Here is a 72,089-nt window from a genome sequence, read left to right on the forward strand (position 1 = left end):
GCCAATAGGAGACACGAAATGTCAGGACAAGGGGAAATGGCCTCAAACAGAAAGAAGCAGATTTAGATTAGGTATCGGGAAGAAATTCTGTACTCTGAGGTTGTGAGGCACTGACAGAGGCTGTCCAGAGATGTTGTGCTCCCTCCCTGGCAGTGTTCAAGGCAAGGCTGGATGTGGCTCTGAGCTACCTGGTCTGGTGGAAGATGCCCGTGGCAGTGCCCATGGCAAGAGGGCTGGAACCAAATTATAGATAAGGTTTCTTCCAACCCAAATGAGTCTATGATTTATGATTATATGATATCTGACCTCAAACTATTAATACATTCACACCTCTACATCCAAGAGGGGACTTGGATTCTGGTTTGTAAATGAAAAATTAATTCCAGGAAAGTTATTCCATTATTTAGTTAGCTGTCTAACTAGGAAAAAAATTAAGAAATTAGCTATCTTATTTTATGTACAAAGCCAAACACTTGACCTTTGATTCTCTGAATTTTTCTCAGTGTGAATCTCCTTCCTTCTTCCAAAGCTTCCACTCTGTGTCTAGGCAAGAACTGGAGAATATGTTTCACACCCAAAAACCTATAATTACCTCCTCAAAGCAGACAATCCTTTCTTTTCTAACAAAATGGCAAATTTCTTCTCTCCCCACCTTGAAATACCTTTCCTCCTATCATTTTCCCATCCAAATTTCCAAACTACAGTGTGGCCTTTATTTTGAAACTACCAATCATGATGTGAAACCATTTCATTTACAGGTAATTAAATTCATTTAACTTAATTGCACAGATAATGTTAAGAAAAGTATCAAAGCTCTCACATGGCTGATGGAGTTGCAGAGTAGGAGTTGCAATGTTTTCAACTGAATTTTGTACCATCATTGTCCTACCTACACTACATATGTAGGAAAAGTCATGGGGAAAGAACCTTCAAGGATTTATTAAAGTCTGCATTCTGAGAAATGTGTACAAGGATTAAATACAAGTAGGGCTTTGTGCTTGTTAATGACAGACATAATTTTTGGGTCAGGAAGTTTGGTTTGTATAAAAGAGATGAAAGGTCTCATCTACCAACCCTGAAACAGTAATTTAAACTAAACAATTCTATCACTTCCTGATGCAGTCAAGTCATTATTAATTTGCTGTCTTATCAGTTTTATGTGTTTCTACATATGTCCATCGAGTGAAGATTTTAACAAAGAGCTTCAGTTTTACCATGACAAGTAGTGAAAGCATGGAGAATGTGTTCTTTTGCCATGGGAATTAATGAGGTGATAATTGGTGCAGAAGATGCTCAGCATACCCAGGGCTGCACTCAAGCTTAGCTGTGCCCTTTGCCCTGTGAGTATATGTGGAGTAAAAGCCATGGAACTTCAGTCAAACACAACACCTAAATTTGAAATTCAAGTTTTCCTACTGTAAACTGTAAGAGTGGTGTAGCTGGGGATTGAGGATTGGCCTGAGTGTGCAGCACTTCACCCTTAATTCCTGGTCCCAGAGCTGCTGCATGCATGAAGCAAGGGAATGTTCCAAGGCAAGACACTGCCTTGTAAGGAAGGCATTGCCTGAGCTCCAGCCCCTGCACAGCAGAGCTGTTGGGCACCTGCTGCAGGAGCCATCCACAAGTGTCAGACTGGCCTGGAGATTCCCTGGGCAGCTTCTACTGTGCCTGGATGGACTGACAGGCAATATTTATGTGTTAGATATGTTGATTATCCTGGCCAGGAACCTGGCCATCCAAATGACTCACCCAGGCAGTTTCTGATACAGAAGTGACCAGACTGTGCACAGGTAAGATACTTGTAAACAGTGGAAGGTGTGCAGATGCAGAAATTGGCATACAGCTCAGCATTTGGTACAAAGTTGAGATACATATTTTGTGCATAATTTAATATTATCAGTAGAAACAGACCATACATGTGCTGAAGTGGTCATGCAGAACCAATGCCCAGATAGATCATAAAACGTGAGCAGAAGTTTGGGGTGCCTCACCAGGTCCAGCTGAAGATGCTGTTGAAAGGACTCTCACAGCAGAGACTCCCATCACCCTCTGGACAGTAACCAACCATGCTGTTTGAGGGACTAGAGCATTACCCCATGGAAACAACGCCTCAAATCTGTTTAGTTTCAATAAGTGCTCTGTGAGCGTCCCTGTAACAGTGGTGCAATGCTCCTGGGGCACTGGCAGAACTTGCATAGAGCAGCCCCCAACACAACACAAAGAAAGAGAAACCTGATTTCACCTACTATTTGAGCAGCTGTCCTTTTCATAGAAAGCAAAGATAGCCTCCATCTTACTCCTGATACTCCTGTTTTGGACTTCAGGTCTTGTGCTAGTGCATATTTAATTACTTTACTGGAAGTGGGATCTGTAAGAAATATTTTCTGCCAGCTTATAGGTATCATGTGGTGATTAAACAGTCTCCCAACAGGGGGAATTGAATAAAATCTTATCATGGATAATGAAACATGTATCCTTCATATCTCAGGAGTCCATCTTTGTAACTTTGGGTAAGATCTCTTGCAATCTTCTCTGGCATCTTGCTTGGGACTTCTCTTACTTACTAATGAGACTCTACTTAAGAGCTAGGAGGGCATGTCTCCCCTGGTAGGGTGCATTTTGAAGGGGAAATTAATACCAGTTTTAAACTCTTCTCAAAACTTTTGGTGATGGAAGGTTTGTGCCCTTGGTTACCTGTTCCATTGAATAACTATTCCTCTAACTAGACAGTTTCTTGCTCAGCTTTCTCTTTTGCTGCACACTGTCCTAATCTGCTGCTTGTCCTTGTTCTCTGCACACCCTCTGCAATATCACCTTTCTTCTGCCTCTCTACCAGTCTGCTAATCTAAGTCAAACCTATTCTATTTCAGTCATGCTCTGCAGAAAATATTTTCAAAGTGCTGCTTTTCTTAACATCAAGCCAAAGGTCTTTATCTCTGAATGTGTGACATCTAAACCAGGACATGGCACTCCTTGTCAAGGTTCAGAAGTGCTGATGAGAGGAGAGCTACTGTCCATTTTCCAGGTTTTAAGGTACCTTTCTGGCAACAGCATGGCATCATTTATGTTTCCATTACAACTCTCTGTAGCCATCTTTTCTACTGTGTTACTGCCCAGTTATTTTTCCTTTTCATTTTTTTTTCCTTTCCAAGTGTAGTACTTCTTGCTCTTGTCTATGCCACCTCCATCTTCCTGACTTCAGATCACTTCTCCAAAGTATTGTTTTAAATTCTAACACTCTCAAGTGCTTTTAGTTCCTGTTTGTTCATTATTTTCACATTTGAGGACATCTGTGCTTTTTGTTATCCAGGCTGCTAATGGGGGTATGGCACAGCACCCACAACTGTGTAGGATACAGCCTGTGTATTATTGAAAATTGAGTGCAATCTTACAGCAATTACTACATTCACCTTTATAGTGTTTGATTACACTAAATTCATACTCATTTCCTAAACTTCATTGAAAAAACAGAGCTATACAGGGTAGAGTGTTAAAAACAAAGTGTGATTGTGAGAACTGGATTGCCAAAGTACCTATTTGGTCAGATTTTCAGCAACAAAACATTAATCAAGCTTTTTTAGAAATCTCACCAAATCCTTGGCAAAAGCTCAAGTTTCAGCAGTGCAAAATCTATTGGAAAATGGGGCTGATCTCTTCATACTTTACTAACACTTTATGCCTGAAAAGCTATTACTTGCTATCACTGCTACAGTCACATTTTGAACTCTCCAGAATGTATTTTACTTTTCATGTATTTTCATAAGATCTGCTACAATTGAGCATCTCTCTTGACATCAGTGTAACAGAAAGAACTGTTATCCACATACTTCTGTGAATAATTCAGGAAAACTTGCCTCAGTAAAATCTGGGTCTCTGGCTACTGTTAAAGTTATTGCTGGCTCAGGCTACTAAATTTTTTGACTCCTTGATAAGTCATTTGAAACATAAGCTTTCCAGACTGTTTCAGTTTATTACTCTTTTTAAGTGAGCAGATCTAAATTAGAATCTCCTCAGATCAATAGCTCATTTTTATCACAAGACATTTGAACTGTACCATATACATCAGATAAATAATCTTTCACTGCACTCAAAAGTTTTAAACTGCAGATCTGTGGTGTAGAACTGCTGTAGATTGGGTGCTAGGAAAATGATGTATTACAATTGTTTTTCCCTACCTATGGCTCTTCCTGAATGAGTGCCATGTTCCAGCACAGTGATTATTTTAATTGCAGATGTTTCCTCAAACTGCGTGATGTATTTCTCTCTCTCAAAGCAGGCTGTTTACTTTTACATTACAGCCAGTGTTGCCTCAGTGGATGCTGCTCAGACTATTTACACCATGAAAAACACTCAGTAATATATTTGACTCCATGCAATCCTGACCAAAAGGAATGAGGAGATTCAAAGTGGAAGTTAAAATCACAGCCATGTCTTGGGCTGTGTACAGCTCACAGGATCATGGAAAGTTCATGCTGGAAGGAACCTAAGGATCTCTCTGCCCTGTCCTCCTGCTCATATCCAGACTGAATTTCTCTTTCTTTTTTTTTTTTTCATTTTATGGTTATTATCTCTCATCCTCCCACCAGGCACGCAGCTGTGCAAAGTTTCATCTCTTTGATGAACTTGAGGGCATCAGGAGCTACTTTTAGGTGCATCCCAAGTTGTCTCTTCCCTGGGATGAGCCAGTGCTGCTCCTTCAGCCTGTCCTCACAGGGAGGTGATGCTCCCACCCTGAGCATCTTGGTGGCCCTCAGCTGCACTCCCTCTGTTCATTGGTGCCTTCCTTTGGATGCCTTCCAAAGGTGATTGCTCTTTGATTTTGATACTGCTGCCCTTCATGTACTAAGCCATTATATGTTGTTTGCTGATCAAGAACAGCCAAAGTCATTACAGGGGTTTCAGAGGCAGATGACATGACATTGCATAGAACCACTTGAACTTTTTTCTGAAACACTTTTTTTCTAAAGTAAAACAAACCTTTTCATAGGAATTTCTCATTTGTTTTCTTTTACCTCTTTCAACAGAAAAAGTTCTTGAGTGCATAGGAGATGTTTTCCTTTATTTTGCCTAACTCATGATATATAAAAATAAATAAAGGATTCTTGATCTCATTTTAAAGTGCAATTCTTTTGAAACAAATCAAATTCTTTGCATACCATGTAGATAAGGTGAGGAGCACTGTGAGTTTCAGGGAGAAGGAAGCCTGATACAAAGAGGGTCCTGTAGAGCCACACGAGCAGGAACATGTACTCAGCACTCAGCAGGTTACTGGTGTGGAACTGCAGCCCCCAAATCTCCCCAATTAACCCCCTCTCAAGGCCTTGATCTGATTCTTTCCATGTGACAAATGTGAATGGCAAACTCTCAAAAAAATAACAGATGTAGACCAATATTCCCCCATGTTCTTGGGCACAGGTGATAAAAATTAAGTCCTGAGGCCTTTTTCCAGGACACCATCTATTACCCTGGTCAAAACATGGTTCCAGGAAAGCATTTAGACTCCTGTTAGAAAATAAAGGTAACTTCCTTATAGCAATGTGCTATCATTCCTTCTGTTGGACTTGCAGCTCTATATTACAGCATCACCATAGTGACCACAGGTAGGCATCCCCATCTGTGAGTTCTGTGCTAAAACAATTGCACATTGTGTACACATGCACTTTAATTCATTAGGCCAGGGTTTCATTGTGGTCCGTCCTTCACCAGCATCATTCAGGATTTTCATTATTGCTATGAACAGAGGCACAGAGGATGTGTTTATTAATTTTTCAGATGACCCCAGTCTGGAAAGTGTTCCCTGAAGGACTGAAAAATAGGATTGGAATTCAGAATACTTTTGACAAATTGAATAAACAATTAAAACAAAAACAAAATAGAAGGTGAAAATAGATTGAGTGAAAAGCATTTATACACAGGTAGTGGCAATTGTCTCCTCAAATATGCAATAGCCAAAATATAATAAGCACCAGTATAAAAGGAGAAGAGCTATCTGGGTAGAAAGGGCACTTAGTAAATCACAAGATGTAACAAGGTAAATAACATTATACTGTTTCCAGACAAGTGTCCATTGTCTTGAGTTTTATAAGCAGGATTTTGTCCATGTGAGACGTGGTGGAAATCTTTCTTCTTTCAGCACTGGCATGGCCCCAGCTGGAACTTGTGCCCAGCTACTGATGCTCAGAAGCAATCCAGCCTCTGGTGAGGGTCCAGGGCAGAACAGTCCAAAACAACGGCCCAAAGGAACTGGAGCTGCTTGCTAAAAGAAAAAAGAGAGGCACGACTGCAGCTTCTAACATATAAAAGGTAACTGTAGGAAGGGAAGGAATTAATTCTCCATTATGAAATAAAGGCTTAAATTACAGTGAGGTTTAAGTTAGGCATTTGGAAAAGCTTTCTAATAGCAAAAGTAATTAAGCACAGAAATAGACTGCATGAGGAATATCCATCACTGCAGGCTTAAAGAGAAAGAAGGCTGTGTAAGCTGGAAAGGAATGGGCAGCCCAGCCATGGGGCTGAAAAGGGGGAAGGGTTCTTCTGATTTGAGTGCTAGCAAGAGGAGAATATTTACATTTTCCAAATGCAAATCTCATGTCTGTAACACACTGCTGTCTGTAGAGCACTAGCACAAGATGACCTGGAGCAATTAATTTGTGTGCAAACCCTAACAGAAGGCCTGTTTTTACAGATGGCACCCCAGAATGTTGAAACACACAAACAGGGCATCAAAGCAAATCCTCTGATTCAGCCCTTGGTATGAGGTCAGCCCATATGCTCTGCAGGAATTGGAGTCCAGCTGATGCTGTAGTGTTCTAGTATTGATATGCCAGAAAAAGCCAAAAAGCCTAGCAGGTAAGTGCCACCAACCTTTGTAATAATCAGCATGCTCTTACTTAGATGCCTTCCTAACAGATTTTGCTTAGATCAAATTTTTATTTGTATTTGAAAACCCCAGACAGTGGGGGACAGTAGAAGAAGACTGGCAAAGAAGTTTGTTCTAGTAGGGACACAAACTTGTATTTTACCAAATCAGCTCATACATCAGTATCTTACAGAAACCTACAAGACCCAAATACTTTTAAAGAGACAACTAGATCCAAATTTTTCAACAGAGTTTTAATATTAGAAAAAAGCAGGAGCCAGAGTCTTTAAACATTATATTAAATGCAAACTTATCCATATTCACCAGCTTGATGCTACCCCTGGTATCATCAGGTAGCTCAGGGACTTGATTACAGTCATCATGACAATGCTATAATAAAAGATTATGAATAGCTTGTTACTGACTTGGGAGCAATCTGGAAATCTCATATCATAAAACCAGCATTCAGTCTCTTTAAATTTATTATATTAAAAAAGTTATAAAAACTCTCTGCGTAATTTTTACTGTGCTCCATACACAAGAGAGCCATTATTTAACTCTTCATTTAATTTCCAGATGCTTCATATGCACCACATAAAAGGTATCCAGAGAATCCAGGCAGGAAACAGACTTATGGTAGGCAGCTCAAAGGTATGCATGTGTGGAAAATGCCATTAAAGTTATAGCTTATCTAGTGTGCTTTGCTTCCCTAAACTAGAAGTGTTTCAACTCTTTCCACAGGGTTAGCTTCAGGATGCAAGGTTGATGTCCCTTCAAGTTGTCTGGGAGTGCAGGTGGGCACTGCCTGGGGATCACAGATGTGCTGCCCTCTGAGATGCCAGATGCAGAATCCCTGTGTGTTCTCTGCCTTGAAAGACAGCCTGTGTGTCCCATTTGGATCCCTTTCCTCATGGGTACATTGCTGCTTGCCACCATGCAGGGCAAGAGTGCCAGTCTTTGAAGTCCCAGCCCTGAACTTATACTGGACTTTTCAGTTTTTCTTTAGCAGAAAAGAGAGAGGAAAATGTGGCTGCAAAGAAAATCTTATCGAGTAGCGATTTCCAGGAGACAAAGCAAAGAGGGCTACCTGCCTCCCAGCAGGAATTTTCAGGTGTGCCATCCCTGTGCCATGGCTCAGGTGTGCCTGGGGAGCCCTCATACTGCAGCTCAGCTGTCCTGGCCCTGGGCTCTGAGTGCATTGTACATACTCAGAAACTGGAAAGGGGGTAGGCAAAAAACATCTCATTTCTTTAAAGTTTCAGTGTTCTTGAACATTTGAATTGTGAGCCCTATCTTCCTTCTTCCCAGAAATACACATTATTGCAAAGAAAATTTCAGAAGTCGTGGAAGAAAGAAAAAGTGTTTGAGCAATGGCCAGTATGGCCCAGGCAAGAGGGATGCGAGCTCTGTTTCAGCACCCACTGCAATTCAACAGGCTTGAGAAATCCTGATTGCTGGGAAGCACAACACAAATTGTCCCTGCAACTGCTTTTACCAGGTTGTTCTGTCCTTTTCCTAATTCAAACTGCAATTACAGAGATGATAAAATGGAATATAAATATATATGCAGCTGCTGAGAAAAACCAATTAGTTTTGCACCGGTGAGAAATAATGCAGGACTCCTTGTGTTTTTAACAAACTAGCTCTCAATGTATTGTAATCTATCTTCATGATCCAAATATACTTAGGAAGAGCATGACAATGAAATGTATGTTGGAAGTGTAATAAAGGAACTAATGCAGTAAAGTTACTATATTTTATGAGTAGAAGAAAACAATTAAAATGATATCCAGGTAGTAACTTAGGAGCCAAATGTCATAGCTGTCTCTTTTGCTGCCGAAATATGTGTACTCTCTTCCTAACAGTCTCTTTCCCCAAGGAAAAATAAATGTATCTAAGAAATACTTGTTAGCAATGCAATTACAGGCTTAATTCCCCAACTGGCTTCAGACATCATAAGAACAAAACCAAGCAGAAGCCCTTTGCAATTGCAGTGGAAAAGAGACAGAAAACCACTAGGTGTTCAGAGAAAGATAATATATTTTTATAACAAAAGCTGACACAGTCTTTGACAGTAACATTTGAGATGACATTGGCATTAGTTTTTCAACTGCACTGTCTTTTTCTTTTCAGCTACAGCCTAGAATGAAAAACTTCTTCTAAAGTTAGGCTGTGCTACTCCTAGACAGGCCTTTTAGGACACTCAGACAGCAAAATACCTTGCCATACTCCCAGAAAAGCAGAGTACCCTTGTATCAAAACAACATTTCTTGGCACTATTTACTTCTGAAGGCCTGGTCCCTCCAAGGAACTTAATGACAGCTGGGTTATTTGTACCGTGGGGGTTCATCCTTGAGACCTGAGACACTGGGAAGATAATTCAGAGCACTTCTGAAATGTTGGCCCTAAGAAAGTGAGATCAAGATAAAAGTTTGAATAAATAAGATAAAAAGGACAAAAAGTGCTAAAGGTTGCTTTCCCTTCTTTCCCCATCCCACCACACAGATTAGACCCATATTCGTATCACAGCTTGGAGAAAAACACCTTCAGGAGGCCTTGCACAGGCCAGAGGAAGTTTGTAGCTGTGCAAGAGTCATGTTTGTGGTGTGAATCCTTCAGGATTCCCATGCTGGTTCTAGATTCATCCCTGTCTCCTCATCTATTTCCCAGTGCTCCCTGCCCAGCCTGGGCACCCTGGGCTCTCTCACCATCCATAGCAAGGCCTTGAGCTCCTCCAGAGGCTCCTGTCTTGCGAGGGCCTGTCTCATACCACCACTGGCTTCACCAGGAGAAACTCTGCATGCTCTGGAAACTCTGCTCATGTGAGGAGTAGATGTCCTGGCCTGAAGCTTCAGGCTGTGCAGAAGGATTTCTACTTGATTTGGTAGCAGCATATACTTTTACTGTTGGAAGGAAAGATGTACAACCCAGAGTAGTACCCTGTTCCTGCTAGATCCTCACTCCCAATGCAAGTTTGAGTTCCTTTGGCAAGGGCCTCAAAAATCTTTTTCTCCTCAATGACTTTGTGCAATCTAAAATATCCATCTAAAACATTGCAGATGACTTTTACCCCTCAGTTACTATCAAATGTCTCCATTCTTTTGAAAAATTGGCAGCAAACCTAAGATAAAAATATTGATGTTTAAAAATTTAGTATTTTAAAATATTGAACATTAACATCCTTTTAATGATTTTTAAATTGGATCGAAATTGGGGTAGATATTTTCCTTTTGACACTCACTTATAATGGGTTACTGCACTGATGGATTCACAAGAAGAGGAAAGTGGATTTTTAAATCTATCTTGCTTCCAGCCTTCGATCCCAAAATGACAGATGGCTGGAAGGCACTGGAGCTTCACTGGGTGGAAAAAGCATATTCTCACTACAAATGTGAAAACTAATAACCAAGCCCCAGAAATCACAAATGCCTGGATCCCCAGGTTGCCAGTGATGCAGTACAGAGCTACTAATGCTGATGCCAGAGGAAGGTAGAGAAACTCTTTGCAGATGATCCTCAAGATGTCTCATGGCTCATAAAAATGATCTACTTCAGTGGCATTTTCAATTAATACATGCACTGATTTTTCCTCTGTACATTTAAGCTGTCAGTATCTGCTCCCATAATGACAGGATGAGAGGGATTGGATTTTCTTCGTGTTTAAAGTGTAGCTGATTAAAGTTGAAATGGGATCAAGGATATGCTTTTTTACTAATGGAGATTTTGGATAATAATGACAAAGAGCTTTCAATTGCAAAAGCCAGTGTGATGCCTCACGTGTCTGTATTGGATGAAAATCTTGAGAAATGTCCTTGACTAGGGTCATTAAAACTGGTATGATTGGATTTGTGGCATTTTTAATGTAGGCTCAGAAACAAACTGCATTATTATTGAAAGCCTGAGATGAATTTATTGAGATGATCTGAATAATTTTTCTGAAACAGAACTTCCACAGACAGCTCCTGTCTCTCTCTTAATGAGTTTCAGAGTCTGATAAAGAGGAAACCCAAGTCTTTGTGGATAGCTCAGAAGGGATTTCTTTCTATCCTGCCTCACAGCCTGTCTCCTGAGAAGCACAGCCATCAGTACTGACAATAATAAACACAAAACAGAAGTCTAGATTAAATGCTGTGAATGATCTATGGCTTCATTTTACTGGTATGCACCTGAGGCTCAAGATCCTCTTGCAAAATGATGGAAGCTCATCTATCTCACTAACAAAAGTTACATGCCTACAGTGATTTGAAACAGAAACTGGCTTTACCTGTAATCTTCTGAAGTGGATTTTAAATTTTCCTTAATTGAAGGTGCTTAGACTTGATACTTTGGCTTAGCACCCTAGAAAAGCTGAGATCCACTGCAAATCAGGTTCCAGGTCAGGTTTATTTTTCTGATATCCTGAGTCTGCAAAAGGATGTTGCTATTTGGTAATTTCTGAAGGAAAGATAAGTTGAGATGCTTACAGAGACATTGCAATAATGGTGACATTTATGGGATGGGGAGCCAGGAGAATCTCTCACTGGGTGTGAGTTATAAGGCTATGTCAGGTTCTGGGGTGCCCAGCTGGAAAGGCCACCTTCATTTTCCTCCCTTACACCCTCTCTGCAGTAGAATAAAGTTACTCCTTGGTAGGGTGACAAGCAATGTGGTACTTCTGTTTTGTGAGATTTCTGCAAATGCCCTGGGTCCATACTACACATCCTTGGACCTGAGTCTCTCCTCAAACCAGCCTTGCTGGACAAAAACATTTTCAGGTCCAGTATGTGGCATCAACTTTAAAAAACATTAAAGAGCAACATTTTACAGTTCCAATGAAGATAGGAAGTTCCAGGAATGAGTCATAAAATCAATCTCTTCCACCTAATAAGAGTGCATAAGCGGGTATAAAAACCTGGGAAAAGGCTCTCAAGAAAAGGGCATTCGAGCAGCAAAGATGACAGCACATTGTGGAAAAAAAATGCATTTCTGCTGTGGCTGTTCAGAAAAATGCCTGATACACAGTCAGCTCCTTGGCTCACAGGTTCCAGGGAAATGTTTGCACAGCTCACATGTGGGAGGCAACATGTGGATCTCTGATGGCATAAGCCAAATTATTTACTTTTGTATGTACAAATGTGCCACCTGTTCCCATGAATTTCAGAGTATGCGCTCTGAGAGCTGAGGGAAGGAAGGGGCAATCCCAGTTCATCATAATCATATTAGAGTACCAGTGGTAAAAAATGATATTTTTGTTGCAGAATTTAAGTTCAGCCTCCCACTGCCTTGTTCTCATCTCTCCCACGAAAGCAGTGCACAGGTAGTGCTCTCACTCACAGTCTGCTTCTGCCAGAATAATAATATGGTAAAACACAACCAACACCTGTGAGAGATTTCCCATTAGTGCTGAAGCAAGTGTCTGAGGTCAGGCTGTGAGAGAGGTGAGGCTGGAGGGCTTCTCCTCCCCTCCAGGGACTGCAGCTGTTGATAGAACTAACAAACTGAATAAAGCAGAAATAACAACCTGCAGTCCTTCCTGCTGAAATGAAAATTCAATAACCTGTGCTGCAAATGGCAATAATAAGCAGCCTCTTCTGTTTCGAACCATTAGGAGAGAAGATGCCAGGGGAAAAAATCAGTCCTTGGAGTGATTGTTCAGATTAAAAGGCTTGCACAAAGCTGGAGTGAGGGAGGTTGACTTTCCTCCCAAGTCAAGCACACAGAAAGGTAAACAGGGCTGTTTCCAGGCAAATCAGGCAGTTTTAATGACCTTGGTTCCCTCTTTCAGTGCATCCACGCGAGCTCCTTTGCGCACGTCCGTGTGTGCTGGACCCTGGGCCTGGGAGAGCACGCACCCCCTGTGTGACCAAAGAGCAGATCCAGCATCAAACATAGAAGGAAAAAAAAGAAAAACAGGGAGGGAGGCCCAAAGTCTCCAATCTGACATGCTCAGCAAGTTACTGGTTGGCATGGGAGTGACGCCACCAGCACTAGGAAAAAAGCTTTCCCTCGCAGCTTCTCTCGGGTTTATTGGGAAGATTGTTCACACATTTTCGTTTTAAAATATTTGGCAGAGACTTCTGCAGAAGTCAAGAGGACATTTCTGCCCATATCACTTCAGACAGAGAAAAGAGAGTTTAAAGGGAAAAAAACAAGCAGAAACCCATTGACTTTCTTCATGGCTACTGAAAGGTGTCTTGAAAGAACTTGCCTTGTGAGTGAGAAGGACACCAAGAAGTACTCCTTGGCCCTGGACAGGTAACACAACTCTTTGTTTCCTTCACTGACATTTCTGTGTCAGAGCAATGTGAGATCACCAATCTGCCAACCGACTGCAGGAGTCAAAGTCTGGAGAGTTTCACCATGCATACATTTTACTACTTTCAAAATAGTTTGTTCAATTTTTTTCTTCCAAAACTTTCTTATTAGATATTTGAAGTGTTTACTGGACAGCAGTCTGATATGTCTGTGTCTGTGATGGATTGAACTAATCTACTGTTGAAGCAAGTATCTCTTGCTATGTATTTTATAAGCTTAGTAGATTTATTGTAGGATGCAAAACCTCATGGATTATGCTGCAATTTTAGGCTGAATTATAATTGTGCTATTGACACCATGTTTGGTTCAAGGCTCCTTCATGCTTGAGTGTCTGAATTATCCACTTGGTTTGAAAGGAAGGCAATGCTTTATTCTTGTGGATTGTCTGTTGGGCTTAGAGTTAATGTAACTCTTATATGCCAGAGGTCTGGTGAGTAAATGTTGGCTTGAGTGAGGAAAGATCCTCTGAAAACATAAGATACTGTAGATGGGATTAAAAAAAGAGTATAAATGTATATCACAGAATAGTTTTGCAGTTTAACCTTTTTTCATTCTTCCTCTTAACTCAGACTAGCAAGTATTTTTAAAAGAAAATAGCTGCTCAGTTACAGCTTAGCACCTCTTGACATTTCCATTATCTCATTGGTTTTCAGGTTATTTATTGCTTGGCTCTCTTAAAACGTGTGGGACAGAAACTTGGCGTAAACACTGTCAGTTCAAATGGAAATCTGTCTCTTCATGTTCTTACACTGGGGTCAGTGCCATCGTATTTTAGTCATTTGAACGTCTGGGTTATTATTTAAATATTATTTCATGGCTCCATAAATATAGATGGCACTGTCCAAAATGACTTCTATGGTAATATTTATATTTTAAAAAGATCCCATATGATTCTGCAGTTCATTTTAGTTATTTGGGACAGTGGTTTTTTTAAAGTTTGCAATTTTGTGTGCACAGCTTCAGCGCTTGAGGTCCTTAGGCCCCTTGCAACCTCTGGACACAGAGGACAAAACTGGGCAAACCCAAACAAAAAATATGGTCCCCTGAGACAGGGACAGCTGTTAGGCTGCCTTGTGAGGAAGCATTTTTCCCCTGGATCACTGGTAATGGGGAATATCCTTGCTAAGCATAAGGGCGGGATGAACACTGGGGGCAATAATCCCTGGCCCCTGATCCTCCCATCTGAGAGCTGACACATCTTCTGGATTCAATTGTTTTCTGATAATTATTTCTTAATTTAGGATTGAAATTAGTTGGGATGAATTGCTGCAGCAATTGCAGTTTTTGGACTGATGCTGCAGCTAGATGCAATAGCCCCTGAGCTGGAGGGCTGGTCCCAGGAGGGCTCTACAGTGGTGGTCCTGAGGTGGCTGAATGATGGAGGAGGTAGCTCTCCAAAATGAAGAGGACTTGTCACCCAGCCATGTGGCTTTTGTGCTGCTTCTCCATTTTGCTTTTTCTGCCAGATGAAATTTGATTAAGTGCACAATTTAATTACTCTTTCCAGAAATTACCAGAAATGGGGGCTGAGTGCCAGAGTCTTCCTCCCTCCTGTTGGAAAGAGCTGGTAGCACAGGGGAAGCCCTTGCCCTGCTTCCCATTGCACCCAGCAGGTTGAGGTGCCAGCCCAGTGACCCAGGGTGCCAGCCCAGTGACCCAGAGTACCAGCCCAGTGACACAGGGTGCCAGCCCAGTGACACAGGGTGCCAGCCCAGTGACGCAAGGTGCCAGCCTGTGGGCCACAACCAGCCCAGTGACCCAGGGTACCAGCCCATGAGTCACAGCCAGCCCATGAGGGGATGCAGCCCTCTGGGCCCGGGCTCACACAGCAGCTGCCTTAAGCCAACAGTAGCAATAGGTTCATATTAGCCTTTGGTATAAATTACCACATTTTTCTGTCCCCCATGTGTAGCCTTAATGAGCAGCTCTAATGCTTTCAACAGAATTTATTTTGCACATAGATTGCCTATTTCCTTGCCATCCTCCAGCCTCTTTCTTTTTAATATATGCCATCATTACAATACACAGGGAACAAAACTAGTTTTCTCTTGACCATGTGACCATGTGAGTCAACCCCTTTCCCTGCACTCGGGGTTGTGGAGGAGAGTGTTTTGCACATGCCAGACCTGTCTGTAGTCACTAGATGGTTTGGATGCATTAAGGCTTCCCATGTCAAACTTGAAATGCTTAAAAGTGGGTGGGCTTCAACTGAGCCCTCTGAAAGTCAGATCAGTTGTAGGTTTATAGCACAATTCACTTTGGGAGGGATCTTAACAATGTCTCTTGTCCAAGCAAGAGATTGAATAATGTTGCTCAGAGTTGTCTCCAGTCTAATCTTGAAAAAAATCTCTCAGGATAGAAACTCCACAACTTTCCTGTGCAATCTGCTTCAATAGGGAATTAACTTCACAATCTTTTCTTCCCCCCTCATATTCAATTGGAACTTGTTTCAATTTATGACAAATGACCTCATCCTTCCTCCATGTAGAGCAATAAAGCTCCATCTTCTCAATAGCCTCCTCAGGAATATTGGCAGGTTGCATCTGGGTGCTCACAAAAAGTCCAGTCCCCCAGAAGTGCTCCAGCCTTTAATTATCCAGGTCACCCTCTGCTGAACCTGCTCTGATTTACTGATCTTTCCTGTGCTAAGGACCCCAAACCAGGACATGATATTGTAGATGTGGTCTCACAAATCTGTCTGTCCCAGGTGCAGGACTTTATATTTGTTCTTGTGAAATTGAACAGCTCCTGTTGAGCTCTTCCTCCAGACTCCTCATGGCAGCCTTGCCCTCCAATCTGTCAGCTGCACCTCCAGGTTGGCATCATCTGCCAATGTGATCAGGGTGCCCTACACCTCCTGCTCCAGGAAACAGAGGAAGGCATCACACAGGATGGGTCTCAGGAAACAGAGGAAGGCATCACACAGGATGGGTCTCAGGACAGGACACCACGTCCCACCAGGCTTGAGGAAGGTTATCAACCATGGTGGTTACAGGGTCTGAAGCTGAGCACTCAGAACCTCCTGCTTCATGCAAAACGTGTTGTCCGTAAGTCATACAGCATCTGTCTTTAAATTAGGTGTGAACTAGGTCTCTGAGATAGTTTTGTATGTTCTTTTCACAGTCAATGGTGGTATCAAAAGAGAATAAGTTTGTCTAATGACTAATCATTCATATTCTATTTTTTTTCCCATTTGTTATCACCTATGTAGTGATCTAGAAAATCCTTTATCATGGTCTAGGTAATGGCTTGACCAAATTCCTCAAGTTTCCATGAATGAAGACAGTCAAGAGTATTTTTATTTCTTGCTGGCAACAGATCACTGTAAATTGACCAGAAATATTCAATATCCCACTTCATAAATCAGTGGATTTGCATCTGATTGTGCCAGCTATGCTACGAGCTAGATTTTGGGTTGATCCAGCATAGATTTCTTATTATGTTCTTTATCTGTCTTTATACTGAGATTTTGAATACCATCACACAAGTGAAATTCAAGGCTTTAAGTCTCAAAGTTTTGTTTTTTATTTTGTCTCTGAGACAAGAGACAAGGCAGGGAAAAACCCAGGGGTGGGCAAGACTGATAGCAGGAAAGTTGTGTGGAAATGGTAGGGTTTGTGTTCATGCAAAAGTTTTAAACATAGGGCATTTACCTGTAGATTTTCTTGTCTATAGGCCTTGGACTCCTAATTGGTTGCTGTCTGCCAGACCCATACCACCAAGCAAAAAGTTTGAAGTGAACCTGGGAGATGATTTCTTCAGATGAAGAGTGATTTTCTATAGCAAGCACATAAGAAATATTTTGTTCTTTTTTTCCTTTCCTGCAGGTGATATGAAAACTCTTACAAGATCAAAGAGTCCTCATCAAAAATAGGCTTTCCACCACTCCTTATCCTTTACAGAATCAATGATCAGGAAGATGATAGGTGGTTTTTTGTGATCTCTGGACTGTTTTAGCTGAGGGCCCTGTGGTTGCCTCCTTTGCCCTGGCTTGCCAGCTGGCCCAGTAGCACACAGCAACTCAGCAGACTCAGCACACCCAAACCCAGTTCCTGTGCCTCCCTGCAGGTGACACCAGGACCCTGCAGAATGGGCTGTGGCTTCCCAGCACTGGCAATATGCCATCTCCATCATGCCCAATTCAGTTTTGCCCGCTTCATCTCAGAAAGAAAATTAGAACCAAGGTAGTGAGTTACATGAAACAGAAACTAAATAGCTAGGGCATCAGCTCAGAAAATTGATGGTTCAGAGGTATAACAATGATACATAAAATCATGAATGATGGGAGGCAGGTAAACAGGGAATAGTCAGTCATTTCTAACAGTATTAGAACTAATTAAAATAGCAGGCAGACAGCTCCAGAGTGACAAAAGACACATTACTTTTACACACATCATAATTAAACTGTGGAACTCAATATTTTCAAGCCAGCTGGGTTTGTGGAATAAAGATCTGTAAAGAGATGTTGGACAGGAGCTCTGGTTCAGAACTGGGGAGCAGTAACTCTCTGGGAATGTTCCTCTTTGGTACTTTGACCTTATGTATCCCTTCATGTTCATGACAGAATTTGCATGCTTGGCTACCAGCACCTCTGGTCTGTCTCCAGGCAGATATTGTTATAGGAGAAGGAAAATTGTTCGGGCTGGTATTGTTATAGTGTTATGGAGAAGGAAAACTCTTGACAATACATTTATGCATACAGGGCCAGGCCTTCAAAATGAGGCACATAAGATCACTAAGGCATGAATTCCTATCTCCTGGAGATCTAAATGTATGCAAAAATATAAATATTTGCCTTTATTTTGTGCCCACAGTAAGGAAAAGGAGAAACTGGATGGCCAGGTTATTAACAGGGTCTTAAATACCTTGAAAATATTCAAGATTGGTACATCAATTGAAATCAGAATGGTGCCAGCATAAGGAAGGTGACTATGGCTTTGATAAATTTTTCTCTGAAGGTAGTTTCATTATCCTTTCAGGCAGCAGAAAATTACTATTTTCCGTCATGAAGGAGATGATCTCCTGTGGAAAGCACAGTGATTCCACATTTTCCTCTTGTGGCTGGGGAACTCATAATGGTCTAGGAGGATAGCAATTATTCCCACAAGCCTGCAGATCAAGGCACCCAGCAGACCAAGTGAAAATAAACAGAAAGGAAGTTGTAATAAAAAGCTATTGCTAATGATTTGTGTGAAATCTGCAATATGTATTAATATTTTCTGCTTCTCCCTTCCGGGCATGACTCAGTAGGAGCCTTTCAGTGACATCCCCCTGACTATCTTTTTTATAAAGAAAAGAGAATTTGAAATGGAGAAAATATTATTTTTTAATCTGTGACTCTGCAATATGCTGGCACAGAGACCTGAAGCTCAAAGGTACATCTTGCTCTAAAACACTGTGAAGGAGTTTCTGGTCTAACAGAGCTGATCTTTGCACCTTAAGCTTTTGATTCACACTTTTATAAAACTGCCTCCTAGATTCTTAGATTCTTTTAATTTGTGGCAGGCAGCTTTTGAAAGAGAAAAATAATGGTTACATACAGGAGCTGGCAGGAGTTTTCCCAACTCATCAGGCCAGATGCTGTTCTGCAAGTTCAAAGGGAGCAGTGAATGCTCACCACCTCTGGCAACCAGGGCACTTCTATTTAGGTACCCTTTAGACAGAAAAATGTGACATTTGTGGGTTTATACAGTCTCTGTTTGCTTTTGCATCTGTCCAGCAAGATCTGGGGACAGAGCTTTCCTGCCCCTCAGTGATGCCCTGAGGCTTTGTTAGTTGACAGAGACACTGAAAGACAAAAAACAAAAGAGAGTGAGATCACAGAGCGACCTATTTTGTTAACAACAAGGAAAGGACTTGGTGGCTCAGAATATGCAGTGGTAATTTTGGCATTCCTGCCTGAGAGCCTGTTGAGCTGATCATGACTCATGTCATTAAGACGATTTTAATGTTCAATGCCAGCTGATGAAAATTGAAGTAAGGGGAAATTAATTTTACATGAAAACGATAGAAAAGCATTGGAAGTTAACTCCAGAGAGAGATCATGAGAAAGAAAACCTTGCCTGCCCTGATCTCCAGGGGAGAGTGAGAGAACTACAGCATTTTATTCAGCCACCTGGAAGGAATTAATTTGTGGTACCTTCTGTGTCTAATTCATCAGTAAAATATTGTTCAAAACTGACACAGTGAACCCGATAAATATAAAACTAAAGGACTGTAGAAGGACTGGCTGGTGGGGACCCCAGCTGCCAGATGGGCAGCCCATTCCCTAGACAGTCCAACTCCTATTTGTTTGTTGATGTGAGGAAAATAAAGGAAAATGCTGACAAAAGGACTCAGAAAATTCCCTGTCTCCAAGCATCAGACATTAAATGTGACCAGTTGCTGTTTCACACAAGCTCCTCACGTACAGGGGGATCAGCCACCTCCACTGAGCAAACAGACACCACATGCTAACCTGGCTGGGAAATTGGCTGACTAAGGGGAACGTGGCACCCTTGGCACATCTCAATATTTACAGAACCAAATCCACATTGATTATCTGCACTTGCAGGGCTCGGCTGCCAAGGTGGGTCAGCTCTTCTTTCGTCAGTACCACTGTGATGTTGATGAACACAAAAGGCCAAGATATCAGCTCTGCAGGTGCCTTTGCCTCTTGCCCACCAGTGTGGGGAATCTGGCAGGACTTCAAACCTGCTGAGCAGCTGCAGCCCCCTTAGGCCACCCAAAAGAAGCAGCTGGAAAAATCTTGTGATTTCAGTACAGTTTTTTTCTGGACAGACTACTGCACGTTGGCAGCCACCAGTTAATTTCTTTCCAGTGAGAATTCAGGCATCTTGACACTTCTACAAACAGTGCAGAAACACTAGAGAAAGTCACCAGGATTCATGTTACTTCCTGGAGCACAGGTTTCCTTCAGCTGAAGAAACAATTCTTCCTAGTCCCAGAGGAAAGTCTGAAGTCAAAATGGGGAAAAGCCACTGTTATCACTGGGGCAACTAAGCCCAGTCCCATATCCTGTCCCCAGGCTAAATTAGAAAAAAAGCAGTGGAGTTTGTTGTGTTCCTGGGTAGCCCCTGCACACACAGACCCCAAACAGCTGCACCATGTGGTTTAGGGACTGTGCATGTGCATCTTGGCAGAATCCTCCTCCTGGTGCCACAGGCCCAGTGCACTCCTCACATCAGGAGCAGCTCTGGCAACAAGTGTTGTATTGGGAGAGACAGAATGGTTTTGAGTCCCCCTGGGAGGGGGTTTAGAGGGTTTTTTTGCAATTTGGGCTCTTTTCTGTTGAGAGAAAAGGAGAAGGGAACATCCTTGCTCAGCAAACCACCTTGGGGCCTCCCAGGAGGAGTCTCTTGGTTGCTCTGCTAAGAGCACCAAACATTGTGGCCATCCAGGAGCTTCCAGAGCTGCCTTGCAACGAGCTTGGGCCCAGACCTCTGTACCCCCAGCCTGTGGTTCCTGTGCAGGAACCCTGAGAGGCACAATACTGAGGGTTTGTGGCAGAGCAGACTTGGCTGAAAAATCACTTTGTGATGGAGCAATGCTCAAAGAGCCATTTCTGCTGAACTTCTCATCTTACCATGAACTCAGTGGCATAAAGGGTTCTATGTGTACTATGGGTTATATGTACTATGGAGAGTGATTTTTGAATGAAAACTATGATTTTTGATGAAAACTATGAACTATGATTTTTGAATACCTTTGAGATTTTTTGACGAATATTTTCAATGCTCAGACTCTTCTGGAATATTGGTAGATTTTGTACATATGTGGAAATTTGAGATAAAATAGTTCTATGTGCAAAGAGAGGAGAGAAATATTTTCAGCTGATTATATTTAAGAAAAAGAAGTTTGGGGGGTTTTTTTTGACTAGTTTTCCTGACAAAGGTGTTGGGAATAAAATCCTGATTTTTTTAGTAGAATTTTTCCATGTTGTGCTGAACTTGGTAGCTATTTGCATGAGGTACAATTTCTTTAAAGTCATGTGGTGTGTGCGAGATACACAGCCTCAAAAAGCCACCCTGTGCTTCATAAACTGCTAAATGATGTAGGAGAGCCCAAAGAGCTGGGAAACACAGCCAGAACACTCATTTCATGTGCAGCTCCCTCCCACAGAGCCTTGCTTGTGTGAGCAAGCCTCTTCTGTGACCTGCTCTGCTGTTCCCAATGCTGCTTTTATTCTTTGAAAGCATTAATTACATCATTTCTGGGGCTGTAGGGCCAGATGCCTGAATAACCAGGGTTTTTCTTTTTAACCTTCCATTTCTTTTTATCCCAAAGGATGAGCTGGCATCAGAAGAATTCAAATGAAGAGAGGCAGCAGCAGGAAGCAGAAGTTACAGGAGCTAATCCAGCATATCACTGTCACTGCTACTCCCAGGCCCATGAGAACAGACAGAGGGAGCAGCATCAAGCCAGGAGGAAGCTCTGTGTAGCATCAGTAATTTGCACCTTCTTCATGATTGCTGAGATAACAGGGAAGTATGTGTGCTCAAAAAGAGCCCAGTCAGGTGCCCAGCATAGGCACATCCCTGCCTTGAGTGCACCCTGACTGCAGGGACCATGCCAGGGGTGAACCCACCTGGCACTAAACAACTCTCCTTTGTCCCTGGTCATTAAAAGAACTGGGGGGAGAAGAGGGTTTAAGTGAAATTATCAAAATATTTTCATATATTCACTCAAGGATTTCATCTGGGTAGGAATACAAAGATCAGTTAATGGTCTGAACTGTTCTTCCAGGTCTCTAAGCTTGACTGATGCATGTCTTGGCATCACAAAGGTTTTCTAATAAATTGAGCTATATCCTTTAAAAAGATTAAAAGATTTTACATATTTATCTCGGCCAATGAGACATCAGCACTGATAGAGGCTGCTAGCAGTAGGATCTGAAAATAAATGCAAGAGTCTTTTCAAAATCCAGGGAAATCCAGGGCCAGATTCACCATCTGTTTTTCTACAGCTAAGTCAATGTATTTATATTAGGGCACGTTCATCTTTTAAACTGGCCTGCTAGTGTGCCTCTGGATCAATGGAAGATTATTCCCCTACCTAATTAGCTTTCATTTCTGGACCCACCCTACACCATCCAATATAAGTATTTGGCTTGCTCATAGAGTATTGGCTTTCATTCTGTCTCACTGCTCTGCTCTCTCCATGGATTCTGTGATATTTATATCCACCCGATAGCTCCTGGCTCTTTAATTTGCTCTTCCCTGCAGTGAGCTGAGGTAAGGGAGGCATGGGGAATCCCACAGACTTTTGCCATATGTGTTCCAGCAGATGTAACAAAAATCAGCCAGGAAGGCCTCTGAAACCCATATTTTTCCAGCTCAAACATCTCTGGAGCCCCATGAAAGTGAAACAGAAAGGCTTTGTCTTCCTTGCAAGTGAGAAGTGGAGGCACTGAAAGAGTTGCTGCATTTCTGCCTCCTCCTCTGGCTGCTAAACCCAGCAGGGACTTCTCCATCTCTTCCCTCCCCCGTGCTCCCTCTGCACGGAGCCCTGTTGTTTCTAGGTCACCTGCATTTCCCCCAGGAAAACCAGTGCATGCTGCTAATCCCCATGCAGTAATTCCCAATGCCAGAAGTAATGCATTATTAACAAAACCATCTAATCAGTAGGCTTAAGTCTGGTGAATGTGGCTGTGCTAGAGGGTAATTGGAAGGACAGATGATATGTTAACTAAATGTTTCGTTTTGCTTAATGAATCATGCAGCTTTTTTGCAGTGACAGCTTAAGTAACAGGCTTGAAGACCGTTTTGCTTCAGACCATTAAACTTTGACAAACCAGTTATTAACTGCAGTTACAGACAGCTCTCTGTGGAGATTTTTGTAATTATGAACCATACATTTAATATTTTTAATCATTAGGCAAGACTGCTGTGCCTGATGATTGACCATTGAGTGACTGACAATTTCTACTGCTTGTGGTCTATAAATCTATAAACATCCATTATAGGGAATGGTGAGTCTTAAAGGCCACTTGTAGGGAGTATTGATAAAAAGCTGTAAAAGCCTTTAACTATGACACTTATTTTACTCCTGAAGATAAAGAGTATCTTCCCCTCCCTTCCTTGCCCTATGAGGGCAAACAGCTTCCGTGGACATTATTCTGCTAAACAGAAAAAACAAAGCTGCATCACTCTCAGAGAGGTTGAAAAGTTGTGCTTCTTGGAATGCCTAGACCTTTCCATGATATTTTTCTCAAATCATCTCTGCTGCGATTCCTGCTTTCCCAAATTGGGCACTGCTGGTTGAGCCTGACACACCACTAACTCTCTTGGAAAGACAATTACCTTCTGTTCTTCTAAGGCAGTTCCATCACAATCTCTATAGATCTGAAGATATCAGTCAGACCAGTGCTACTCAGTGTGTAGCCCAGATATAAAAGTGCTTTCCAATGATTTTTGGTGATTAAGAACCAATGGATTTCAAAGCACTTCCACTTGGGCAGTAGAAAGAAAGACAAACACTGCATGTGGTCTCATGTGAGAGCAGGACAGAAAAACTAGATCAGTGAGACAAGTTGCTCAGTTAAGCAGACTGAGATCTCTGAAACTCACCCAAGGCATTAGTTATGCCAGCAGTACATGAAATAATAATTTCCAAACATTTTTCAAAGGCAGTAGGCTAGCAGCAAGCTTTTGAGATACTGTCCCACAGAAACAGAAACAGAAAATAGAAATGGAAATAGAGTATATAAAATGCAATAGGGTTTTGCCCACAGCTTGTGATCTACATATTTGTTTGCTGAAAGAAACCTGATGCCTGGGTTATTAACATCTGGGCACTGCCAGACAAGCCTTCTTCCCCCTGCTCAGCACAACCACCTCCCTCTTGAGATACAGTTATCCTGAAAACAGTGGAAGTCTAAGAGATGTGCCACGACCAAAAAGTATGTGTGCATTTTCACTTGAACATGCTCTGGGAAATACTTATTCTGATGAATTTTTCATTTTACCACAAGGAATGAGATGCCCCCAAATTCTGCAGCCATGTTTTCTCCCTTTTGGGAAGTAACTTTGAGCAAAATTCTGTGCTGAAAAAACTTATGGTGTTAGGTATTCTAATCTAAAATATGCATACAGGAGGAAATTAAACAGACAGTCCATCCTGCTGGCATGAAAAAGCTCCAACTATAAGGAAACAAGAGATATATCTACATGTCCTTTTGGCGGTGGTATGCTGCCAAAGATTTGAATGAGGCATTTTATGATGTTTTTCAGGATTCATTAATTCTCATACAGGTTGTGTCCAGGAGAAATGAGTGAGCTGAAATTAATTAAATGACTGAAGAATGAAAATGCATTGCCAAATGCAGAAGCTAAGTGTTTTGGCTTTGTTATTTCACATCCACATTTTTACATTTGTACTTTGATGAAAAGATTCCTCTGCTGTAATGTGTTGGAAGGACAGTGTCCTGCCTGGGATCCTTGTTTTCTGCAGCCACAAGGAGCTGGGGCTGTTTAATGTAAACTTTCAGTTTATTTGGATTTGCCTTTAGCCCTGAGATATGGCTAGAAGAATTTGGCAAAATAATGATATTTGGCTTACTGAATAAAAGAAATGTAAATTAAAATAACCCAAAAATGTTTTAATTTGGTGGGTTTTTCCTTCAGAATCCACTTAAATCCAAACCCCCACAGAGTAAAATGACATTCAGCCACATTTTTGAGCTCTAGCAGGAAAGTTAAGTTGTGCATTACAGATTCAAAATGATAGATTGGTTCTGAGAACAGAACATTTTTCTCTATGCCCTCACTAAAATGGCTGATTGCTTATCACAATTCTTCTATAGGGATCTTTCCATGTATTCCTGTTTTAGTGTTGCCTGTGACAAATAAACAGTCAGGGAGCAGGAAGAACATGCATATTTTCCTGTAACAAATAGGAAATTAATCCCACAAGCTCACAAGCTAGGTCTCTGAACTGTTGTACATACATAAAAATATCGGTGTTCTGTGAAAAGATAGTGGGAGGATACTGGAAATGTGATGCTTAATATGGAATTTCACAAAAATATGGCCTTTTCACAAAAAAAAATCTGATATTAAAATAGTCAAACGGTACAATAGCAATGTAACTACAGAACTAATGTATCACAACTCTCATTTTTCTTAGGTCTCTCTCTAACTAAGAAATTTGGATTATGTATTTCTATTAATTCATCCCTTTCACTGCATGAACGAGGTACAAAATGAAATTATCTTTGAAGAGGTTTGGGTCTTGTGTATGATGGCTGAAAATTGAGTGTTCCCTTTGATTCTCAGCAGAACAGGCCTTGAGCTGGCTCTGGCTGGCTCAGACCCGTGAGCAGAGCTGCGACCCAGCGGGTGTTTGTTTCACACAGGCGGGCACATCGCGGGCAGCCTGGCCGTGCTCAGCGACGCGGCGCACATCCTGGTGGATCTCACCAGCTTCCTCATCAGCCTCCTCTCGCTGTGCCTCACCTCCAAACCTCCCACCAAACAGTGCACCTTCGGCTGGCACCGAGCAGGTAGCAAACATGTCCTGGTATGAACGTGAGGAATGGGAAAAGGAAGTTATCCCAGCCAGGGACTGGAGAACGTGCTGATGTCCAACATGGGTCTGCAGGCGTTTAGAGACAGTGTGCTAATGCTCCCACAGATCTCAGGACATGAAACACAGTAAAACAGTGAATTTCAAAGAACTAAAGCATCACCCCTAATCTAAAAGCATGTCTTTCAGTTCATTATTTACCACAGTTTTGGGTTGGTGCTAACTTTGGTTGAAATAACAGCAACTTCTCTCAGTGACTTGAGTGTGTGGAGGACTTAGCTCTCAACTTGTTATGAAACAAGTTTCTATAAAAGCAACAATAACCATAAAAATTAGGATTTTCTCCATTTCTAAAGCAAATGATAAAATCATTTTTTAAAGTTCACAATGTTACATTTGTAGAAAAGTGAGATCCTTTAACATTTACCCTTTTCTAGATTTTCTCTTTTCATATCTCTTTATCACTGGTGGGTTTTTTAGATGCAAACAGGTTTTTAAAGTACTCTGTCCTTGACCTAAATCACCCACTTTACAGATTATACCTAACACCAAAAGCCTGACAATCAAACACAAGTGTTTTTACAAAAGACAAGACACTAGCAAAATACTAACCATGAGAATAATTTCCTGGGAGTGTGAGTCTGTTCAAGATTTAGACACCTAAATATCTATGCCTACATGCACATAAGCACCTTTAAGCACAGGGTCCAAGTCTCTGATATATTCAACAGAAATCTTGGCTCCATTCAGCCTCCTAAACATGGAAGTCCAGTGTTACATCCCTAGGATGTCAGAGGTTTAGGCATGGGAGTGGCAGCTGTTGCACAAGACCTGTAGGAGCCTGCACAAGGTGCCAAGCACAAAATGAGGGCCTGTCAAATGTGACCAGACACTCATAGCTAAAAACCAGTCAGTGTTCCCAGTCAGCCAGTGAAGGAGGGAGCTGTGTCAATCACCATTAATTTGATGTCCACAGAGGGAGCTTAGACACTTTAGGTAGTGCCTACAGGTAGGCCATTTTGTTGTCTCTATCCGAAAATAAGTCTCATGTTGGATGTCTCAGAGCTCAGTTTTGTTGCTATATCTAAATGATTTGTGCCGTTTGAAATCCAGTTGTCACTCTGGAAGTCTGTGGGTCAATGATACACCTTGTGTCAGGCCATGCATGGAGGTGTCAGTGTACCTCAAATGACTCCAGACACCTGTGCACCAGAACCAAAGACTCAGATGATAAATGCTTCGAGGATGTTCAGCAGCAAAGTCCAGAAACAGATTCTGACTCAGATGTCTGTAGGCCAGGGTTGGTTGTAGCTGCACAGAGTACCAGGCATGTGCCATCCTCATCCTGCCTTTCTGCAGCTCCCTAAGTGTATCCTACCAGCTCTGCTGGGTGAGCGGGAGGATCAGCATGGCCCAAGCATGGCTGGCATTATGGAGACAACACACAGCTGAATTTTGCAGCCTTAGTAAACTACAACTTAACATCAGTTGATTTACATTACCTTTCACATTTATTATCTCTTATCCTGGGGGGAGAAAAGTGAAAGAGATACCTCTCTTGATGATGTAGGCAGGCTCAGCCACTTCATGTAACTTTATCCTTAGTCTGAACTAAATTATTTTTATTTTGTCATTGCAATGCAGAACTTCAAAACCAAACCTTTATTGCCTTTTTTATCCTGCTAGCAAAAAGAGCCTTGCATCAAATGTTAGAAGTTATTTAATTGCATTCCACGATTGTTATCCTGTTTCTTGCTTATTTTCCCAGCCATATTCTCAGTTTAATATGCAGGTTGGCACCTTAATAGAGCAGCTGAGGGCAGTCAGATGGCAAAGTCACTCTCCACTGACTAGCAAGGTCTTTCAGGTGCAGCCCTCCATGACACTGGAAGATGTTTCTTCACTGCTTGTCTCAGACTGATAGATATTGTCATGAAAAGACTCTTCATGGCAGTGCTCAGGTTTAGCCATCTGAATGTCTCCTGCCCTCCATGCCAAAGCAGTGCAGCTACTTCCACAAACACAGAAACACAGTATTGAATAAGATTGATAGTGTGAGCCAAACTATTTTCAGTTACAAAACCTCTCTTGCACCTTAATTCTCCTCAGCTGTACTCAGAGATTCCCACCCAATCCTACACTATTGTTTGCTGTGCTCTGTTAGTGCCAGCAGTTCTGAAAAAAAGAAACTGAGAACATCTCAAGTGAAGTATTTAGTGCTGCTGAACTGATCTGTAAGCTCAACTAAACTTTTGCCAAGATACTCCATTGAAAATTAATATGTAAATATGATCACTAACATGTTCTGTTATTGAAGATATGCATAAATCCACACAGGTGGATACATGTGTTCACAAGAGCTCTTGGCTGCTTTCATGCCAATGATAGCACAGCCATCAACACCTTCAGCTGGGCCAAGTTTGCAGGGGTTCAATCTGCAACCTGCAGAAAAAAAAATTGTATGATTTATGTCTGCTTCTATCTACATTTAAGCAAAACTAAATTCCCCTGTCAGTGCATTTTGATTCATTATTTTCCAGTTTTAGGCAAAACAGTAATTTGATGAGCTTTTGCAGCCTGCAAAAGAGGGGATCCCCATAAAATTATATAAAAAATCATAAGCTGTTTTAATGGCTTTTCAGTGGAGGTCTGTGCAAATGCTTTTTGGCTGTCTACTGCCTTTCACTTTACTGTGAGCTTGCATTTTCTTTAGTATTGTCTCAGTTGTTCTCATTTACCCATTCAAGTCACATGGCAATTACTAGTCCCATATCCTATTAAAAGCATGCTGCATGTTCATATGCACTTCCCTGGACCTCTCCCATAACAGTGCAATAAAAGCTGGCCTTGGGGACTGGATTTATTTGAGCTCAACTCAAAGCCAATAGAGACAAAATTAAATTTTGCTACCCCGGGGAAAAAATAACTTCTTTTGTTCTCGTCACAGCTGGTGGCACAAAAACGACTTTGTGGCGTTGGCAGAATGAGTTCCAGGATAAGTTTTGCTGACAGGACCTGGTTGAGAGCTGCTACTGTCTCTCTGAAAGGTGAAGTGGTCAGAGGTGTGCAGTAACAGGGGAGGCTGTGCCTCTCTCCTTCCTTCAAACCTCTGCTCCTGTGATAATCTTGTTGGGAGAGGAGGGCTGGTCTTTATAGGTTCCACACCACAGGAAAACTCCTTTTGCTCCTCCCAGAACTCCCCAAATGATCTTTTACACCTGTCCAATTTCTTAGAATGTTGCATGAACTCAGCACTGGAAAGGGGACAGAAGTAGGAGCAGGTAGAACAGGGTTAGGCCACCACATGCACGGGGTTACCCTGGATAGCCACTGGATTTGCTGTGATCAGAAAGGAGCTTGGCCCATTCTTTGTGAGCTTTAAGGTGCCAGCATACAAGAAGCAGCTCTCCTGGCTGTACAGCTCATACACCTGGAACCATTACCATCAACCTCTTAAAATTTTTTGCATTCCTATTCTAACTGTTAAAATCAGATTTTTTTCATTCCTAGAAATTCTGGGAGCTTTGCTGTCTATGATCATAGTTTGGATGGTGACTGGTGTGTTGATATATTTGGCTTGCATGAGGCTGCTACACCAGGATTATGATATTGATGCTACAGTGATGCTCATTACCTCTGCTTGTGCTGTGCTCACCAACATCCTGTAAGTTCTCCTCTCATGTGACATTGGAACCTTGAACCTGCTGCTGTAATTCAATTTAAAAAACTATAGAGAGATAATGGCCTCAAAAATATTAAGTGTTTATGAGCTCCATGAGGATATGGAAGGGGGTCCAAAAGAGAGGTCCTGCTTCTCATTGGAAGTTGCAGTTGTTCTCCTCCTTTCTGTTAGCTGCCACACTGGGAAGGAAAATTATGAATCTACAAACCCCAGGAGAAGATTATTCTCCATCTCACTTTTTATTAGATGTCAGAATATTCAAGAACTCTCTAGAAAATGCGGCCTCATTAATTACCCCATTCACAGACTTTCTTGATTATGCAAATCACTGAAAACCTAGGAACTGTCTGCTCAGCCACCTCTGCATTTCTACTTAATGTGTCAGATTTTACTGCTCAGCACTCAGAAGTGACAGGGGTGGTGATGTGTATGGCCTCACTGCTTTCAGAGATGCAGTGAATCCTCTGATATTTGCAGCTTTCCATCTCTTGCAGGCTAAGCCTGATTCTGCACCAGACTGGCCACGGGCACAGCCACGGGGCACAAGGCAGGGAAGGCACCTCAGCCCCTCTGGAGCCAGCTCTGAGCAATGCCAGCCTGCAGGCAGCCTTTGTGCATGCCATTGGAGATCTATTCCAGAGCATTAGTGTGCTAATTAGTGCACTTATCATCTTCTTTAAGGTTGGTTTTATTCGTTCATATGCCTGCCTTGCAATCAGAGATAAGTGCTATTTTCACAGCGTTGTGACACTAGGTACTAGGTAAATATTTCCTCTGTCTTAATCATACACACTGTAATTGTATTAAAGAAAATTATTCTTGGGAACTGAAATAACTGTTGAGAGTGTAACCCTTGCTTCTTGCTGTTTCAACTGGATACTTTGGTGTCTCCCTTTCTTCATCTGTAGCACCTTCATTCCCTGTGCTGAGGCTCCCTAACTGGCAAAGAGGGCCAGCACTCATTCTGTACTAGATAAATGCAATTTATTATTCTTTCATGCTGATTAAAAATGACAATAACCAAGGAGAATGAAATTAACAAAGCGGTGTGTTCATATTTTTCTAGCCACAGTACAAAATAGCCGACCCAATCTGCACATTTGTGTTTTCCATCTTTGTTTTGGCAACTACCATCACGATTTTAAGGGATATTTTAACTATATTAATGGAAGGTAGGACCTGATTCCAGAATCAATATTTGCATTTTGATTTTTTTTTCTGTTGCTTTACCCATAATGCTTATATATGTTTGAAAAAACTATAGTAGCACATTTCTGTATCAGTTTCCAATGGTCTCATAATTCTGATCATACTTTAAACTTACTTCTAATTTTAATCAAAATTGTTTTCTATCGTTACATTAGGTTTACATATATGCCAATTTTTGTAAAAACCTTTGCACTGGTATTTTGCTAATGAGCTCTGAGTTGCTTTTGTTTGCCATACGTGTAGCATTTCTTTCTATCACCCCTTTGGCACATGAGATGCCGACTCACCTTGTTCATTGTTTACTTCCTTTATCCTTGTGAAACACAAATCTTTGCCAAGAAAAAGCGTTTTGACTGTGCTTTGAACTGTGTCTGTGAAATAGGCTGAGTGCAAGAGACAGAAGTTTAAAAGATTTTTAGTCACCTGAGTCCAGAAAAGCTGTTGGAGCTTTCCAGTTGCATTCCAGGGCATGGGAATAGACAGTTCTCAGCACAGCAGCAGCAAGAAGAACCAGGCTTAGCAATCTTTAATCCTGTCAGCTATGGGCCTGAATATTTGATTTGCAAGGCCAAATGACTTGAGCAGTCACAGATGCATATTTCTGCCTTACCCACAACCTCTTTCTCAGCTGTGAAGACATGAAGATTAAAAGGAAAAGTAGCTCTAAAAGCGCAGGTTTTATATGAGTACTCAATGTGACTGCCTGTGTGGCTATTTCTCCTCTCTTTCACTTGCACCTACTGCTGTTTCAAGAAATAAAATATCCATTAAAAAATAAAAATAAAATATCTGTTATAAAACATTGTTACAGTAGTTTCATTTGAGGGTTGGTTTGCTTTCAGTGATTGTGAGATAGAGATACTTCCACATAGAAGAGTACCTAGGCAAGAGCATGGCAACTGATTCTATTTTGGCTGCCAAAAAGCAGATCTCTTGGTTACTGAAAAAAAAAATAAAAATCAAACTATCAGGAAGGGGGAGCAACCCCTGACACTGAGGAGTCTCTTTCCTAAAGCAGTGACTCCCAGCTTCTGTAAGCAGTGCTGACATGCCACAGTCAGCAGCGCCTGTTCCCCTCTGCACCAAGGCCACTCTCCTCCTGGGAACTCTCTGGGGAGTGTCCTATCTCCTAAGTAGAATATTCTGCCCAGAATTTGCTGAAAAGAAATTGGATGCTGGAGCTGCTGTTTCAGGTTACTGGTCCAAGTGGAGCAGGATGAGTTCATGCTGTTCACATGGACATAGGGATGCACTCACAAAAGATGTTGGTGCAAAACTGTGACATGATCTGGCTAAACAGCTCACTACCTATGTAAACTTGTTAGGTCCTTTTAGGGGACCTAAAACATAGGTCCCCTATGTTTACGGGGACATTCAGACTGTCCCCTAAAACATGCATGAGTCTCAACCTTCCATGGAGAAGTTTAAACGAAGGGATGAGATTATATAGCACAGTGAACTCTCAAATAGATGGGCTTTCCAAAGCATTGAATACTTTTATAAAAATGATACATCTAAGTGAATAAAGGTCCATAATTCATTTTCCTCTATTGATCACAATTCTTATCCCATAAAAATATTGTTTTCCCATCAATTTTCCTTTTCAGGAACATCAAAAGGATTTGCTTATGATGCCGTAAAAGCAAGAATTTTAACAGTTGAAAAAGTGGAGTCTGTTCACGACCTTCATGTTTGGGCTCTGACAATGAATCAAACTGCTCTCTCTGCTCACATTGCCACAGGTCAGTAAATTTCTGTAAGCAGGGAGTGACTATTCAGCTGCTGTCTAGTAAAGGTCAGTCTTTCTTGATTCAGATTAAGCTGACTGTATATCTGTTACTTGTTTAAAAAAATCATCATAATTTTGTAGGAAAATCAAAATTAACCATAATAACAAATAAAGCTCTCAGATCCTCCTCCCAGAAACCTTGTCTAAACAACAGGGACCTCTACTTAGCCCAAAACTTGAAAACTTAAGAGTCTGTGGGACAACGAAGTAAATGACAAGATATTTAAAATAAATTAAAAGAATTAGACTAAAACCAGATTTTTATCACAATTCTGTCAAACTTGAAAACTGTTGATCTCTACAAGAAGATCTTATAGGGCCATTATGCATTCCTGAGGTATCTGGTATCTGCAAAAGTAAAACAATCTTTAAAACTAGATGGAGTTTAGAGGTAGCTCCAGTTCATCTTTTAAAATATTATTTTAAATTGTAGTTCTTATCCCAATTGACAAACTGTCCACTACTCAGGTCAATTTTCTTATCTGTCTGTCAGCTTTTTATGTATTAAGAAAAAAAAAGCCAGCTGTGTTTGGCCAAGAACAGGGCTAGAGGTGAAGTCCTCCACGGAGTCCTCACTTTCCAAAAACAGAGGGTCTATTGGCCACCCAAATCACTTGGCACTGCTGCTACTCCATGACTGGATGAACTAATCTTTATTAAGTATTTCTGCTTTCCTCCAGTCTTCTGCCAATCTGAATTTCTATGGTGATTACTTAGCTTAACTCTTGCCAAAATTGCATTTTCCAACCACATTTGAATGAACAAAGGTTTGCTGACATGGAGGTTCCTGAAAGGAGGATAAAAAGGACAAGAAACACTTTTCAAACAAACTTCTTGTTAAAAGTTTCTCTCCTAGAAGTATACAATATCTATATTAGCTATCAATGTCTATATTAGAAGTATGCAATACTTTAAAGTATTATCAAGATGTATGTTTTGATTATTTTCTGCTTGCTCTCTGCAGCAGACTCAACAGACAGCCAGAAGATTTTGAGAGATGTCACCCAAGCCCTGTTTGAGCAGTACAGCTTCCACTCCATCACCATTCAGATTGAATCAGGGGAGGATCAGAAACCAGACTGTGTCTTCTGCCAAGAGCCCAGGGATTAAAGGGAGCACCGTGCTGTGCCAAATAATCACCACTTCTTACAGGTCAATGGAGGCTGTATGTGCTGGTTGAGTGTGATTGATTAACAGCAAATAGTAATTAGCTGACATAGCAAGCCCTGCCATTGCAAGCAGAGCATGGGCCTGCCTTTGTTGGTATCATCTACCATGAGAGAACAAGGATTAAATCCAGCCATTTGCTAGACTGCCTGTCCATCAGCTGTTTCTTTCAATTACAGGAGAAATATCCAAATTATTCTTGACTAGACCAGCAGTTTGGCAGTAAAGCAACATTCAGAGTGACTGTCTGTAATTACAGGTAACAAAAAACTAATCAACCTTCAAATTACCAACAGACAAATTATCACAGCTGCAATGAAATGTGAGTTTGGTGTTGGCAAACTCAGCACTCAGGATGAAAGAGAAAATTTAAATTACTATAAGAGTTTAAGAAATCTGGGGAAGAAAGTGATGATGTTTTCCCTGCCTTCTGGCAGACACTCCCTGCCTACCAAGGGAAGTATCAGACAAGTACTATGGATCACAAGAGAATGGATGTCAAGAGAATGGCTCACAAGAGAGTTTATTCCATTCATATTGGGCAAACACATCTTGGTTTTTTAGCTAACCCTATTTATGTTTTCAGCCTTCAGGCAAGCTCTTTTCTGCCAGGCATAAGCAGTACTCTGAACTATTAAGCCATAACTTGAGTAGTGCTGCATCATTATAAGTTATAAGAGAAAGGTTGAGGTGGATTTCTGTGTGTCCACGTCACAAGGTACCACTGAGTCATGACAATAAAACAGACCAGGTGCTCTTAGAAATGAAATGGAAAAATAATTAGGGCAAGGGAAAACTGGGATCCATTGTGAACATCCTGTCTGGTGTCACAGCTCAGAGTGGCCTGTGGGGTGTTACCCAGTGACACCCCAATCCCTGAAGTTATACCAGATAATTAAAAAAACCCTTTGGCATATCACACTGCCATTCACTATAAAGGGAAGTGACATGCTTCTCCTTCAGGTAACTAATTCCCACATTTCCTAACAAGATGTGAGTCATGGCTTCCCCAGCTGAGTGTTTCCACCAAAACCACCCCAAACCACTCCCACATCCCCTTGGACTGGAGGAGCATTGGAGGCTCAAAAGGGAAAGGTTATGGGCTGGGATAAGAACCATTTACTGGAAACAGCAATGAAGTAAGAAAATGAACAGTAACTGCAGCAATAGCAATGACAGAGTATACAAGAGGCAAATGTTTCACATGTGAGTGCTCACCCCTGGCAATTCCCCACCCTGCTGCCACACTACTGACTCCTTTCCCCATCCCTGGGAATGATAGGAGGTGGGATAGAATAGCCTCCAGCTCCTGGCCATGCCCCCTCCTGGCTGCTGCAAAAATTAACCCTGCCCTGGCCAGAGCCAGGAGAATGTGTTAAATATTCCTCTTTTACATACCTGGCAATGCTTACAGCAGAACTGAGAACAAAGAGTCAGGTCTTTCTGCAATCCCTCTATTTTTGTCCAACCAACTGAATTAAACTCTCACCTCCTGGCAAAAGCAAGGGCTGCACTTCAAAATGCATGCTCCAGTGCTCCAAAAAACAGCTTCAATTCTGCCCCTGGCCCTAACAGTGCTTACCATGCAGAACTAGACATAATGTTTTCCCACTCCACACTTCTCTCTCCAACAGCTGTAGGGCTCACTTTACTAACAGGTTTGTTAGAACAAAATAAATTATGTGATACCAAGTGGTACTGACTTTCCAGACTGATAGATGGAAGGACCATTGTATTATTAAGGTATAAATGGCCTTTACTTTTTAGGAAATTCAGTTTTATTAGCAATAGGTTCACATTAGTTTTCTCCTTTATCATTCTAAGGAGATTAGAATTTTTTATTGGGGCTTTTGACTACAGATAAGACATAACTATGTGATGATGGATTGATGTATTAAGCTGGCATTTGTTACCTGGTAGGGGGAACAAGAAATTATTCTGCTTAGTGGAAGATCTTACTCAGGTAAACCTCCCACTGAAATCAGATGAGGTATTAAAACAAAACACCCGCTAGGAATTTCATGAGTATCTCATTATTTATCAGCTTGAAAGAGCTGAAGTTATGGCAGTGATATTCAGTACAGGGATAAAGACAATTCTTGCCCTTCACAGCTGAAGCTCCAAAAGATAAGACACAAATAAATCAAAGCACAGTAAGAAATTCTAAATGACGATATTCACTTGTATTTCAGCCAGTTTCTCTGCTGGTGTAATTTAGCATAGTTGCTTCCTTCCAAATGCAATTCGGCTGGGCTTGTCAGGTAACCTGAGTATTCTTTTCATTACTTAGAGGGAACAAGTTAATAGTGTGGCCTTCATATGAAAAAAAATGTCTTTCCAAGTGTTTGGAATAAAATGAGGACATAGACCTGAATATAATAGGGAATTCTGAGGAAGAGTTTTGTGGTCAAGGACAGTATAAAAGTTAACATGTGGGTGACAGAAACATCCATATAGGACATGGATTTAGTTCTGAGATTAAGGCTGAGATAAGAAAAAAAGACCAGAATTTTAAGAGCAAGAGTGGATTTTGGAAAGGATTTAAATGGGCAAGTGATATGGTCCACTAAGAAAATTATGCTGAGTAGTAGAGCTGTGAAAAACCTGGATGGAAGCAACAAAAGAGGGGCTGGGAAAAAGAAGATTCGGCAGTCAGCACAGGACTGCTGAGGCCATCAGACAAATTAATTGAAAGGGAAAGTGGGAAAGTGTTTCATTATGCTTTGGAAAAAGGAGCAGTGAAATACAGGGATGTGAGGAAAGGAGTTCACATGCAACAATGATCTGAAATGAAAGAGAGTGAGGGGAAAGTTGCGCGAGGGCGTACGCAGCCCTAGGTCCGGCTAGCTGAAGGGGAAAAGTGGCTGACGCCCCTACGCATCAGAAGCCAACCCCCCTTGGCGTCCTGGCCTCGGGCTGGGTTGGATTGCGTACTTGGGTTCACGCAGGACGAGACGAGTGAGGAGGCGACCACTTGCTGGGGGTAAAACGTCGGTTTATTGAAGAGCCCACAGGCAGCACAGGGCAAACCAACAGGTGGAAAAACCCACAGCAAATGGCCCCGAACACGGGGGGAGACAGAGTTTTACAGGGAAGGGGTGGAGAAGGGAGGGAACACCCAGATAACCAATCGGGGAACATGTGGGGAGGTACATAAGAAAACTAACACAAGAACTTATCCAATAAACATAGAACAAAGGAGGGCCCCCGGGACGCCAGCCAACCACAACCCCCAGAGAGAAGAATGTTCTCGAAAGCAGGGAGGAGTGGGGGGTGATTGACTGGGCTCAGGGAGGAGGAAAACTTTACTTATATGGTGGGATAAGGGAGGAGCAGTTATGTAACTTGGGAGATTGACAACTAAAGGGGGCAGGGGTAACCATAGTAACTCAACTGTCAGGGCAATAGTGGCGGGAAAACTGGGAAGGGAGGAACCATTTATAGAGAACAAAGGGGGAACATACATAAAATGGGGGAGCAAACTGAGAAACTTAAAAACACACCACAACAGAAAGTGGTAAAAAAGTTTTAAGTAGGAGGTGGGGCAGCAGCTTCCATCCACAGTAGTGTAACCTGAGTATGTGAGTAGCAAAGGGCAGGGCAGGATTAGGGAGGCAGAGGAGAAGTCTGAGTTTGGTAGCAGCAGTAAATATATTTCAAACAAAAAGAATTTAACCACGTCTTTAGCTAAAGCTAGAGACCTAAGGGAATTTTACCTAAATATGATAGATTGAAGAAGAATTTAGAGAAAATATTTACTTGTATTTATAAATATTGCTATAAGGAGCTGAATTTTTAATGTTCCTGCTATGCATGTGCAAATGTAAATGAATGTAAAATGTATGTTTGTTCTCCATTCCTGTCTAGTCTGATCCTCAGGGTTATGATCTTGGTACAAGGTTGTCTTCAGAATACTGTCTGACTGGGGAGGATTTCTGCAGAAATGCTACTGAGATATGCAGAGGTCAGAGACAATTTCTAGACTTGTCTGCTTTTATTAATTTTACATCTTTTTGACTGTCAGAAGAATAACTACGCAAAAACTGACCAAAAATTGCTCTATCTAAATTATTCTTGGAGCCACTGTGAAATGGAAGTGTTTCTCATGTAAGGGGCCTGTTTTCCATGCCTGACTGTTTTCTGATGGAGTTCAGCTCATATGGGCAAGTACAGACTTTACTGAGTAGCCCATACTGAAATTCTATGAACATGTGTATACTCATTTTCCTCTACATTTTAAGGTAGTCATTATGCAGCTTGTAAATTATGTATTTCTCTGATCCCCAAAAATACTCTCTCTTCACTTTCCAGAAGGATAAGTGTGGGATCTCAGTCTCTCAGAACTGGGGTGCAGGGTGAATGAGACCACCCCTGGGGGGCTCGGGAGTCCTGGAATGTTGCCAGAAATGTCTGGTGGCTGGACTTTGATCCCTCATGGGAGATGACATCAGTATGAGGATAGGAGGATTTCACCGGGGTGAATGGTGAAGGGATAAGTTAATTGGAGTGTGAGATAAAGAGTTTAAGATTTCTGTACAGGGGGGTCTAGAGAGGTAAGATGGAGGAATTGGGGCGTGCCCTTCTCCTTCTTCTTCCTCTAGGCCTCCATCTTCTGTGGTGATGTTGGCACTCTGGGATTGGACCTTACTAGGGGAACACTGGTTAATAAGGGTAGAGGGTATTGGAGAAAAATGATAAATATTGTATACGTAACTCCGGGTATAAAGATAGGTGGCCGCCCCAGGGGCTCTCAGTGTGTGCCCATGGCTGACTGCTGAGCAGAACTCTGTCAGGCCAAGAGAAAATCTTTTAGATAAGCAATTAATAAACACCGAGACCGAGAAAAAATCTGAAGTTTCTTCTCGTCCTTTGGAACGCGGGCGACCCAAGGCCATCTTGGGCTTTTCCCAGACCATCTAAACAGCCCCAAAATCCGACAGATAAGGAGCTTGTAGATCTCAAGACATTTTGGAGTAGAAATCTTGAAATAGTCAAATGCAAAGCTAAACTTTCCTCATTCAGCAGTGAAAAAAAGCTCAAAGTGCCAATAGTGTGCTGAGAAGACCACCAAGCACTGACAGAAGTATTTATAATTATTCAAACTGGGAACAGTTAAGGAAAAAATCTATTATTATCACCAATAAAATAGTGTCTTACTGCAACTAAGGTCATAGACATAGTTCTGTGTTCTCCTGAGATGTTATTATGAGAACTGTACATGAAATCAAGGATTATATTGTCCACTTAGTGTGAGAAATCACAACAGTAATTCATCATCTCCAGAGGAAGGCAAACAGATATCCCTGTCCATGGCAGCAAATGGTGGCCTAAGGAACAAGGACTGTGCAGGTCTGCCATGTCTCTTTCCAATGTCAAGAGGTTATATCAACTTTGTCTTGGAGCATTTTCTCCTCTGTTGTAACAGCTAGTGTGCCCCAAGACACATTCCCCAGTGCCTTCCCTTCAGCCAGAGCAGATACATTCTCCTTCCCTTTCCATTCCCTTTGACTGTTGCTCCCTTATGCTTTGCTCTTTTATAATTGCCCATGTCTCTTTTTTCATCAATGCCTCTATTACCCATCTATTCAAATTTCAATGCCAACATGTACTTGGAGCATATCCTTTCTAGTTACAACTCTTCCCATTCCTCTTCAACCTGTGTGGTTAGATAAAAGCTCCTCAGAAAGAAACTACTTTTTGCTCCATGATTGTTGAAAATGTGGCATAGTAATGCATCTTTTTTCACAATAGGAACTTATAAAAACAAAGAGCAACAGCCATTCCAGACATCACATATTAGCACATGTCCAATATTGCTATATATTTACTTTGTACTAAAGTTATTTAGAATGTTCATAGCAAAAAAATTATCTGAACCCTCTCCAGCTTAAGGTACTCTTTCATGTTCTCAAGCTCTCTGATAATCTCTTTCAGCTAAAAAAATTAAAATCCTTTCCCCCTTGAGTACACACAGTTCAAGCAAGAAAGAAATTACAGACTTCCAGTTGCTTAACTGCCTCCTTTGACTTTTCTCTGCTTGGACTTTGTGTCAGACAGCCAGTGTCTAGCAGGAGTGCACTGCAGCAAAGGAAGTTTTGGAGAGCAGCCCGGTGAGAACAGTGTCTGGAACAGAAGCACAACAGAGGGTTTTTAGCATGGTTGCTGTGCACATTCAGGATTTTCCATCCCAGGTGTTATGTTGATGAGAGACATGTCTGCTTTTCACTACAGTCTCAGGGATTGACTTTGAATTTTTGAAAAAAGGATGAAAAGAAATGAACGAGCAGAAGCTAGAAGGGTTGTATTGTGAAACACTCCTGGTGGCAGCAGAGATTTACCCCATGGCTTGCAGTCTATCAGCAGGGCTCTGTAGCTTTGCCTCCCAAACTGCACTGCCAGTGCTCTGCCAGCTGTGCTGTCCCTCCTACAAGCTGTGAGCTTCTCACCTACTGGGACTCCTGATGAATTGCAGGGGCAGAACCATCGCCCAGGCTTTGGTGGAGCACCAGCTCCTTTCTTCCTACTGTGGCATTGTATTCTGTGCTCATTTTTTTCTTGGAGACTGAAGCTGACTGGAACAGTTCATGTACCTTCTGTCTAAATAAGAAAGAGCAGGAATTCATTAATCATGGCACAACCTGCTAATCCACAAAGAGGCACAAGGCACTGTGGGCTAGCTCCTGGTCTAGGCAGTAATTCTGATATCAAAATGCTTGGAAACAGTGTGCTTCCCAGCAGCAGCCTGCAGCCTGGGTCTTTAACTTTTGGCTCCTGCCCTGCTTTCTCATTTGCTGACAGACAGGCATTAGCAGTGCTTTGGAAGACATGCTGTGCTTTGAAGGATGTGGTGCACTTTGAAGGAGCAGCACGAACTGCTGATGAGCTGAGGACATTGCATCCAGCTCTCCCCTACCATACAGCAGTTTTTGCAGAAGGAAATCCTTTGTAGGATAGAAGAAAAATTATAAGGGTATAAATGGGAAACCCCATGGGCTGCAATGTTCTCACAGTGCCATGCACCTGGGAAATGGCTGGGAATGAGCTGCAGAGATGTACTCTGCCTGCAAAGGTGCACATTGCCCCTCAATATGCATGAGCAGCAGCAACAATTCCACAGGAGTGCCAACAGGAGAAGAGTCTGAATGTGAAATGAAATTTAAAAACTCCCTTTGCCCTTAACTACACTTACAGAATTAAATGCAGAATCAGGGAGCATAAAAAATGTTCTCTTAAAAAGCATAGTTTCCACTTTCTCTGGGTACTTTCTGCACTCTGAGTGTTTTCAAGAATTGATCAGGCACACTCATTTCTATGGTGTATTAGTAGAAAATAGCTGGTCATCCATTAGTCTCCTGCTGAGTTTCAATTGCAAAGATATGACTGAAAGCTGGTATTAACTGTGACAGAAGCTTAAGAGTCATACAGGCTTCAGTATGGTATAAAGGATGTGAGTCAATAAGGCTTTTCAATAGCAGTTTAATGTCATTAATTTGTATTCTCCTAGCACACAGAGTTTGTAGCAGGCACAGCTCAGGTTTTTGTGGTCAGAGATGGGCTCTGCCCTACCAGGGCTGGAGAGACCAGGGACAGGAGAGGGAGCCTGATGAAGGAAATCAGAGTGATTTTTGTGGGTCATATCTGAGGTCTGTGGTGAAGCTGTTATGCAAACCAGATTTCTCTGAGTGTGCTTTAATGGGCTGACCAGGAACAGACACATAACCACAAATAGCTGTCAGCACTTACCTGTGCAGACTAGGCTGCATTAGACAGCTATGTTAATGTTATGGGAAAGAAGAAAGGAAAGTCAGAGAGGACTTAACATTAGTGACAAAAAAAAAAAAGGAATACCAAACACATGACACAGGAAGGAAAAAAAAAACAAAAAACAAAACAACAAGCCAAAAGCTTCTTTTAAAGGTGCTAAGGGAGGTGCATTAGAACATATCACCTCATGTTACTTTATTTTTAGCAATGTGTCCACAGGTTGTCTAAGCAGGTTGACTTTGAGGACAACAAGGGTGCACCTTTTTGCCCTGGGAGAGTCTGCAGACTTCACCACGAGCCCTGTGTTACATCCCTGCATTATGCCCAAGAAATGCATTATGCCTGCATAGTGACAGCACAGTCAAGCAGACAGACAGCAATGAACACAGTATTTTTCCTGTAAAACACAGTACTTTTTCCTGAAAAAAAAATAAAAACCATTTTATATTTATCATGAATATATCCCATCCTTTCTTTACCAAAAAAGCATTGAAGACCTACCCAGCCAGACACATAACTGAGCCTGGCTGAAAGCATGAGTCATTTTTTTTACAAGAAAAATTAAGAATTCTTTTTATGATTCACAAATGGTGAGAGGAGACACCCTGTCATGGAACAATAAATTCAGGCTTAAAACCTGGGGCTGGAAAAAAAGATTTTATCTTTCCTTGTGTAATTCTTCAGGCAACTTTTAAGTTTCCAGAGAGTATTTCAAGCCTCAGCTAACACAGTGTTATTCCATTTGGTAGTTGCCTGCAGAATACTGTATTTTGTTTCAACCTTTCACTTCTGTAATTCCATTTTTTTCATAAGAAATAAATGCCTATTAACCAGGCTTAGGTTATTGTAATGGAGGTAAGGTCCTACCTTAACATAAAAACCTACATGAAAAAGTGCACGCATAAAAAGGAACTACTGCCACCATTTTAGGGCAAGGACATGGAGGAAATGAGGAGAAAATGGAGAAAATAGCTTTGCAGGCTCTGTCTGTGCAAAGCTGGCACAGGACAGGTCTCACTTCTCCAGCATTGCTGCATCCCTGAGGAGCTCATCTGCAGCTGTGGAGGATCCTCCGAGTGTCTGAAGGGTGAACTGCACATCCCCAGGGGTGCTGGGCTTTCCTGTGGGCAGGTTACAGATTTGGGAAGTCCCAAGGCTGAGAGAATTTTCATTGTTCCATTCTTCCTTGTCACCCACTCCTTCTCTGGTGAGCCAGCCTGGACACCAGATGTGCATCAGCCACGGGAACAAGATTTTGGTGTCTCAGAGAGCCACCACTGGCACCTGGCAAGGATTTACTCTCAAGCAGATCTCATTTATAACAAACCCCAGAGATAAAATACATTCTGTACAGACACTGCAGCACATGTAATTTACAGCTTTCCTTTCTCCAAAACACTGACCTGGGCTTAAGCGGGCAATGAAATAGTAAAAAAAAAAAAAAAAAAAGTGGGATTATTAACTACTAAAAACCAGCAAAGCAGCAGGAGCCTTCTTGGACTATTTTTCAATGTATGTAACAAAACATTATTGAGAGGAAAGAATATAATCAATACTGAGTAGCATTATAGCTAGCTGTGCAGCAATTTAATGCTAGAAATGGATTAAGGTGACAGGAAAAGTCAATGCGGTCTTAAATTAAAGGTGAGGAAAGTCAATGAAAAGTCAAAGCTGGTTAGGAGTCCATCAAATAAGAGAGGCTAAAGCTCTAGTAAGTACAAAGTGCCTCAGTAACCTTACCTTATCACCACAGCTCTATGTTTTATGTGTTTGTTCAAAAGAGTAAGTGGGTATGTGTTTGTTCTCAGTTTGAACCATTAAACCATTTGAATTCATTGGGCTATTTCAAAGAGGATTTGCAGAAGGGGAGAAGTCTGGAGCTTTATCTTTTTTGCTTAAGGAATAAAAATGTGGACTTTTCCTTCAGTGTTTTATTTTGCTTTAGCAAAGTCTTTTCCCCTGAAAGAACCCACAAACCAAACTCACTGGAGAATAAACAGGATTATAATGTTGCTAGTACCAGAGGAGACAGCTTTGGTTAAATAAGGTAGGGATAATTTTTACTTGCAGTTTTAGCTCAAATTGTAGCTTTGCTGTGTTATGTGAAAAAATATGATAAGGAAAAAAATCTGCTGCATTCCAGCAACACCTCGCCTTCAATTCTCTGGGGTTTAGAAACCCTCTGATAAACTGAGAAATCCTTACTTAATACTTCTCTCATTTCTTAAATAACAACAACAACCAAACAAAAACCCAAACAATTTCCCCAAACAAACTACCATCCAAAAAAAAAAGACCGTGTCTCTAAATTTTGTTGTAATACTCAAAATCATGGATATTGAACAACCATGGCTGCTGTCAAAAGGCTCTGCTCTAAGTCCTTCACTTCTCATACTCTGACTGGAATATAAGGCTGACCAGAAGAAGCTGAAAATGTCATGACCCATGTATTATGATTTATATGCTAATATCTTGCATAGCTGTTGAGATTTCAATATTTTTTAAACTTTGACCAGTTCACAGCAGGAACAAGCACTGCTAGTACCAGGGAGAAAACATACTGATGAGGAGCAGTGGATTCCAGGTGTTTGGTTGCTCAAGATGACATTTTTGTAGCTTCAGTTTTGATGATGCTGAAGTTTCAAGTTATGTGTCAAGCTACCTGTTAGTGTTTAGTCAGAAGCAGCCTGGAAAATCTGTTTTTCCTGTCTTGTAATTGCAGTATCTGAGATGTCAGGCAGAGCTCTCTCTTGCTTTTAGTGTCTCCCAGGTGTGTTCCAGAGCTTGAAGGAACTTCCATCACTTGCACCTACTGACACCAGAGGACAGGCTGTTGTTTCAGTGCAGCTTTGCTCCCTTGATGCTTAACACCTACCCCACTTCCTAGAACAGCTACAGTGGTCACCAATTATTTGTTCTCTACTTTAAAAACTGTGTTTAACCAAGCTGCTTTACCTGCACATAACTTGGAGCATAAAGGCATGTGAATCTGCCCTTAAGCCAGGAGCAAAAGGCTGTATTTCAAAGCACAGCACTTTGTGACATGAAATAACAGTAAATCCACAGTGAAGTATGCATCATGCCTTTCTCCCTCTGCAGATGACCAAACTTTCTGACAAGTAACAGGGACTGAAATCTGTGCCATCACAGAATACAGATAATGAGACAAAGCAGTTGGCATATTGGGAAGAAATTTGGGGGCTGCCAGTGTTCAATTCCAGTTTGCAAACAATTCCTTGCACCACAAAAGCAGGTGATAAAAAGAGTTATAACAAATCTAAAACTGTAGTGTTGTCAACTTTGCTGTCTCCTCTGACTGGAGGTGTTCAAAGTGGAAAGGCTTTTAGGTTGAAAGGCTTTTATTCCAACAGCTAAAGAGCAAAATGCAGTCCAGCTCCCACAGAAACATGGAGAAGACTTTGCAAGGAGAAGACTTCAAGTCTCAGTTTGCCTGTTAAATGTTTTTCCATCATTCTGTTGATCCTTAACAAGAGCACACACAAGAAAGGCAATTGGCCACCACAGGTCATAAGCATGGATGTATTTGCTCACTTTCCTTGTAGTGGAATATGGAGAAGCTTTGAATTCCATGTCAGTGGTCATGTTGCTCTCTAAAAGAGAAAGGTATCTTGCTATTTAGAAGTAGATACCTGCAGAAAGTCACTTAAGTAGCAACAACCATCAGACTGGATTGATTCTGGCAATGTGAAAGTGTCTATTTAAAATTACTATCTAAATCTACATTTTACGGTGAGATCAAATCCAGACTTTTCTCTAAGTTTAGTTTGTTCATCAGCAGACTTATGGGGAGTTTGGGCTTAGGAGACCGCTCCAGCTGACATGTTTCTGCATCTGGAAACACCATGAAATATGGTATGGCAGCCTCAATTACACTGGTATCCTATACAGACCTGACATTTGGATGGGAAGTGTTTCACTCAGTCATATGTGCCCCATTCATATCTAACACCAGTGGCCTCTTGATGCTTAGGGTGCCTTTGGGCTGGGGATACCTGTAGACAATAAATTACATGACATCAAGCCTGTCCTTCCTGACTTATGTTTTCTGACTGCTCCAAAGGCAGAAAGAATAGACAGGGGCTTGAGAGCATTTTCAGTGAGCTTCAGACTCACTGCTGCTGCATAGTCTCTTGCATCAGTGTTTGTTTTGGCCATTTGCAGAGCTTGGGGCACTCCTGGGACACTTTCAAGGTGTCTCTGTGGCAATGGTGTTATTGAAACCAAGCTGCAGCATCAGTGAGGGCTTTTGTCTTGCTCTCTCTTGTCTTTCAAAAAGCACACACTAACTCTTCTTGTGAGGGTATCCAGAAGATTTGGCTTTGAGAAAGGTAAGTTGGGCTAGAAAGCTGATTCCTGAAGCATTTAGCAATTCTAGTTGCTTAAGGGAAGAAATGGAAACTAGTGTGGAAGTACATGCCAATTTCAATGTGATATTGCTGCACCAAACACAGGTTTGCAGAGATTTTAAAGTTCATGAGTTTTTCAAGAGTCATGCTTATACTTCTGCTAATATCATTCCTATTTAACCTTGCTTTCATAATCAAAATAAAATTGAATGAGTTTTCAGTCCACAAATCCATCACACACACTTGCTGTTCTAATCTTACTCACACACCAAGGGAATTAGTTTCTCTAGCTAAATCCTTAACACAATATTATACAGATAACTTGACAGCTTATGTAACAAGCACAATTTGGGTTGGTGAATGTGTATGGGGAGTGTGGAGAAAAGAAAAAAAAGGAAGTAGGTTCATAAAGGAAGAAAAAGAGTGCTGTGAATTATTCTACCTAAATATTCCCTTGATCTGCAAGCATGCCAGTGTGACATGAGATGAAGGACCAAGATTAACCTGAAAAACAGAGTAATGCTTGGTTATTAGGGAAAAGCAAGGTGAAATGCTCTCAGGTCTCATCTACTTCTGTTTATCTCACTTGACTTACTTCCTTCAGATTTCTAAAGAAGCAGGCTTGGTCATATCAGAGTCTTTATATATTTTTATTTAATTGTAGTTATACCAAATGGCCTTAACCACTTTCTCTGGCCCTCCTAAGAGTCTGAACCAGCAGCTGCAGCTGAAACATTTTACAAGACATTTTACAAGACTTCCAAAGACCTTATCCTTCGACTTGAATAAAAACTCTCAAGGGGCATAGCACAGCTAAATGAACAAAGCCTTTATGCTCCAAATGCTGAATTTAGCTGTCACCCATGGTCCTGCCATTCAGCCCCTTCCTTCTGCCTGAAGGTGGTCTGGTCTTGCCCAGGACTGTGAAGATCCAAGCAGGTCATGCTAGTACCCACTGTAGCAGAAGCTGGGAGCAAGGTTTCCACTCTCCCCTGGGATTTGCACTCTGCCAACACATCAGAAACAGAGAATCTGCAAGTGCAGAAACCAAAAGCCTTTGAATCACCCAGGGAAAACATCTTGTTTTCCTGGCTGCTAAACCCACAGAATAATTTAAGTTGGAGGGGACTTGTTGAGGTCACTCAGCTCAACAGTTCAATGCAGTCACCCAGTTCAATGCAGGCCTAATTAGAGGAGGCTGCTCAACTCCAGCTGAGTTTCAGATGTCTCCAAGGATGGATGTTCCACTCCTCTCATGGCCACTTATTCCAATATTCGATTACTGACGCAATAAAAGTTTTCCCTGTATCAAAGAGGAATTTCCCAAATTTCATATTGAGTCTGGTGCCTTCTGATCCTGCTGCTGCACACAGCTCTGAAAGAGTCTTGTCTTCTCTACACCCTCCCATTAGGCAGTTTCAGAGAGCAGTAAGATCTCCCTAAGCTGTCTCTTCTCCAGGTTGAAAAAATCCAGCCCTTTTTTCCTAGTCATGTGCTTGAACCCCCAACCATTTTGGTGCTCTGTTCATTGACTTTCTCCAGTCTGTAAATGCCTTTCTTGTGCTGGGGACTCTGAAATTACAATTGCAAAAAAGACTTTGACCAAAGGAACCAGCCATGAAGGAATAATGACACTCAGTAGGAGCTTTGGGAGCCTGTATCAAAACTTTCCTCAGTCTTATACCTGGACATGCCAGCATTAAGATCTTAACAGGTTAAGATGAATCAGTCTGGAGTACAAACTTCCAAGAAGCACCAGCCTTACCCATAAATTCTCATTAGAAGCTGAAATTGAGGCCTTAATATAAAGTTTAATATAAAGATGAATGCCATCCACATCAGTTCACTGAAGTTGTTTCTCTAATCCTCTTATGAGTATCAGTTCTTCTCCTCATGGGACACAACACACACAAAGTGTTTCATTATCTTTATTCTTCCAAGCTTAACTGAAGCAAACTCTTCTCAGAGGAGGGCAGAGTCTTTTCCAGTCACAAATAAACTGAAAAGACTAGAGGGGACCTGATGCAGGAGGATGGTTTTTGTAAGGCAGAGGCTGATTTTGGAGAAGCTTGTTCAGAAGAAGCTGCTTTGACTTTTCTCATTAATACCATTAGCAATTTCATCAGCATGCAACTTACACGCAAGTAGCAAGGTCACTGTTATGTGTTACAGCTTCAGAACCATAGAATCAGTTGGAAAAGACCTTTGAGATCCTTGGGTCCAACCCCTAACCCATCACTGCCTAGCCAACCACTAAACCATGTCCTTAAGTGCTACATTTGCACATCTTTTAAATACTTCCAGGGATGGCAACTAAACCACTGGGCAGTCTGTTCCAATGTTTGATAACCCTTTCCATGAAGAAACTTTTCCTAATATCCAGTCTAAGCTTTCCTTGGAGCAACTTAAGGCCATTTCCTGCTTTCCTGTCCCTTGTGACCTGGGAGAAGAGCCCGACTCCCACCTGGCTGCAGCCTCCTTTCAGGGAGTTGTACAGATTGATAAAATCTCCCCTGGGCCTTCTGTTCTCCAGGCCAAATACCCCCAGCTCCCTCAGCTGCTCCTCATCAGACTTGTGCTCCAGACCCTTCCTCAGCTCCATTGCCTTTCTCTAGATGTGCTCCAGCCCCTCAATGTCCTTCTTGTAATGAAGGGTCTAAAACTGAACCAAGGATGGAGAATCTCCTTAGCCCTTCTCTTATTGCTTTTGAAACCCAAAGGATGTAGAGATTATGTGTCAGAGAGTGTTGGCACAGGCTGGAGCAGACCAGACATCTGGTACACCCTTGGTAAACTGTGCTTGTTAGTTCATATTTGGTTTTCATAACCTTTTCTTTTACACTGCATTGTCTAAATCTGGGCAGTTTCAACGTGCCCTTCGTCCCCTTTGATGTAAAAAACCCTCTCTTTCATTTTAAGGGCACCTGTAAAGACTTCCCCTGAGCCACTCTAGACCACAGAGGTGCCCTAGGACAGATGTAAGGTCTCTGTTTCCCTTTATGAAATTAGAAGAAGAATGGGATTTTTATTGTAATTAAAAAACTTAAACCACCAGTAACAATTATCAATCATGGTTCCTATTTCAGGATGAAGTATGCTTGACATGACCTAAAAGAATTGCACCCATTTCTTATCCAAAATTTATTTTTTTAATCTTTGTTTTTGTTTTAAGATAGTTTGTTTCTCCAATAGAAAAGATAGTTTCATCAGAGATAAAGCAGGCAGAACTGGTTCCAGTTTTTCATTTTTTAATAATTTGCCAGCTATATCCTGTAATTCCAGTGCTGGTCTCTGCACTGATCCTCTGTCAACTGGGAATTTTCTATGTACTTGTATTCAAAAGCAGGCTGATGGATTCAGTATGACTTTTGTAATTTTGGAGCTTTTCTTTTTCCTGGCACTAAGAGAAATCCCTTCAGTTCAGAGTGTACAGATTTTAATTGCTAATGTCTCAGGTAGCATGAGGGCTGACTCAATGGGTAATCTGAGTGGCTTGGCATTTGTGATGGAGAGGAGACAGAAATTACTTTGTTCACAAGATCAGAGCAGCATGTTTCCTGCTGCTTTGGATGCTTTCTGGGATTTTAAAAGAAGAACACTTACCAAAATATGATTTATTTTATCACGGCATCTAAGGACGAATGATATGCAATGGCATATGGAAAATGTAGGGTTTTGCTGGGGCAGAGCCATGTGGTTATCATGTGACTGAGGTTTGTGACCTTGGCACCATAGACAAATTTTGCTGATTTTACCCAAATGTCTTTTGGAACATGTCCATTGGAGAAGGAAAAAAGAAGCAATCTATAGGAGCTATTTATCCAGTATGGAAAAAGAAAGGGAGAGAAGGTCACAGGTATGACCTTCTTAGATCTCCTCCACAGCCTGTGATGTAGTGGCATGAAACAACTCCTGTGCCAGATTCTGAAGATGACTTTGTGTGAAGGGGAAACAGAAGAGCCCACAATGGCTGTAGCAGGGAACCACAGCACTCCAGTGATTGATATATAACACACCACAATTAGAAAAAGGCTTTCTGGTAATCTCTCCAACAGCAAACACTTGGGCATTTGAATGTTCAGGGAGATGATTCAGTCTTCACTGATAGCAGAACATGACTGTGTTGTGTTTGCTGACTGCCTTGGCTAGCTGCTGCCCAGGTAAGCAGACACCTGTGCCCTGGCTGTCTGTTGACCAGACTGAATTATGTAAATCATTATCAATGTGTAATTTACACTGAAGAAAAAGCAACAAATCCAGGGTTGTCTTTTCCTTCCAACTATGCTTTTACACTGATGAAATGAAGTTCTACTTGTGGCTGTGTGGCAATGCTGAGCACCCAGAAAGCCTTCAGCTTCTGAAATGTGTTAGAATCTGGCTTAATGTTTGGGAAAGGAGAAGAGACTCCCCACCAAAGGCAGGGTGAACAAAGGTCTTTCAATCTGTCAGGCTATAGACTGAACATTTTGTGAAGAGTCTCAGGCCAATCATCATCTATGACTGTGTCAAAATTACAAGAGCAAGAAATTTACTTTGAAACAAACTGTGGGGAAAATACAATTTGATCAACCCTGTCTTAGCTGAAGGTAGAGGTAGGAACCTGAGCTGAATAACAATGAGAGTGCCACATGAACACTGATATATTCATTCTCACCTTTAAGGAGTTATTATCCCTACTCCAGCATACAGAGAAATGAGAGGCAGGGAGAATAAGTGATTTGCCCAAGGTCACAGTTAAAATCTATAGTATGGATAGAAAATAAATTGTAATCTACTGAAATCTGCATTTGAACTGCAAAATGACCCTTTCTTCATTTTATGGATAGGTAGTTAGAGGACTTAGCAATGTGAAAATAGTTTAATAACCCTGGCAAACATGCCACAAATCCATAGCTGTTGTATATAAATACCTCTCAGATATCACTGCACATCCCAATCTGTCCTCCATTCCTTTTGCTGGCTCAGCAAGGTGTCACATAAAATTAGACTGAGAAGTTAGCACATTAAGCATTTATTGATCTCAATAAGTTACAGTCAAATATGCCATGTCTTAATGAACAGAAATAAAAGGTCATCTAAAATACTCCTACAGTAACTATGATGTGATACAAAATATAAGTTATTTATTATAACATAATAAGTATTAAAGTCTTTAACTCCTACAATACCAAATTACCAGTGGCAAGATCCAGGATTATCCTGTTTGTCTGATCTACTTGTAAGACATCCCAAATAACTAGCATGTGCCTTGTTATGTCTATAAAAATCCTTGCCTAAAGTCACTTACTTCTAATAAAAATTATTTCAGCTCTAACCTAGCAATATCAAACAGAGAGTAGTCACTGCTTTGTCTTTTCCACGGCAAGGGAAACAGAAGATTAAACTAGCTTTGTAAAACCAAAGTGGCTTTTTTTTTTTTTAAAGAAAAACTTTTCTTCACTTTGGTTCCCCAGGAAGTCTACCCTGCCCTTTCTGTTCACATTAGCAGAGAAGTCCCAAATTCTGCCGGTGAAATCTTTACTTTCCTCAAGGTGATGACAAAATATCAACCAATTTAAGACTGTAGCTTCACTGCTGGCACTTAGCAAGAAACAAGAGAAAAGCCCATAATGAAGATCTCTGCCTTAGAAGTCCCTGTCTCTGACACCTGCATTTGGATGGCCATCTACTGAAAATACATGTTCTTGCCAGCTGCTTTGTATGACTGAGAGCAAGAAGCAACTTTTGCTAGAGACAAGGAAACTTCCACTAGTCCTTAGATGTCCCTGCTTTGATGTAGCAAACACTTTTGGGCTAGGAGTAGTGTGGTACTGACTTGTAAAGTCTGGAAAAAGGAAAACCTGGGGGTAAAGCTAGAAAATTCCTCTTCAGCCCCTGAGCTTGAATGAGAAGGCAGAATAATTTTTCTTTTACAAATGCTCATTCCGGTTCAGAGGAGGTATGGCCTAAAGGGCATGCTGATGACATTCAGTTTTATATTTCTACCTCAGAAAGCTTGATGGATGTGTTTGAGCACCTCAGGAAACCTCTTGTTGGGGAACTAGGTGAGAATGAAGTGACACAAAGGTAACTGAGAATTTGAGGAAGCATAAAAAGGACATGAAAAAAACAAAATTGTTTTATGTTGTCACAATTGCAGTCAGTCATCCTCCTAGTGCTGAGAATTCAGTTTTTGATCCTTGGAGCCAGAGATTTCAGTGAATATTAGGGACCTGGTTGCCTTTTCGAGAGCCTGTTCTCTCCTGGCAGGTCCAAAACATATTCTTGCTTGGAGACCCTCACCACATGCCACAAAGTTTCCCTAAGAAGGACACCTTGAGGACATCAGCAGTGAAGCTGTCTTGGTGTCCTTAAACTTTCTCCTGGCATCCCTTGCCCTGCCTGTTTGTTAACATTTGCTGCAATACCACCAAACTCAGCAGCTCCTTTTGATGGGATGCCCCAGATAACCCTTTCAGATTTCCTGCTTCAGCTCTACAGAAAGAAAGCGAGTGATGAACACTTTATCATTCCTGCTGACAGTGGAGATGTCAGAAAAAATAAAAGATATCTGCACAGCAGCCATGTCATTTAAACTTTAATAAACCTCTTGTCTCTGCCGTGCCCTGTGACTGACCCATGCGTGGCCAGGGCCAGGAGCGCAGCTGGGCACAGAGCTGGGACTTGGGCACAGAGCTGGGACTCCTGCTGCACACAGCACAGGGCTCTCCAGGAGCCACAGGCACGCTGAGCAGCACCCAACAACAAAAAACCAAAGAAATGTAATAGTAAGAGATTAATAGATGAATGTGGAGTGAGTTGAAATGCTTTCCTTCCCATCAGGACTCACTGCATTTCGCTTCACAAAAACTGGTTTGGGGGTCAGACAAACATCACTGAAAATACACTTTGGCCCTTATCTGGCAAATAATGTGGGTGGAAAAAAGTATTCCTCTGTTGGGGTAACCTTCTGCTCTAGATGCCTTGAAATGTCTTTATTATTGCATTACTAGACATCAAATTAAGTCTAAGCTCTAAAGCCTATGGCAGTGTGTGGTGTTTGTGAGGGTCCCCAGGATGAGGTGAGAGATGAGAATCTGACTCCAAGTTCTCAGAATGTTGATTTACTATTTTATGATATCATATTAAAGAAATGATATTCTAAAACTATACTAAAGAAAGAGAAAGGATACACCAGAAGGCTAGAAAAGAATGAATAATAAAAACCTGAGACTCCTCAGAGCCTCAACACAGCTGGACCATGATTGGCCATTAAGAAAAAACAATTCACATGGAACCAATCAAACATTCACCTGTTGGTAAACAATGTCCAAGCCACATTCCAAAGCAGCAAACACAGGAGCAGCAATCAGATAATTATTGTTTTCATTCCTCTCTGAGGCTTCTCAGCTTCCCAGGTGAAAATACTGGGCAAAGAGGATTTTTCAGAAAATATCACGGTGACAGTAGTGCTCACATGAAACAAAATGTCTTCCTCTGCAAGATAAATTCTGTAGACACAGAGAAACCTTTAGGTTGCAAAGATTCCTCAGCAAAAATCACCTGGCAAGAAAAACTTGCTGATAAAGGAGAATATTCTTTATCAAATTGCTCTAAAAATTCTGTGACCAGTAGAAAAGAAATGCAGCCAACTGGGTAGAGGGAGAGACCCACAGGGAAATGAGAACATGAATCTGACAGAAAACTTGCATGGTCCCAGTTCTATTTGCTTTGAAATTGCACTTCATATTATTTCTGCTAAGCCAGAGTCAGATTACTGCCACTTTTTAGCATACCTGGTGCTGACAACTGTCAGCATCTCATTGATTCTTGCAATAGTTTATGGTTTATCTCTGGAAATAGGTGACTCAGTGCCAATCTCAGACCATTTTGTTAAGAGAAAAAAGGGCAGCCACAAGGTCCATCCCTAATAGTCATCCAAAAATTTAAGAATGTAACATAAATGCCTCTTACTACAGGCTCAGAAATCAGATAGTAAATATAATAAATCTCACCTTTCATTCAGTTATGTGAGTTTCAAGCCAGTCTCAATATTTGTAACTCCAGCACAACTTTGGGGATAGTCAATAATAAAGTCTCCTTGTCTTCTTTGACAAAAGGTGTAGCCCTTCTGTCCTTTTGGTTCTTCTGAGGGCAAGTTCTCTTCCAAGCTGGCAGAGTCCTTGGCCCATGGGGCATTTAATGTAAAAACTACATTAGAAAGAATCTGGCAATTGCATAGGACAGACCCATTTTCCTTCTTCTGAACTAATTTCTTCTCTCTTCTTGCAGTTTCCTTCTTCTGGTAGTCAGGCAGCTCTGCTCACACACGAAGCCAGACCAGGATGAGTGGCCAGTTCTGCTGTGGTGGAGAAGGTCCTCATCCCATTCCTTCTGTCCCTGCTCCTGCCCTTTGCAGTTGTGCAGATCCCTGCTCCAGGGCTGTGTAACACTTCCCTTTTGGGAGTGTTTTGCATGCCTTTAAATCTTCCTCACAAAACAGCTGATGATTAAGCTAATATTGGACACACCAGATTTAAATGAGGACTGGAAGAGACTGACATTTATGTTTACTGCAGACTGACAGCTATGATTCTGGATATTCATGAATAAATTCATTGCTACCTTTTTTTTGTATGTCAATTTCATATGTTTGAATTACACATATTTACCAAAATTGGAATTTACCTGACCAATGAAGGACCGAGGAATGGCAGAATTAGTCATAAACTTTCTGAGAGGAATGGACAAATTCCTGACATGGATGCCATGGACACAGCCAGACCATGTACTGGCAGGTCAGGAATTGAATGTCTTCAGGAACAAAAGCCAGCTCATTTTTTCCAGTAATGAAGTGCAGTTTTCCCTCTATTTTCTGGTGCACTTTCTGCCATGGAGATATTATGTGTAATTTTCCTTTCTGAGGATTGCATCAAATTGTACTCATTAGCACTTTGTATAATTCAGCAACTTTCAACATTTGAATTGAATCTCCTTTCTAATAGTCTCCTTTCTGGAGACTATTTCATCTTTCTGCTGTGTCAAATACTGTCTACAAGATTGTACAGAAGCTGCTTATTAGTTTCCTTTACACTTTCTATTACTTGGAGGGCCTGCCTTTCCATTTGCAAGTGTACCTGGAGAACAATAAACTGAGCAGGTATTTGCTCTGCTAGTGATGATGCTGCCCATTAATTATAACTACAAGGAGAGTGGCTGTCTCCTTATTTCTTATAATTTTTGATAACAAAGTAGAAAGCAAATTATCCCAATATAATTCTATTTTTATCATCACTGAGCACATGTTCAAGCTTCCTCACTTTTTGCACACATTGGCTGGTTCCTCTGGAAAAAAAAAAGGCAAATCTCCTTGTTGGTGTGTGTGCATCATGCTGACTGCATCAGGAAAACCTTTGCTACAGCAGAGAATATGCAAATTCTTTGTGGCAACATCATTCCCCTAACATCATAAAAGGAACATTTTTGTGGGTCAGTCCCACAGCCTGAGTGGTCTTGGATTACATCAATGAAAAATACAACAAATACACAACAAGGGAAGATGCTCTTGAAACAGATCTTTTACAAGATTCTGTGTTCTAGGAAGTTTTATGTCCAAGCTGTGGGACTGACCAATTAAGAAATTTGATAGTGCTCTGAGTACAAAAAAAAAAAAGCTGTTCAAGATAAGACTTTCAAAAGCACAAATATGTGTTGGGAAGAATTATAAAAAGAACACATTCTAATATGTGTTCAACCAAAATAAAACTCATAAAATTTCTCTGAGGTTCGTTTTTGTCACTTGGGATTTTTTTTTAAATTTTAAATGAAAGAATGTAATGAAAGACATAAATGTGCTAATTGACTGTGAGTGATTAAAATGGAAACCCTTGGAGTGTGCTTGCATGTCCCAAGCTGTGCAGACATGGTAGAGAGTTGGTGTTCACAGCATTCCTTCACTGAGGAATTCCCAGCAATGCAGGGAAGGACACACAGCCACTTCCAAAGCTGAACAATTTCAGGGGATGTAGGGTGGTTACTTCCATGTCAGTCCATTCATGCCTTGAATCTGACTTGCTTTATCCTGCTTCATGTACATAATTCAATACTTTTATACATACAGGTGTATGTGTATGTGTGAGGGTTACATGGGATAGGATGAAGGCAAACATTTTGTTTAAACATGCTATTTAAAACTGCATTGATGCAAACCAAGGAACATTGAGGAGAGTTAGCATTCCCAGCACCATTTTAGAGGTATTTACTGAGAAATCAGACCCAACACAGACAGCATGATGCACTCCTGCTAACTGTGGTCAACCAGAGCAAAAAAAATCATGTTCACTTCTTCCAAAAGACATTTTATCCTGGATAAAAGATTGTGTCACAGCAGCAAAACAAGCACAGGAGAGAAATCAGAATGACCAAACCCACAAATCAAAACAGACAGTAATAAAACAAACAAACAAATGTAAACCCAGGAAAGACAGGAGTTTTTCATCTGCATGAGTATCATTGGCAAGGAATAGCCTGTCTGACTGGCACTTGAGCTGCTGGAAATCCCCACTGCAATGGGAAGGTTGTTCCACCCCCAGGATGTCAAACTGGCAGTGTGGTGCAAGGGCTCTGGCAATCATCAAGCAAAGGTGATGGATGGACTGCTGCCTACAGATGACAGCAAGAAAATAACAAGGAGATATGGCAGAAAGCAGCAACTGAGGTTTGTCATGGCAGAAGCTGCAGAAGCCAGGATGCCTCATTCCCATAGATCATGAATAAACAGGAATGAGGCTGGTGGCACCATGGGACATGTTAATGTTGAGTGCTTACGCAGTGTCTTAAACCCATGCACACCAGCTTTATGTAAATATATGCCAGCATAAATCAGATGAAGTTTAGAGTTCTGGATTAAAGGGGTTTTGAGTGTGGATTTAATTTCAAGACAAAAATACAGGCTTTGAGGGAGAGCAGATGTTTTCCATGGATGTTTCTGTTGCACTAGAAAGCTATTTTTTTAAAAAAGGAGAGACACCAAGAAAGAATCTGCTCAGGACTCTTGCAAAAAAAAAAAAAAAAATCAGGGGACAAGATTATCTTGCAGATGCATTTCCTGTAGTGAAAAGAACAGTTTTTGAAAACACATTTGCATAGAGGAGACATGCAATAGAAGAAAGGTATGCTGCATCCAAGTTCAATTAGTTTTCTTTTTCCAAGATTTCCAGCTATTACACATGTATTAATGCTTATAACACCAGAATGAGAACACCTCTGGAGGTATTGTATCTGCTTCACAATACTGGAGCTTTATTGGAACTGTTGTGTAATATTTTCAGAACTTTGAGTGAAGAGGAAGGTGAAGCCAGACAAATTTTCCTTACACCAGCACATTATATTTTTCCTCCACTGCATTGCAGTATAACTGCTTTGGTTGGCAGAATGACATTTCATTACCCAGACATATGGGAATTGATTAAAAAAATGGCTAAAGAATTAAGGTATCCAATTAATAGCAATAGTTGAGTATTAATTCCCATTGAATGGCAACCATGAATGGACAGACAGACTGGAGGATGAGAGGAGAGCAGAGCCATGGAAAGGGACCTGGGGGTGATGGCAAGTTGAACAAAAGCCAGCAGTGCCCTGGCAGCCACGAGGGCCAACCCTGTCCTGGGGACATCAGGGGCAGCATCACCAGCTGGGCAAGGGAGGGGATTGCCCTGCTCTGCTCTGGGGCAGCCTCACCTTGAGTGCTGGGGGAGTTTTGGATGCCACAATATGAGAAAACATTAAACTTAGAGAATGTCCACATGAGGACAGTGAGGATGATGAAGGGCCTTGAGGGGAAGCCAACGGGGAGCAGGTGAGGTCACTTGGTTTGTTCAGCCTGGAAAAGAGGAGACTGAGGAGAGACCTCATTGCAGTGACAACTTCCTCATGAGGGGAGCAGAGTGAAGAGAGGGGGCAGGCACTGATCTCTTCTCTGTGGTGACAGTGACAGAACCTGAGGGAATGGCCTGCAGTTGTGTCAGAGCAGGTTTATGCTCAATATTAAAACAAAAGTTCTTCACACAGAGGATGGTGGGCACTGGAACAGCTCCCCAGGGCAGTGGTCACAGCACCAAGCCTGGCAGTCCAAGAACCATTTGGACAACACTCTCAGGCACATGGAGTGACTCTTGGGGATGTCCTGGGCAGGGCCAGGATGGCCCTTGAGGGTCCCTCTCCAACTCAGCACATTCTGTGATTCTGTGAAATCTTTTCTAAGTAGTGTAAGTATGAACTGAATATAAATCCATGCAGACCACCTAGCTAAACTCATCATATGAAGAGGTTTCTGACCTATTCTTTTTTATTGTTAAATCAGTATTTAGGCTTTTATTTTCTACCTCTTAAAAGGAGATAAAATTTCTTTTCATGATGCAACATTCCTGCTGCAACTTCAGAAACAGCACAGGTCCCTGACAACCAGATTCCAGGAGTTTCCATTTTTCTGTGTACAGCTTTGAGCAGGAGAGCTCCATCTCAGGGAATTCTTAAAGGGAGCTGTCAGACCAGTATTTCAGATATTTTGAAGGGTAGGGAATAAGAAATCATTTCCCTAGCTAAAAGTAAATTTTCTTACTCCTTTCAAGTGTGTTTGTGGGGCTGGGAAAGTGAAAGTAACGTTGAAAAAGAAAAGAGATCTTTTTTTTTGAAATTGGAGGAAAGGGGTTGGACAAATATATTAACAGCAGAAAAATAATTTTCTGTGCATCTGCCATGAATTTGCATAATGTTATCTTAACTACTGTTCAAATCAAAGCCAGTTCAAGTAAACAGAAAAGTCCCTGATTGAACTAATTAGAAATTTCAGAGATTAGAAAGGCTAAGCAGCAAGTATTTGCAGGTTTACTTTGCAAGAGCACTGCAGCATACACCACAGAGCAGTGAAAAATATTCTATTCATGCATGGTTGTGTTATAATTGCCAAAATGGTTCAGTATAATTTTAGTTATTAAGGCACTAATGAACCTTTAAATGCATGCTGAGTCCCGGTGATGTTATAGATTTACTTGCAGGTTAAGGAGTGAAAACCTTTTGCGTGTTTGCTTTTCCCAGAATAGAAATGTTAAGATTTTAAGTAAGAGTTAATATAATTTGACTTTAAAAACAAGGCATCTAGTCTAAGCTAACCTCTTCAGTGCCATATAACATCAGTGGAAACAGATAGAAATTCCAGAGGCAATTCACAAGTAAATGAAACTCTAAGAACAGGTAGAAGCAAATAGACATCCTAGTCCTCTATTGTGTCTCCAGAACTGGTCAGTGTAAGATGCCAGGTGGAAAGCACAAGAACAGCTCCCCACAACACTCCCCTGCTGCTGCTGCAGCCAGAGGGCTATGGGGATCCAAGGCCAGGAGCAGAAATTCATTCCTCCCTCAGTGACAGCAGCCAAGAGACAGGGTGTGACTCAGCCTCCCCAGTGCTTCTCTCACCCTGGCATGGCATGAGCATGGCTGCCCAGAATCCTCGTGTGAAAACGATGCAGACAGCTGTGATGGTGTTTCCCATGCCGGGCAGCTCCTCCCCAGGCAGTGCCCACACAGCTGAGGAGCCGCTTTACAAAATCAGGGCAGCTCCTCCTCCTGCTGAGCAGCAAAGCTGCAGCACAGGAACCCCCCTGCAGGCCTGCGGGGTGCTCACCACGGCCACCACCCATCCTGCACCCAAGGTGACAAACCATCCCAAAAGGCCATGAATCCCTGAGCTCAGCACAGGAGGGGCTCAGGCTGCTCAGCGCCCAGAGCTCTGTTGCACCTGCACACTGCTCCCCAGTATGTGATCACTGAATTGCCAAACTACTTACAAGTCCTTAACCAACAGGTTAATCTTTAATTTCAGCACGATTAAAGTTCTATTTTTCTCCTGTACCTTTTGTACAAATGAACCTTGGTCTGCAGAAACAATGTCTAGCATGTTATATATCTCTATGCATTCAGAAAAATCTTACCAGATGTCTGGGAATCAATAGGAAGGTGCTGGATTCCACTGGAAGTATCCAGACACCTGCATCTTCTTGTGGGATCTCACTGGTCCATTCACAGATGGCTGTGTGAGCTGACTTAAGATATCACTTTATAATTAATTCTGTTTTATTCTGACAGAAAACTGAAGTCTTTTAGCAAATCACACAGGGTAAATAACAAGCAGACCAGGGTTTTTTTGTTGTTGTTATTATAATTAAACATTGCATCAGCCTTCAAATTACAGTTGTTTTTAAAAGTGTATCTTAGTGTGGCTGTCTGCTGTATGAATCATGACCTGATCCTGGTGTCTTGGCAACTGCATCAGTTACTTCATACCTGGCAGCTCACACTGCTTGAGGAGATTGAAGCGATTTTCTCTCAATATCCAGGCTCATTTTCCAGCACCATTCTGATTGCCACATGTGTGGCACCTGTTGCTCCCATCACTGAACCTAACAATTGCAAGGACTTTATTTCTTGTTGCTGGTATTCTGAGATTTGGAGGAAAACTACCAGGAAACAAGGATTTGTTCTGTTAGGAAAAACATCCATCCGTTCAAGGCACTGGGAGACAAGGATGAGTAAGTACAGTAGGGTCCCCAGTTTGTCATTTAAGAGGAGTGGAATTTAAAAAAAAGCAAATGAATGAAGAAAGAAAGAAAGAAAATATTTTTTCCCCCCCAGTTCCAGGCAAAGCATCACCTCTGTCTCCAAATCACTCTCAAAACACTTTTCCTGCTGTCACCAGGAGAAAGAATTATTTGTCAAATACAGGTCTGAAACATCTCAGATCCACTTTTTTCTCTTCTCAATGATGAAGGCAGTAGAATGGAGATTAACTGCCTGCAGCTAAGAATCAGGCTGGAAGGGAAATAAGCAGCAAAAAACTAAGAAAAGCTTTATGTTTTATAAAACATGCAGGGTTAACCTGCTGTTAGTTTTCATGTGCAAATGGCAGTTCTGCAATTAATATTTAATTAAATCTGAGGAAGGGGCTCAAAGGTATTGACTTTATGATCCTATCTACTAATTAGCTCTTTCTGTCTACAAAATAGAAATACTTTCTTATTAAAATCAAAGTTATATCTACTAATATTGGATTTGATCTAATGTTAGAGAAAATCTAATTGCTACCTAAATAATAGCTATGTCATCTCCTGGAAGAAAGTTAGAAGAAGGATTAAATAGTGTCATATCCACTCTGGAGATAATATGACTAAAGCAGACACAGAGAAGGAAAAGAAGAAAAACCATTTAGCCACAACACATCTGGACACAGTGCAGTGAATGTTTTCTCCCTTCTCTGACACTAAATGCTGAGATATGTTTATTTTTTCAAAGAGCTGAGTCTACACTGGTGATGCCTGTACTCATAAATGAGACTGTGCCAAAGGTTCCTGGAATGATAACCCATTCATTTATAGAGGCAAACTCTTAGAACCAATCTCTGGAATAATTTTGCCCAAAACCATTTAGCTCCTTTCTAAATATTTCCCAGGCAAGGTTCAAAAGTCAGCACAGCCAACATGGGCAATGTGCACTTGGCTAACCTGCCTTGGGACTGCTAAGTGCAGGTGACAGCAGACATAGGGACCTCAGGACTGGAGAATAGGCCTGGACATATTTAATTTACCTGTGTGGTCACTAACTCCTCAGGGAAACATGACATTCTCTAGAAATGAATGAATGATAAATCTGATGGATAGTATTAAGCAAGTTTAGGATCCTCTCACTCACTGCAGAAGCCACAGACACATGAGGGTGACAGAAAGAACCTATTTGTACTGGATCCCAATTAAAAATCTCGTTGAAAGTGGGTGCCCATTTCTAAATACCTTTCCTTGTAATGCTGCAGGCTTACAGCAACACAGAAACTGCTGTCAAAGATCTAGTTGCTTTTTTCTTTCCCGTGCAGAATCCTTTTAGCCTTTGAGTCGAACAGTAAAGATGGTATTTTTCTGTTGTCAAATATAATCCATTCTAAGTCTAGACCTGAATTTATTTTGTGACATGAAGAAAATTTATTAATTTTCCCTTTATCTCTGCTTCTGGAAATGTATCTCTTCTTAAATTAAAGTGTCTAAAATTTGCTAGCACCATTTGATTTATTCCTTTGGGAGGAGAAGAGGCACCCTGATACATTTTTAGATCTAACCACCACTGGAAGTGTTCAGTGCATAAAAACCATGTGCAGAATGTGTAGAGAAAAGTAATAGGAATGTTGTGACTGCTGTGAATGGGGAGTGAACGAAAATGTCGAATCGTGTTTTGAAGACACCTAGAGCTGAGCATCTCATCACAATCCTAGCATGCACCAAAGTGCAGCTTCACGTGTCACCCAGGTGGCAAAGGACTGTGAGTAAATCCTGACACCTCACAGAGGAGCTGAAGTGCAGACACAAAGGACCATCAGGCCCAAAGGAGTACAGAAAGGCACACACACAGGTCAGCACAGGGTTCCCAAACCAGGAGACAAGATGAGGAATCAGTAGATAGTGTCCTGTCCTCCAGTAGGAACCCTGGACAGACCACTGGAATTCAGGGATCTTTGATGCTGGGCAGACCACTAGTGTATGTAAATCCTGGTGCTTTTGTGTGGAAGTGTGAGTGAAATCTGCAATGTTTTCATGTCAATCCCCTTCTAGTCCCATTTCCAGAGGCCAGCAAGAGCAGGGCAGCTCCATAAGCAGAGAGGAGCTGGTAGCTCAGGGTGACAACATAAAAGCAGCAAAAGTCCAAAGCAGCCATGTGAAATATGGGTCTCCTCGAGGCAGGGCTCATGAGCTCTTGGAGATCTATTTCCCACCCAAGATAGCTCAGCTACCTTAGAAGGCATAAAATCAGCAGGATGGCTTCTGTGGTAGTGTTGGAAACAAAAAGGTTTTAATAAAAGGCAAAATAACAAAATTCTTTACAGAAAAAAACCGAGCCAGGTACAAAAGGTCCTTGCCCCTGGTAAAAAACCTCACAAAAGCAATTAGTTTCTTTGTTCTCTTCTTTTTCTAGTAAATTGCTCAGGCAGGACTTTTTGGCTTCTGTCCAATTGGCCAACCTTAAGTTTGAGGTGAAGTCTCCCAGGTCCTATGAGAGGTCTTTTCACCTAATTGAGGAAAGAAACTTCTGGGCTTATTTCCTTTTTAAGGGGCCAAAGGACAGTTTTGTCACTCCATCAACAGGGGACACATTCCTGTAGCCTGCCATGGGCTGTGGAATCTGTATATTTTCTTATACAGGCATTATGATAAGGCTCAGGGGAAACCTTATCACTCTCTGCAATTACTGGTCTCTACAAGGGCCTGGGCACAAGTCACATCAATATGGCCACAAAGATGCTCAGATGGATGGAGCAGCTCTGGGTGCAAGCTGAGGACAGCTGGGGTTGCTCAGCCTGGAGAAGAATAGGCCTTGGTGAGACCTCACTGCAGCCTTACAGTATCTAAAGGGGACTTATAAAAAGGAAAAGGACTTTTTGTGTGGGCAGAGAGTGACAGGACAAGGGGCAGTGGTTTTAAACTGAATGAAAGCAGGTTTAGATTGGATATTAGGAAGAACACCTATTTACCATGAGGGTGTTGAAGCCCTGGAACAGGTTGCTGAGAGAAGTCAATGCCTGGAGTGAGTCCCCTGGGTGAGACATTCAGCACAGCAGTGTTGCTCTTCCCAAGTCATCGTTCCATTTGTGGGAGCCCTGCTCTCCTGGAGCTGGCTGAACACCTGCCAGCCCATGGGAGGCACTGAATGAACTCCTTGGTTTGCTTTTGCTGTATCTGAGAAATCGTTTTTGTTTCATCCTATGGGTTTTTTCGCTTTACCCTTCTGATTCTCTCCCCATCCCACTGTGAGGGGAGTGGGTAAGAGGCTGCATGGCATTTACTTGCCCTCTGGGCTTAAACCATGTGTGGGAACTCAGTACATCCCTCCAGGTGCCCAGAGTTGCCAAAGACCTCGTTGTGGGGCTCAGAAACTCTGGCATGCTGCCCAGAACACCTGGGGATTTGATTTTGACCCTTGGAGCAAGTTGCCAGCTTTTTATGAGGATGTGAAAGTCACACAGGTTTGAATGGTGTAATAACAAAATGATCACAGGGTGAAAATGTAGATTTTAGGATTTTTGGTATGGGGGTTATGGGGACAAGGTGGAGGGATCTGGGAATGTCTAGCCGCCTTCTTCTTCTTCTTCTTCTTCTTCTTCTTCTTCTTCTTCTTCTCCATTTTCTGCTGTGATGTTAGCACTTGGGAATTGGTTTAGAGTAGAAGTGCACTGTCTAACATAGGTGATAGGTATTGGGAGTTAAGTGTAAATATGTTATATGTAGTTTGTAATATAAAAGGACAACACCGCCTTGGGGGCGGTCAGAGTGCCTGTGGCTGCCCTGCAGAGCAGATCTCGGCTGGGCAGAAAGAAAAATTTTATAGATAAGAATTAATAAACAACCTCAAGACTGAAAAGTGAAGAGTCCAGACTCATTCTTCTGTTTCACGGGCTGAAGCAGAGACATCCTGCACATCTCGGGGCAGCAATTATCAACAGCAACCCGAGAAACCATGACAGCAAAACAACGACCATCAGTTATAAGAGGAAAGCTTATTATTAGCAATGCCAACAACAACAAAAAATCCCATAAAATAAGTAAGATGAAGATTAAAGAGCAAACTATTATTACAGAAAAAATAGAAGTAAAATTCATCACAATTTTGTTCTGTTATCTATTTTAGAACTTGTATTTCTAATTCAACAAATGTAGAAAAAAATTCATCAATATACAGGGAAATGAATATAGAAAAAATATAATCAGAATTATAGTCAGAAACTGGGAGGGAACTGGAGACTTTTAAAAAGAGTAAAGAAAAAATCATGTACTGAAGTGTGTGAACATATGCTTACATACATTTACAGGCTGAGTGTGGGTGGTGGCTATGCCCATCGTAAACATGGATAAACAATATGCAAAGCAAAATAGGTTAAATCAGCACAAGATGTCTTAGCAAACAGAATAGTCACTTATTGTATAAGGCTTCAGTATAGGAATAACTCATAAAAATCCTATCCAGAAAGGTCAAGGTTATGAGGAAAAAAAAAGTACTATTGTACTTATATTAGCAATATTTTTAGTAGCAATATTCAAGTTTTTATCAAATATTAATGCAGTCTTTGATATGTGAGGAGCTGTTAACATTAAAGCATAGTATTGAAATTACTAACATTTTTCCTTTTGATTTGTTTTAGGAAAAAGAGTTTTCTTCTTTTTTCTTTCCCTAGAATTCATTTACAAATCAGATATCACATCTGTCATTTTCTTGTACAAATTATTTTTACAATTTTTATTTAAAATTGATTATTTGGGCTAGGGTTTTAATAGTTAGAACTATTCTTCACCTAAGGTTTCAGTGAGGTGGCAAGAGAATTCATTCTGAGCAGGAGCTCTGTAGAGTTCATTTCAATTTATTTTTCATTTTAGGTGAACTAATCTAAATTAAAATCTCCTTGAATCAATACCTCATTTTTATCGTAGAATATTCTGGCTATATCACACAAATCATTCAACTGCTCCTGCATCTGGCAAAGGTAAAATGGCTTTGTGGTGAAGATGGGCTTTTTTCCACCAAGTGGACTTGCACTCTAATTCCACATGCCCAAGCTCTGTCTCTCTCACAACATTAGTTCTTTGTCTGCTCATCAGCCAGCATGCTCTTACCATTTATCTTTGCATCATTATAGGATTATTCAAATAAAATAGCAGCAAAATACTAATGATGTACAGGAATTTATGCTTGGCATGGAAAATAATTTTGTACCCTTTCCACTTCCCAATTTAGTTTGCAAAATGAAGAGCCAGTTTTTGTTGTTTGTAATCAGCATCATCATATTCATTTTGTGACAGATTCTAATGCTTTTCTTGTGGGAATAGAGTGAAAGAACATTCTGAACAGATTTTGTTCTAATATTGCATCTTTATGTGAAGATAATGACAGTTACAAAGTAAGGTGTGAGGGGCTGTTCTTCTGACAAAGGCCATAAAAACTCTTTGGAGACTAATTTGTATCTTGTTCTATTCATTATTCTTTTATGTTTTGCTTGTATTACATAGTCTACAGTCAATTCATAAAGTATAATAAAAAAGCCTGTTTTATACACTCACAAATTGGCATGGCTGCACAAAGTAGTTGTTGCAGATACTTTATGTCTAGAATCCTGAATTCCGTATGTATTTCTTTCAGGGTTTATTTCTTGGCCTTCTCAGCTCTGCTTATGATTTTTCAAGTGTAAGGCATGTGGCAAAAAGTATTTCAAAATGCCCTCATTCAGCAAAACACTTCAGGGTGGAGGTGCATCATATAAATTGGTCCCTTGAAGTCCTTTGGGCTTACATGCTGAGCTGTTGAACTTTGTGTCAGTGCTGTGGGGAACAGAATCCTGTGTGCAGCAGCAAGTCTTGAGCATGTGTTTAAGGGTAACTCTACTCTCTTTCCTAAAACCAAGCTCACACCTGGGGAGCCCAGAGGTACCAGAGGCTGATGCTTCAGCTGCATCTCTGCCATCAAAGTTTCTCCCTGTGTCTGGGCATGCCTAAGCATCCGGATCTGGGGATCCTGATGCTTTGGGGAAAAGCCAGCCCCATCCTCCCTCCCACCTCATTCACCCCAGGAGGTGTTTTCTGACTGGTGAGAGGGCACAAAACCCTGCTCACATCAGCAGATAGACGTGGTCACAGCACTGAGTGCCAGTCATGTTGCTGTCAGACAATTTGGAGCTGTTAGAATGAAAAATAAACTGTGACACATGGATTCCCAGGCATGAGATTACACAGGCATTCACAGGGATTGGCCACAAAATGCATGATAATGAGGAGATCCCCACATGCAAGAACATTGAAGGCTTCATTTTCTGAAATGCCCATGTGCAGCCCTGAGGCAGGCTCCTTGCAGAGTCACTGCTACATGGCTGTGCTTGTGCCTTCAGATCTGAGAAGACAGTTCACTGTAAATAGATGTGTGACTGTGGCCACATTTTTTAAAAATCACTTCAAAATAAATCAAAATAAATAGCTGAAAGATTTGATAATGTACCATTCATGTCCATGAAAGTGTCTTCACTCAAAAGCTATTGCACACTTTATCCCTTGAAGTACCATGTACAAAGTCTACTCTTTTAGATCAATTGCCTCAGTTTTGAACTCTTCCCTTTAAGTAGAGGAATGGACACTATAAACTAAATCATGCCATGGTGTTGGGGAGTACACAAGACTTTAACTGTATTTTGTGTTTCACTGGTTCTCTTGCTTTCCCAAGAGCACATGGGTAGGCTATAAAAGAAAGGCTACTCACAGCTTCATGGAGCTTGTTTTGAAAGAAATCATCAGTCTCAAACTGACAGGTTTTATAGGAGCAAATCTGGATTTTCCAACACCTTCCACTTTTACAACTGTTCTTCCATACTGCCAAACTTGTCTACCTCCTCTAGCAGGGAAGAGCTATTAGAGCCCAAAATAGAAGCATTTCCACCAGGTTTCTAAACTGCAGTTCCTCCATGTAATTGCTGTTGCTGTAACAACTTTAAAAATGTGACCAGTGACAACACTTGGCCACCAATCAAGCTATATTTTATAATCTGAGAGGACAGGAGAAATGAAATGTATGACAAACACCTTGTGTTGGTCCGTGGGTATAAATCAGAAGCAAGACCTGGTAGGTCTGTTCCATCTCCAACTGCTGCTATGTTGTAACTAGGGGATTAAAATAAAGTGAAATTAGCACATCTCTGACACAGACCCTTTTTGACAGAGCCTGGAAAGAACCACTCTGTGCACTCCACTCTGCTTGTCTCTACCTTGGCATTAAACTGAAGAGATCAAATTATTCAGACATGATATCATTAATATAGAAATAGTGAACCAGTTTGTATGAAGATACCCTATAGTTCTCCTAAAACCAGCTATGCTTGTTTTCTCAGCCTCTGACTGAAATTCCTAATGCCTAAATTCCAGCCTCCTAAATGTTTCAGGAAAAATACACAAAAAGAAAGAATAAGATCCTGCAATTTCTAGTGAGCTAAAGAAGGGTGGAGAGATTCCACCCCACTGCTTTTCTCAGAGTAAGGGGAGGGGGCCAGAAAAACATCAAATCTTTAGGAGATAAATATACTTGAAACTGGCTCTGCAGAAGGATAGGGAATACAGCACATCATGTGAATTGCCACCAAGAACAGAATTCATAGACATACAGGTTTCTATTTTATACTATAAGATAAAAATGCTGGTTTATGCAGACATCAGATCCAGGCTCTTGCAGAGAATTCACTCTTCTGAGAAAGAAGCCTGACTTAGATTTCCTTCCACATAAAGTTGTAAAAAATAGAATTAAACCTGCTGAGAAATGTAGAAGTGTAATCTTTCATAATACATAAACCTTTGTCTGCAGCATTGCAACTAAATCCTCTGAAGAGCAGATGATGGAGTGGACTGCAGTTTCTTTCCGTGACATGACACACATATTTACCTTTTTTCATAAGTCCTTCTCAAAACCTCTTGGATGATCTGATATTGAAAAGTAATGTATACCAAAGCAATGCATTAAGGAAAGCTCCTCTCTAGCATGGGTAATCTACAAATAGGCTGGGAAGCATCTTGATTAACTTCAGAGGACAGCTTTCAAAGGAAAGGCACTTTAGGTTACTGGAAAGGTAAGTTTAAAAGTGTTTCAGGTCCTGGGTGTTTAAATGAAGGGTGTCTTTCCTCTTTGGGAACAGAAAAGTTTGAAGATATCTCTATTTCTGTGGAAACCACCTTCACTTTCCTTTCAAAATGTAGTATTAAAAGCTGTCACACAGTGGGAGGAAAAGTGCTTTACAAAGTAAGAAACTGTTTCTCCCTCATCTGGCCTGAGGTAAAGAGAAATGTCAATACACATGTAACTGCCAGCCGAACCTTGAAAGGCTGGGAGCTCTGCTTTGGCAGCAGAATTACTCTAGTTGAAAGAGGCAAATATGTTGTGGCCTTATTGCTTTAGGCAGTCCTATTTATCAATGTTAGTGATAGGATCACACAGAGAAACTGGGCAGGTGTTCAAGAATCAGCAAGACATTAACCATATCATCCAGTGGCTCCTGAGGAGCTGTAGATAGGGATCAGTTGTCCTTGCTGAATCTTCTGAGACCCTCCTTGTTCCCAACTGACCACTAAATACTTTGCCAGCTCTGCTCATGAATTGTATTTCTTGCTCTTTTTAAATCATCAGAGACAACAATAGGTGTTACTGTTGGGGCTTTGGTTTTATTTTACTGATGTTAGAGCAAAGTTCTGAAATGAAACACTTGACATTTCTGCTTGGTCTGGGAACAAAACCAGAGAGCAACCCAAAACCTATGATCTGAGCCGGCCTTGAGTATAAGCCTTCATCTGCATCAAGGATGGAGCAGTCATCACATGCAAGAGGGATGAGGGATGGGGGCTGAAAGTATACCTTCTGTTTTGGATGCCAAAGTTCAGAAGTGCTCCCATAAGAGCTCTCAGCTCTCTTCTCAAAAGGAAAAAGAAGGATAAGGGGTGTAAATTCTCTGAAATATCAGAGAAGCCTAAAACTGGTAATACCCTTTGATGATTTGAAATTTACACCTCCTCCATCAAGATAACACCAGAAAGCCAAGCCATCTCCCAGTTCCTCCATTCCAGCCAGAAGCCCCAGACCCTGCCAGGGGCTTACACTTGTGCCACCCTTGCTCTATTGCCAATGGTGGCCCAGCCAGGCCACCAGATTTGTCCCATACAGGACAAAGCCACAATGACAGTTCAGATGTGGGGTTTGTGGTTGTTCTTCCTTCTAGTCAAAATATTTCAACCCATCTTCAGTGGATTTCAGTCCTAGATCAAGAATGAATAAACAGCCTGAAATTTTGTCATACACCAAATGTTAAAGCAGAGTTTTCCTGTCACTGCTCTAGCTCTGTCACCACAGTTGATGCTTATTGCAATGCTATTTTTATATGGTTGTAGGCAAGGCATGTATTTCAACTGGACAAATCCTATCAATAGTCTAAAATTCTGTACTCTCTTCCTTCACCCATTATTCAGTACACATCACAAATCAGCCTCCCAAGTAATTGCAGCCAGACTTTATTTCTTACACAAAGTGTCATGAGTAAAGAACATTGTATTTTATTTGATATTCACTCCTTGCTTTGTTACTGAAAATTTGCCTCACAGACTTTTTGGTACTGTAGCAAATTATACCAACATCCACTTCTCTGTTTATGTAAGTGAAATTGCCCAGGGACTGAGATGAGGATTTTCAATGGCTGAAATGCTTAAGGAATTGAAAATTATAGAGGAGGTATAAAAATACATTGTTTGTCCTTGAGATAGAGACAAGATGTCTAAGTGACCGACTCAACACACATCTTTCCTGTCTCTCACCTTCCTAAAGTACGATTTAAGTGGGATTGGCATCAATATAAATCTGACCCTGTTTCTCAGGTTTTGTGGGATTTAGAGGATATGAGTAGAGAATGAATGTGATACTCAGGTGATTCTGTCTATGACTCTGCACAGAAGACACCTTCTTTTCATCCAAGAGGTTGTAGATGTGGACTTATTCTCCTCAGACAAAGACGGGAATGAAGTAAACATGTCTAGACCAAGTGACCTGATCAAGGGCTTCCTCCTGTCATGTTTTATGTGAACACTTGATATCCAGCTATTATCCAAAAGGATATTTCAAGGCACTGGAGTATCTTTCTCCTTGGGTCCTCAGGGGGTTTGTGCATGAGCTGAGCCCCTCATCACACTGCAGCTGATAACCCCAAGTGTAGAAATGCCTTGAGGAAAACTTTGAGCTCTCTAAGAGAACCACCAATAACATATCAGTGGCCTCATGGAACATGGCTGCAGAGTCAGAGCTCTGAAGGAATTGACACTTTTGGCAGCAGTCAAGTGGGAATTTTGAGTCTAGCTGTTTTGCAGATGAATTGTCTGTTACAGATTCCTCATAACAAGCAGAACCAACAGTTCCAGACCAACAGTTTCTCCTTTTTTTATGAGGATTCAGGAAAAGGCTGTCCTATAATTCTCCACCTTTTATTATTTCCCATGTTGCCACCCATAATAATGAAAAAGGCAGCTACAATGTATGGTAGGCCAACGGCCCATCTGTGGGAAGCTAATTGTTTTTCCCCATCCACTGCCATATTTATTTTCTTTTTCATCATCTCTGTAACTGCATTTGAACCAGAGGCCATGGCAATCATGGCAACCACCCACACTGACAGCACATGCTTTTATTTTTCTTGGCAACAATTACTTATCCAACTTGTCAAGTTGCTGATGACATTGAAAGAGCATCTGTTTCACACTGTCTGCATCATTTAATGCAGAAAGACACAGTTCTCTGGCCCATTTTATTGATTCTTGTGACATTTCCCTCTATTAAAGTTTTCTCTTCTTGGCATCTTATATTTTTCTTGGCCTTGGCTTGTTAACTATATCCTTGTTCATTTTATTACCTTATTTGCTGCTGCTAAGTAATAATTTCACACCAGTCTCCAAATCCTTCCATTGTTCTTGTGCTGCCTTGGAGCTCTGCAATCTGCACATACTCCCCAGAGCAATGCTTTACTTGATCTGCAGTAAGTCTCTGATAAAACACACAATCACTTGGAAAATAGTCTCAGACTACTGTGCAAAAGACTCAGAACAGGAGATAGTGATCCAGCTGTACCTGGGGTTGCTCTGCTGAGAAGTGTGACCCAGGAACATCACTGTCATCACCTCCTTGTGTTCCAGAGGATCCCAAGAGAATGAGATTTTGTTTAGGCACTAAAGTCCTCTCCTAACAGAGACTGTTCAGTTCAGATGATAGTGCTGCATAACTTGATGACCATCTCAATTTAAATTTTTGGGATCTATATTTATAATGTTCTCTCTATCTTACCTGAAAGACAGTTTCAGGGAAGTGTAGAAAATTGGGCTCTGTGGTGGGCCACATCTTGGTTCCTCTTGGTTCTGGCTTTTTCCCCCTAGGAGTTCAGCTTCTTGGAGAAGTCTACCACAAATCCTTCCCAAAGAAAGAAAAAGTGGGAAGAAAATATTTTCCTGTCCAGAAAAGTATATCAGCACTGCTGCTGCAGAAGGGCATTGCTCCTTCCTCTAGTGGAATTGCTTCCCTCTGGGTTAAGTACATCAAAACATATAAACATATGAGCGAATGAATCTAGTTATCAAGGTGCTCACTGTGAAGATGGTGAGGAAGTATTCCTGGGTGTGTAATATAAGAAAAACAACAACCTGACTGCAATGCACTTCCTGGAACATTTCACTGAAAAATTGCCATGTTACTGAATTTGACATATTTCATTGAGCACCACCTTTGGGACCAGAAGTCTTGTATTTCAGCTGTCTCCCTGTGGAGCACTGGCAATGCTTGTAGTTCCTGGATTTGGAACCCTTACTCATGTTGTCTG

At 41.3% G+C, this 72,089-nt stretch overlaps 1 protein-coding gene across 1 annotated transcript; it reads left to right on the plus strand.

Annotated features, from left to right (window-relative positions):
- Nucleotides 1–13,012: 13,012 nt before the first annotated feature.
- On the plus strand, nt 13,013–33,467 carry SLC30A8 (solute carrier family 30 member 8). Its single transcript, XM_054295691.1, has 8 exons — nt 13,013–13,092; nt 21,439–21,639; nt 25,488–25,654; nt 29,188–29,341; nt 29,854–30,040; nt 30,426–30,531; nt 32,176–32,310; nt 33,322–33,467. Exons 1-8 carry the CDS (start codon nt 13,013–13,015, stop codon nt 33,465–33,467), a joined length of 1,176 nt encoding a protein of 391 aa, XP_054151666.1.
- Nucleotides 33,468–72,089: the final 38,622 nt, after the last annotated feature.

The sequence above is a fragment of the Melozone crissalis genome, unplaced genomic scaffold (genome assembly GCF_028551555.1).
Source record: "Melozone crissalis strain CALT ecotype California unplaced genomic scaffold, PUWL_Pcris_2 ptg000002l_1, whole genome shotgun sequence".
Taxonomy (NCBI): domain Eukaryota; kingdom Metazoa; phylum Chordata; class Aves; order Passeriformes; family Passerellidae; genus Melozone; species Melozone crissalis.

Bases quoted from the DNA above. Each gene is read 5' to 3' on its own strand.
- SLC30A8 (XM_054295691.1), top strand. From the start codon at position 13,013: ATGGCTACTGAAAGGTGTCTTGAAAGAACTTGCCTTGTGAGTGAGAAG. The intron at 21,640-25,487 runs GTATGTGTGCTC...GCTGCGACCCAG, and splicing joins ATTGCTGAGATAACAGGGAA to CGGGTGTTTGTTTCACACAG. The intron at 32,311-33,321 runs GTCAGTAAATTT...TGCTCTCTGCAG, and splicing joins CTCTGCTCACATTGCCACAG to CAGACTCAACAGACAGCCAG.